Here is a 59,957-nt window from a genome sequence, read left to right on the forward strand (position 1 = left end):
CTAGAACAGGGGAAGGAATAGAGTGGGTTACAGGGGGAGAAGTCCATGAGGCCTGGGGCCATGCCCGAGTGGCGGGAGCAGAGTGGTATCCAGAGTTCACCAGCGCCCCACACACACATCTTACATGGCAAGTCCCTTGTATCAGCAGGAGTCTTAGACATGAGTGCCCACAAACTGTGCAGGCCGATGAGCAGGACAGCACTGAGGGGCTACAAAAGCAGACCTGAGGGACCTCCCTGGTGGTCCCGTGGTTAAGACTGTGCCTTCCAGCGCGAGGGGTGAGGGTTTGATCCCTAGTCAGGGAGCTAAGATCCGTATGCCTTGCAGCCAAAAAACCACACATGAAAAAGCAGACCGGACAAACGGCCCCCACCAGGGACACCCCCTCCAGCCAGGGCTTCTCCTAGAGCAACCCAAGGCCACCCTCTGCTGGTCTAACCAAGCTGCCTCTATCGGAGCCAGCCACCTTACGTGAAGGGTCACTCCCCACAGTGACATTCCCTCATAGCGCCCATCCACCCCCAGTCAAAGAAGTGGTCCTGGACATGCAGGGGGTGGGTGACCAGAGCTAGGACGGGAGAAGACACCCCACCCTCACCATCACCACCAGAAAAGGGTGGAGTCATCTCTGTGACTGCCTCCAGTGTCCTGCCCAGGACCTGGCAAACAGAAGGTGCACAATAAATATTTATGGGCCGAAATGGCACACGAGGCTGCGGAGATGGGGCCCAGGTGTCACCTGGTTGAGCTAGCCATCTCCACCCCACCTCCCCCCAACTCAGTGATGATTCAGGGGTGGTCATGTGACCCATTCTGGCCAATAGGAGGATGCAGAAGTCATGGGGTGGGGCTTCTAATAAAGCTTTGGTGACAGAATAAACTCAGCTGGCCTGGCTCTGTGCCCTTTCCCCTTTGTCCTATTGGGAGGTGTAGTCACTGCCACAGACATGAGGACAAAGGCCTCCATACAAAAGGAGGCAGAGAGAGAAGGGGACAAAAGCCAGGGTCCCTGATGGTGTGACTGAACCCCAGACCATGCTTCCTGTCTGAGACCTGTAAATCCCTCTCTGTTGAAGCCACACGTACACAGAAGTGAAAGTCGCTCAGTCGTGTCCAACTCTTTGCGACCCCATGGACTGTAATCCGCGGGATTCTCCAGGCCAGAATACTAGAGCAGGTAGCCATACCCTTCTCCAGGGGATCTTCCCAACCCAGGGATCGAACCCAGGTCTCCCGCATTGCAGGCAGATTCTTTCCCAGCTGAGCCACTCAGGGGTCTCTTATGTGCAGCAGGTTCACATGTTCTCGGTATAGCTCTAGGCCAAGATAGGTCAGGGTTGGGATCTTGGCTGATGTCAGTGAAAGTGTTAGTCACTCAGTCGTGTCCGACTATTTGTGACCCCATGGACTGTAGACCACCAGGCTCCTTTGTCCGTGGAATTCTCTAGGCAAGAATATTGAAGTGGGTTACCATTTCCTTCTCCAGGGGATCTTCCTGCCTCAGGGATTGAACCCGGGTCTTCCGCATTGAGGGCAGCCTCTTTACCAACTGAGTCCCCAGGGAAGGCTGGTGTCAGGGTGTTACCAAACCAAACTTGGGTTTGCTGGCCCACATGAAGCAAAGTCAAGGTACTGACACAGGGTTGTGGGGAAGGAAAGTATAGCATTTATTGTAGAGCCCACCAAGAATGGGCAGCTTGTGCTCAAAAGACCCAGACTCCCTGATAGCTTTCAGGGAAGGGTCCTTAAAGGCAACACTTGGGGAAAGGGCTGCAGAGTGCATGACTTTCTTCTGATTAGTTGGTGAGGTGGTGTTCCAGGAATGTCATCAAGCTCCATCCTCAACCTCCCCATTTCCAACTGACCAATCTGCAATCTACATTTTGGTCTCAGCATGGAGTCACCATCCTCCACCTGGGTGGGGGCCTTAGTTCCTGCAGAACAGCTCCCAGATACGTGTCAGATGATTACGTTTGTCCCTTAAAGAGGAACTGGGACTCTTTTATAGCTGAATTATTGTCATTATTTTCTCGCTTAACTGCTTTTCCTTTGTTTCACGTCTCCTCACTTCCCTAGTTAGTAATGCTTGTGCCTGCTCTTTGGAACTCAGGGCAGGCCTAGGAGACTAAAGCCATTTCCTATAAACAGGAACCTGGCAACACAGAGAGGCTTTTGTACTCAGGAGGGTTTCATTCCCCGCTTTTCTTTGGAACTCCTCAATCCTGAGGGGAGCGGATGTGAGACAAGAAAGAGAACAACATTTTGGATAGACGTTAATCATAAACTCAGCAGGGGAACTCTTTCAGGGGAGAAAGAAATTTTCCTCTACCCTTCTAGGTTCTCCTGGCTGACCTAAGATGTAAATTGACATGAGATTAACAAGAGAAAATCAAACAGAAGTTTAATAACATATATTGGTGGCTCCAGTGGTAAAGAATCTGCCTCCCAGTGCAGGAGAGGTGAGTTCGATTCCTGGGTGGGGAGGATCCCCTAGAGAAGGAAATGGCAACCCACTCCAGTTTTCTTGCCTGGGAAATCCCATGGACAGAGGCTGGCGGGCTACAGTCCATGGGATAGCAAAGAGTCAGACACGACTGAGCGACTAACAACAACATACATGGAAGAGACCCCGGGAAAATGGAGTAACTCAACAAAACAGCTGAAACACTCGCTTTAAATACCATCGTCAGCTAAAGATAAGGAGGATGTTAGGGTAGGGGTCTGGAATGTCAAAAAGGAAGAATGCAGGACTTTCTTGGTGGTCCAGTGATTAAGAATCTGCTTCCCAGTGCAGAGGACTCAGGTTCGATCCCTGGTTGGGAAAGGAAGATCCCCCATGCTGAGGGGCAATTAAGCCTATGAGTGACAACTGGACAGCCTGTGCACCCAACAGAAAGACCTACAAAAAGAGTGTGCTACGTAAAGATCCCAAGTGCTGCAAAGCCCCAACACAGCCAAATAAATAAACAAACAGGTTAAGAAAAAAGGAAGAAGGCCATTGATATCGACAGAAAAGTACATGTTTGGTAAACAAATGTGTGCTGGGCCAAGCAGAGATAATGGGGCAGAGAGAGGACTCTGATCTCTAGGCACTTCCTGGAATTTCCCCCCACCACACCTAGCTCACATTCTTTGCAGATATCTATGGCCATAGCGCTATCTAAATATTTTAGGCACTTAGGGGGAAGGTCAAAGTTTCTTTTTTTTTTTTTGCCACACCAAGAGGCATGTGACATCTTAGTTTCCCAACCAGAGATCAAATCTGTGTCCCTGCTGTGGAAGCATGATGTCTTAACCACTGGACCACCAGCGCAGTCCCAAAGTTTCTTTCTGAGTCTTAATAAAACCATGCACCTCAGATTGGGGTTTAAACCCACATACCAGGACTCAAACTCAGCCAGAAACCATTGTCTCTTAGTTGAGTCCACACTCCTGGTCTCAGGACCTAATAAAGTTCAGGTTCTTTATGTCTAATTGCAGAAAGATTTCAGGGAGAGACAAAGTGATAGGTAAGAAGTGAATTTATTGAGCTGACCAAAAAGTACCTTCTGTTTTTTAAATAAAAATAAATGACATTTTTTGTTTTCACCAAGAGCTTTATTGAACAATGTATTCACCATTTTGTTCCACTACCTTCTGCCATTTTTCAGGCAATTTCATCATTTCATCTTCCCAAAACTAAAAAAAAAAAACAAAACAAAAAACTGTTCCAGGTGCCTCTTACAGTCTTCCAGGGAATTGAAATTTTTTCCATTAACAGAATTTTGTAGCAAATTTGGAAAACTCAGCAGTGGCCACAGGACTGGAAAAGGTCAGTTTTTATTCCAATTCCAAAGAAAGGCAATGCCAAAGAATGCTCTAACTACCGCACAATTGCACTCATCTCACATGCTGGTAAAGTAATGCTCAAAATTCTCCAAGCCAGGCTCCAACAATACGTGAACCATGAACTCCCTGATGTTCAAGCTGGTTTTAGAAAAGGCAGAGGAACCAGAGATCAAATTGCCAACATCCGCTGGATCATGGAAAAGCAAGAGAGTTCCAGAAAAACATCTATTTCTGCTTTCTTGACTATGCCAAAGCCTTTGACTGTGTGGATCACAATAAACTGTAGAGAATTCTGAAACAGATGGGAATACCAGACCACCTGACCTGCCTCTTGAGAAATCTGTATGCAGCTCAGGAAGCAACAGTTAGAACTGGACATGGAACAACAGACTGGTTCCAAATAGGAAAAGGAGTACGTCAAGGCTGTATATTGTCACCCTGCTTATTTAACTTCTATGCAGAGTACACCATGAGAAACGCTGGACTGGAAGAAACACAAGCTGGAATCAAGATTGCCAGGAGAAATATCAATAACCTCAGATATGCAGATGACACCACCCTGATGGCAGAAAGTGAAGAGGAGCTAAAAAGCCTCTTGATGAAAGTGAAAGAGGAGAGTGAAAAAGTTGGCTTAAAGCTCAACATTCAGAAAACGAAGATCGTGGAATCTGGTCCCATCACTTCATGGGAAATAGATGGGAAACAGTGGAAACAGTGTCAGACTTTATTTTTCTGGGCTCCAAAATCACTGCAGATGGTGACTGCAGCCATGAAATTAAAAGACGCTTACTCCTTGGAAGAAAAGTTATGACCAACCTAGATGGTATATTCAAAAGCAGAGACATTACTTTGCCGACTAAGGTCCATCTAGTCAAGGCTATGGTTTTTCCTGTGGTCATGTATGGATGTTGGACCGTGAAGAAGGCTGAGCACTGAAGAATTGATGCTTTTGAACTGTGGTGTTGGAGAAGACTCTTGAGAGTCCCTTGGACTGCAAGGAGATCCAACCAGTCCATTCTGAAGGAGATCAACCCTGGGATTTCTTTGGAAGGAATGATGCTAAAGCTGAAGCTCCAGTACTTTGGCCACCTCATGTGAAGAGTTGACTCCTTGGAAAAGACTCTGATGCTGGGAGGGATTGGGGGCAGGAGGAGAAGGGGACGACTGAGGATGAGATGGCTGGATGGCATCACGGACTCGATGGACGTGAGTCTGAGTGAACTCCGGGAGATGGTGATGGCCAGGGAGGCCTGGCATGCTGCGATTCATGGGGTCGCAAAGAGTCGAACACGACTGAGCGACTGAACTGAGCTGAACTGAACTCCCTGGTGGTCCAGTGGTTAAGACTTTGCCTTCCAGTGTAGGGGCTTCAGGTTTGATCCCTGGCTGAGGGATCCTACATGTAGATCCTACATGTCTCATGATCAAAAAAAACCCAAAACAATATAAAACAGAAACAATATTGTAAAAAATTCAATAAATACTTTAAAATTTTTTTCAGATAATTTTGTAAAGACTAAAATAAATGGACATCCAAAGGTGCAACGTTTGGCAAATACAGCAGATGAATCAGAACTTACCAGCCAAAATGTAACAGTTTTTGCCTGGTCATCAAAGAAACATGTGGTCTTGCCTTATCTTAATGGGAGATTATGTGTTTTCTGTTGACTAATTCTGGATGTTTTCCACTGAGTGCTGCTTTCAATCGATCTGAGACCAGTACTTGTTGAAAGTAATCCCTTGATTTTTCCAGAAGGAGCTCCCTTCCAATCCCAACATATATACAACATCCCCTTCTTTGAATGAAGACCGGGCTTTGGTATGGTTGGTGGGGGTTCATTTCACTTGCCCCACAATCTCTTCCATCCATATTATTATACAATATCCACTTTTCATTGCCCATCATAATTTGCTTTAAAAACAGAAGGTTTTCATTACGTTTCAGTAGAGAATCACATGTGGAAATATGGTCAAGAAAGTATTTTCCAAGTAAGTTAAGTGGAACCCAAACATCAAAATGATTAACATAACCAAGCTGGTACAAATGATTTTCAAAGCTTAATTTGGATATTTTGAGTATGTTGGCTATCTCCCGCATGGTATAATGTTGATTGTTCTCGATGTCTCAGTTGGTTGCTATTAACTTAAACCAGTCTACCTGACTGTGGAGCATCATCCAGCAAAAAGGTCTCTAACATGAAACTTCACAATCACTTCTGACACGTCTGATCGGTCACATCTTTTCCATACACTGCATAAACCTTTTTTTTTTTTTTTTTTGCATTTCAATTGTGTTTTTACCTTTCTTGAAATAATAAAGCATTATATGAAGAAAATGTGACTTTTTTCTTCCATCTTCAATATTAAAATGGCTACACAACAATTCACCAATTTTGATGTTTTTTTAATGCACACTGATACAGCAGCTGTCACAGTCTAACAAAACTGTTTCGAATCACATTAAACACAATTAAGCATTATTCCGGAAAAAAAATTAACACATTTAGAGAGAAACACACTCCACAGAGTGTTGGCCATTTCAGAGGGCAAGAGGCCCTGATACATGGGGTGGTTAGTTTTTATGGGCTAGGTAACTTCATAGGCTAATGAGTGGGAAGATTATTCCAACTATTTTGGATAAGGGGAGGAGATTTCCAGGAATCAGGCCACTGTCCATTTTTGGCCTTTTATGGTCAGCCTCAGACCTGTCATCTCACTGATGGGTGTGTCATATAGTCTATGCCAGTGGCTCAGAGGTTAAAACATCTGCCTACAATGGGGGAGACCTAGGTTCGATCCCTGGCTTGGGAAGATCCCCTGGAGAAGGAAATGGCAACCCACTCCTGTATTCTTGGCTAGAGAATCCCATGGAGGGAAGAGCCTGGTAGGCTACCATCCACAGGGTCGCAAAGAGTCGGACACGACTGAGCTACTTCACACATGCATAATGAATTATACAGTTCACTGTGGGTTCATGTCTCATTTGAAGCACAGCTGGATTCATGTCCCCTGTGAGGCACGACTGGGTTTGAGGATGAGATGGTTGGATGGCATCACTGACTCAATGGACATGAGTTTGAGCAAACTCCAGGGTATGGTGAAGGACAGGAAAGCCTGATGTGCCGCAGTCCATGGGGTCACAAAGAGTCAGACACAATTGAACAACAACAGTGAATTACAATGAGCATGTAATGAGGCTCAAGGTCCGCTGGAAGTTGAATCTTCTGCCATCTTGGACCTAGTGGGTTCTAACCAGTTTGTCATGCCTTTGACAGCTATGTCATCCTTTTAAAAGTTGTGCCCTGCCCCCTTGCCCTCCTGTTTCATTCAGTTCATTCAGTCGCTCAGTCGTATCCGACTCTTTGCGACCCCATGAATGGCAGCACGCCAGGCCTCCCGGAGTTCACTCAGACTCACGTCCATCGAGTCCGTGATGCCATCCAGCCATCTCATCCTCTGTCGTCCCCTTCTCCTCCTGCCCCCAATCCCTCCCAGCATCAGAGTCTTATCCAATGAGTCAACTCTTCAGATGAGGTGGCCAAAGTACTGGAGTTTCAGCTTTAGCATCATGAAGGCAAATACCATAGGATATCATTTGTATGTGGAATCTAAAATATGACATCAATGAACTTACCTACAAAACAGAAATAGACATACAGAACCGACTTGTGGTTGCCAAAGGACAGGTTGGGATTTGCAGATGCAATCTATTATCTACAGAATGGATAAACAACAAGGTCTTACTATATAGCACAGGGAACTATATTCAATATCCTTTGGTGAACTATCATGAAAAAGAATATGAAAAAGAGCATATGTATATTGTTGTTGTTTAGTCACTAAGTCGTGTCCAACTCCTGTGACCCCCTTGGACTGTAGCTTGCCAGGCTCCTCTATCCATGGGATTTCCCAGGCAAGAATACTGGAGTGGGTTGTCATTTCTTTCATACATACATACATATACATATATATCATATATAAAATAGTGACTGTAGTAGACAAATACTAAAATCTCAGTGGCTTAACAATATGAAAGTTTATTTTTTGTTCATGTTACAATGCTATGCAGGTTGGTAGAGAGGACACTGCCCCACACAATCTAGGGCCCAGATTCCTCCATCTACAGGACCCACTCTTCTCTGGTGCTTAAAGGAGCCTGCTCCATAGCCAGAGATTGTGGGTTCATGTCCCATCTGAAGCACAACTGGGTTCGAGTCCCAGTCTGAGTTGTTTGGTTTCAGCAGCACTAGACACATTTCAAGTGCTCAACAGCCATTTGAACAGCGTGTATTATAAAACAATGCGGTCATCAGTTCTACTGGACAGCCTCGCATGGATCTTGGTGATCTAAAAATGAAGGCTGATCCTACGTCCCTCTTTGTCCCGCCGGAATTCTAAGGCTCCTACTGCCTAAAAGCTGATGTTTTGGGCATGCATAAACGACGTCAGGAGCCGGGAGGAAAGAGAAATACACCTCCACCGGGATAGCGTCTGTGAAGATTCTGGGATCTTTTCAGGCTGAAGGCGTTCCCAAGAACTTTGAACTCATTGGCTGGTGGTGGAGGGACGGGTTGCCAACGCTTTACTCTGATTGGGTATTTTCCCTTAGCGGAAAACCAATCATTGAGGGAGATGGGGGCGGGGCCAGGCTCTCAGTACAGGCCCCGCCCAGCGTTCCGGAGCCCACCCACCTCCCTGGCGGGTCGGATTGGCGGTGAGTTCTGACCACCTACGTCTTAAGGGCCCTTCTATCCTGGAATCCCTCTCACCAAGGCCGATTGGGAGACGAGGGCAGGTCCTCCCCCTGGCCCCCACCGCGGGAAACACCCCTTCCGCAGCCCTAAGCCCCCAGGTGTCCAGCCTCGCCTTCTCTGTGCTCAAGAGTTCCCTCCTGTGAAATGGGATTCCATTGTTCGCCGGGCAGAGGCTGGGTCCTGACAGCCTCCTCTGCTGCGCACGAGGGTGGGAGGGGGTTAGAGCTTGAGGTGGGCCATGTTTCCACAGCAGGATGGCGGAGGGCAGGAGCCTGCCTGAGGTGCGTGCGCTGGTTGGGGCTTCACATGGCATCACTGACCTGGCCCACAAGCTTCACTTCTATGACCAATGGGCTCCGAACTATGACCAGGTAAATCAGCCATGTCCTCACCTCTGCTCTCCTCCGCTCACCTGGCCTGTTTTCCTGTCTGTAAAGCCGGAATAGTAAGCAAGCCTAGCATCATCCCAGGGAGATGAATGTGAGAGTGAAGTAAGATTTGGGTGCAACCTCCAGTCCTGTCTGCTCTCCATCCGACTCCTCTTCAGCCCAACCACAGTGGCCCTGCCCTCTGATCCTCTTCCAGACTGGCAGCCCCTAGAGACCAGGAGCCAAGACCTCCTCACCCAGGTACAGGAGTCCAGGCAGAGGAGCTGCCTGGAAGAGGTGCCGTGAGTGATCACAATGAAGCAGACAGTGATTCCAAGGCCCACAGAAAAGGCCCGTTGGCAGAGAAAAGCACCTCACACCTGCGTCTCCCCTCACTGTAGTTCCACCAGGTCCTGGGCCCCCAGCACACACTACAGCTTGGCTTGGCTGACTCTACCCCGCAAGAAGGGCCCCTGAATGCTGGAGCATGGGGTGGTGGCTGGCTCAGCATTCTGTCCCCAGGATGTGGCTGCCCTGCAGTACCGTGCTCCCCGCCTCGCAGTTGACTGCCTCACCCAAGCCCTTCTGGGTCCACACCATGCTGCCCTGATCCTGGATGTGGCCTGTGGTACTGGCCTTGTGGCTGCAGAGGTGAGGCCACCCCAGACCCCCTTCCCTCCCGTCAGCCCCTACTTCTAAATTCCTACTAACCCAGCCCCAGATCCCCACTTGCCTGCTCAGACTCATTGTTTCTAGACACTGGGGCCACATCCACCGTGGGGCCCACTGGTGCGGGGACCCAGCTGGGAGGTGGCAAGTGTGAACTGTGAGTGGGTCCTCCACCCCAGCTGCAGGCTCAGGGCTTCCGCCAGCTGCATGGGGTGGATGGAAGCCCAGGGATGTTGGATCAGGCCCAGGCCCGTGGCCTCTACCAGTGCCTCAGCCTCTGCACCCTGGGCCAGGAGCCACTACCCAGCGCTGAAGGTACTTCCCCTCCCCCCTTGACAGCCCAAGGCCCACCCTCTGACCTAGCCCACCTGACAGCTGACAGAGTCCCTTCCTTTTGCCAAGACGCCATCCCCCTTGCCTAGCCCTCCCCAAGTCCCCTCCCACACCGAGCCCCTCAATCTCTCATTGAGGGACAATCTCTCATTGAGATGCTTCCTCTGAAACCTCCATCCCATGACCTTATCTCAGTCCAGGACTGAGCCACAGCTGCCATATGGCCCCAGGGATCATGGTCCTGCAGACCCCAGGAGCAGGCCTGGTCCCTCTGTAGTCCCCACCATGAACACCGTCCTCCAGGGTGGTCTGAGGCCACACTGAAGCCAAACCACCACACCATATCCGCACGCCTACACAGGGACCTTTGACGCGGTGCTGATGGTGGGTGCCCTCAGTGATGGCCAGGTGCCCTGCAGCGCGATACCTGAGCTCCTGCGAGTTACCAAGCCAGGTGAGAAGCAGCCCATCCAACCAGCCCACGCACACCTTCCCTTCTCCACAGGCACAGACACAAGCCTCAGAACCCCTCAGGCCAAGCGAGGTGTGGGGTGGGGTTGTGCCTGGGGTCACACAGCCTAGCATCTCAGCCACCAGCTTCCAGACCAGGCTCGGCCTCAGCGGCCACCATCAACAGACCCAGGTGGTCAGCTTGCCTCTCAGCCACTGGGAAACCGGAAACAGCTCCATTCCTTTTTGGCCTCTGTACCCTCACCAATAAGCAGAGCGCCACAGTCCCTTCCCCACAAGCGGTGCAGTGAGAATTGGGTGAAGCAGTGTCTATCAGGGCTTCCTGGTGGCTCAGACAGTAAAGAATCTGCCTGCCATGTGGGAGACCTGGGTTTGATCCCTGGGTCAGGAAGATCCCCTGGCGGAGGGAGTAACTACCTACTCCAGTATTCTTGCCTGGAGAATTCCACAGGCAGAAGAGCTGTAGTCCATGGAACTGCAACAGCTGGACACAACTGAATGACTTTCACTTGCTCACTCGGGATCTATAAGGCCTGCATTTCAATCCTGGCATGTAGTAGGGGCTCAGTTCAGTTCCCTCATCTTCCAGCTTCCCCACTAGTCTCTTTCACTTTTGAGGCCTCAGTTTTCTTATCTGTGAAATGGAGCTGATAGATATAAGCCCTTTTCTATAAACTCCACACACGGGGCTGGTGTGCGGGTGGGGATTGTGGTTACTATGTTCCTACTGTGTGCCTTACCCCATGGGAGCCTCTGGACTGGGGAGAAGGTACACACACACCGTACACTCCCTGGGAAGGGGCCAGGGGAAAAAGACCAGGCTGGAGGTGGGCCCCAGGAATGTGGGTGTTCAATCCTCTGAGAATTCAGGGAAGAGAGGCATCTCCCACTTCTGGCATGAGGGGGTAACAGGCAGGTGCACAGTCTAAGCAAAGTCCCAGGTAGAGAGTGATGAAGTATGAGGATTCTGTGGTTCAGACCTGGCTGAAGCACAGGATCTGGAAGCCCGAAGGTGCCCCATCCCAGCAAAACCTCATCTACTCCTGCCTGCTTCACTGCCCCCAGGGCCCAGCAGGGGCTGTGGTTAAATCAGGGCAGGTCCGGGCAGGCTTACCCTCAGGGAACCACAGAGGCTGACAGAGGCAAGGACATTGTGTTGGGGTCAGAGAGAGGTAGTGATCAGGCTCAGGGGGACAGGAAACTTCCATCACCTGAATCAGTAAGGAGACCAGGCCACCTCGCCCAGCCTGGGCTTGCCAGACCCCTTAGCTGGCCAATCTGCCTGCCCATGGTCACAGGCTCTCCTGTTTCAGAGCCTTTCGTCTACAAAGCTCCCTGTCCACCAGTAGCACCCTGCTTCTCCTTACCTCCTCCTTCAGGAAGCCTTCCAGACCCCTGTCTCTCCTGAGTATATCTGAGCCCGTGCTGGGCATACAGTAGGTGCCTAGAGAAGACCTGGAGGGACGAGGTCACTCATTCATTCAGCCAGTGCTTATTGAGTGTGCTGGCCTTCCTGTGAGACAGGGTAACCTTCATCGCTTTGCAAGCTGGGAAACTGAGGCGCCAAGAGGTGAAGGGACTTGCTCTAGGTCCAAAGCCTGTGAGCGTTCAGACACAACCATACTCTCCAGCAGACAGACTGGGTGAGCAGTGAGAAGGTAGCCCCCTCTGTCAAGGGGATTCAGCCAAGAATTCCCAGTGGAAAGGATGCTTGAGCCTTGAAGGGTACATAGGAGGCCATCAAGCTGGGGGAGTAGAAGGTATGCCTGGCGGAGGGGTCAGTGAGCCCCAGAGGCTTGGAGATGGGAAACAGCTGCCCTGGGTTCAAAGCTGGGAGATACTTCCACCTGTGAGGATGTGAGTGGGAAGGAAACCAACTTCCCTGTCCCTGGCTCCTGCCCTCCCCTCACTCTTCTGCTCCCCTCCCACCCCTCCCCAGGTGGGCTGGTGTGTCTGACCACCAGGACCAACCCATCCAACCTGCGATACAAAGAGGCGCTGGAGGCCACCCTGGATGGGCTGGAGCAGGCTGGGGCATGGAAACGGCTGGAGGCCCGGACTGTAGACCGGTGGGAACTGGCCACCTCCGAGCTCGAGGTGGGGCCTGGCACCTCCGACAGCGACGGCTTCATCTCCGGCATCATCTACCTGTACCAGAAGCAGGCGGCAGCCCAGGCTGAGGGAGGGAGGCCCGGCCCCCAGCCCCCAGCTGGCCTCTGACCCTCCTGTGGCCTCAGCCTCTGCTTTGCCTGTAAAATGAAGCCAGTGAGTCACCCCTGCCCCCAGGAGAGCTGTGCCTATTAAATGAGACCCAAAGTGGGCATCGCTGTGGTTTTTCTCACCCCCCGCCAGAGTGACGTCTGTCCCAGTGGGAGACAGAGAGAAGAAACAGGACAAAGAGGGCCCCCACCCCTGGCTGTCACTGGGCCTCGCCACTCCAGGGCCACAGGCGTGACTCCAGGACTCCTCCCAGCGTGGAGGGCCCCCTCCCTCTAACCCGCTCACACAGGAACCCATGCTCACACATCTGGCCAAACACTTTCACGTGTCCTGGGTTCAGTTTCCTCATCTCTAAAGGGATCGGAATGCAGAGTGGAAGATCTCAGGGCGTAGCTTGGAGGCTGCCCCAGAGCTGGGCAGGTGAAAGGGCCTGGGTGACTAGTCAGCACCAGCACTGGTGGGGATGTGCCCAGGGCCGATGATAACTCCTCCATACAGGAGTCACAGGAAGGCTTCATGGAAGAGGAGGTGCGGGGCTGGGCCTTCAGGACTAACAGGATTCAGAGGGTGGAGGAGGGAAAAAAGACATTCCAGGCTGAGGGCAGGGACAGCCTGAACACAGGCTGGGAGAAAGGATCTGGAGGGTGAGCCGACCAGCCTGGCTGCCCAGACAAACCTGGAACAAAAGTGGGAGAGGGCAGGTGGCCCAACCCCCAGAGCTGGCTGTTCTCACCTGTCCTCCCTTCTAGGGTCCCCAGCACTTGACGAGGATCCTGGGCTTTACACTGACAAACAGAGGGCTTGAGCAAGGTGGCTACAAAGGTCAGGGCCAGTTTCCATGCCTCACAATCCCCCAATATCAATTTTGTTAAGTCTTCCCACCCCAGCCACTCCATGGCGGTCCTGCCCCTTACAAACCCCCTGCCCAGGCCTCCAACCCCGCCCCTCCGCCCCATGTCCACAACTGAAATCAGATCAATACAGAGAATTCCTGTGCACAGGTCCCATTTATTGTAGAAAATAATAGCAATTACCGTGACAAATAGCTTAAATTACAAAACAGAAACCACGTAGGAGGCAGGGGAAAGCCCCAGGACTTCCTGGGATGAGGGCCAGAGAAAGAGTGTTCCCCCTGCTCTCTCCAGGCTCCAGTGACCTTGGTAGGGGCGGAGGATCCAGAGGTGGCCAGGGTCAAGGGGCCGGGGGCCACGGTCAGGGGCTGGAAGGGGTGCAGGCAGCTTGGGCCACCTCTATGGCCTCCTCCCCCACCACTACCCAAACCAGTTTGTAGTACCTCCACCCCTCCCCTCTAAACCTGTCTGTCCACTCTGTGCAACTAAGCTCCAAGGGCAGGTAGGTGAGCAAGGCGGCCGTTCTCATGGCCCCAGGTTTCCATGGGCAAGACCCGGCCTAAGCGCTCACTGGCCCAGCCAGAGAATGCTGGCAGAGGGGAGCAGGGAGGATTGAAGAAGGGGGACGGTGGTCCACGCGGGCCCCTCGGTCCACTGAGCACCCACTCAGAGGCAGAGCCCAAGCAAAGTCAAGGCTGAACTGTCCTGGCCAGCAGGAGCCAGCCCCCTGTATCCACAGCCATTCAGAGGAGGGTGGCCCAGGAGTCTCTTTCCATTCCTCCTTGCTGGTGTTGGAGGTGGCTTTGAGAAAGTGTCCGAGAGGGCCAGGAGGCTCTGGGGGCTGCTGACCCGGTCCCCTGCTGCCCATGGCCAGGCCATCGGCCTAGGGTCACAGATTTGTAGTGAGCTCAGTCCAGGGAGAAACAAAGACGAAAGGAAAAAAAATTTTTGAAGAGTCAACAGTAGTGCCTTAGACGTAGTTGCTGGCTGGGGCAGAGCGGGCGGCAGAGTACTTAGCGGAGTAGGGCTTGTTGTTGCGTGGCGGGCAGTTGAAGCAGAGCAGGGTCCCCCCAAGCATCAGCAAGCCAGCGGCGGCCCAGCCCACGTAGAGCGAGGCCCCCATCTCCCGCTTCTGGCCCGAGGCTACCAGGGGGTTGTAGAAGTCACGGATGACGTTGTTAGCCGTCCAGGACACGGGCACCATCACCAGCAGGCCATCCAGCAGGAACACCACGCCGGCCACGATCATAATCTTGGCCTTGGGGCTCTCATCATCCACGCAGTTGGTGCACTTGCCGCCCACCACCGACAACAGCACGCCAAACACGGCCAGGATGATACAGATGACGATGAGGGCGCGGGCCGCCTGCAGGTCCTGCGGCAGCGCCAGCAGCGAGTCGTACACCTTGCACTGCATCTGGCCGGTGCTCTGCACCACGCAGTTCATCCACAGGCCCTCCCAGATGGTCTGCGACGTGACGATGTTGCTGCCGATGAAGGCCGTCACCCGCCACATGGGCAGCGCGCAGCTCAGGATGGCGCCCAGCCAGCCCAGCACGGCCAGCGCGATGCCCATCACCTGCAGCCCCATGGAAGCCATGGCTCAGCGTCGGCGAGGAGGCGGGGCGCGTCTAGGACCTGAAACGGCGCTGAGGACCTGCCTCCGGAGGCTGTAGGAGTCCAAGAGCCGCGGACGGCTACTTCACAGCAAGGCCTTACACCGGAAGGGAGTCCGGGGGCAAAGCCAGGCGGAGCTGCTCAGGCGTCTCTCCCGAGAGAGTCAGAGGTACAAACCCAGCGAGTGTGACCCGACCAGTTCCCTTCCTGCCAACAGCTGCCACAAGCTCGTGCGCTCAAAACTGGAGCGGTTATATGGTGCTCCGCGGGAGGGGCGGGGGCCGAGGGAGGGGTTTCAGTCCCTGGAGCCGCCCCCTGACCAGTTCCTCTAGATTCCTGAGCCTGCCAACAAAGGGACTTTCAGGTCCCAGCCCTGGGCCCCTGAATCACGATCCAGTCTCAGAGGAAACTGCCCTTTCCCCCTGCCCCCAGGCCCCTGCTGAGGTCACCCAGGAAACAGACACTGAGTCACAGCCTCTAAGCACCTGGACATCCCTGAGGGGCCGGAGGAGGAGTCAGGCCCAGCCGGGTTTGGGGACCTGAAGAGAAGGATCCCCATGTCCCAGGGCTCCCTCATTCCAGGCTTCGATGGATGGACGGGGTGGGAGTGGAGGATTGTGTGACCACCTTCAGGGAGAGGGTCTGAGGATAGAGTCCTGGAAATGCCAAAGAGCAGCCCCACCTTGATTACTGTTGGCAGAGTCTGTATCAGCTTCATCACTGGCCTGATAATTATTAATAGCTAAGAGTCTCACCAGCCACCATCCTCACCTGAGATCTGGACATTGGCCTGGTGAGGTCCAGTTTTAAGGAGCAAGGGGCTGCGGGGGGGCCTGGACTCCTGGGTCCCTCACCTGCCCTCCTCCTCTCTCACCACCATCACCTGGCTTCCCAATCCTGCGGAGGATGGGTGTTGGAGGAGACACCTTTTTGGCCAAAGAGAGAAGGAAGCCTGCTCCACCTCACCCCTGGACCCCCAAGATCAGAAGTTTCAGCCAGTTGCTGCTGGAGCTAAGTTGGCTTGGCCAGAACTAGGTGGTGGGGGAAGTCAGCAAGAGAAAGCCATGGGTCAGACTGTGGGGACTTCAGCCCAACAAACAGGTGTTTACTTAGTGAAGATACACAGAGCGGTCCTCCGATAAAGCCAGAGTGGGAGCAAAGTCCCACGAGACTTTGAAGGGGAGGGTTAAATCAGATGGAGTTGGAGGTGGGGTTGCCAGGGAGAGGGCCTGATTGGGAGGGGGAGCTGCCTGGCTCAACTCCAGGGGGCACTGAATTCTTGGGTTGTGCAGCAGAGGCCTCTGAGGACAGAAATCTCCACGGAGGGGTCCCCCTGGAGTTGGGCAAGGCAGCCAAACTAGGGGAAGGAGAACAGAGAGAGGGGACAGCAAGGACAAAGGTGCCCGAGGTGGGGAAATGCAGCTAGTTCTGGGAACCAGAACAGATTCAGAGGAATCCAGTCTGACCGGAGACAGGGGGTGTGGGGGAGGGGCCGGAGCAAAAGAGCCAGAAATCTCTGCCTCGGGCACTGCGGAGCCCTGGGCTGTGTACAGAGGGAGGCAGTGGATGCAGGCTGAGCGGCTCTCTGGGGGACTTCTCCAGTGGTCCACTGGTTAAGACATCCCTTCCCAATGCAGGGGGTGCTGGTTCGATCCCTGGTCAGGGAGCTAAGACCCCACATGCCTCCTAACATAAAACAGAGGCAGTATTGTAATGAATTCAACAAAGAATTTTTAAATGGTCCACATTTTAAAAAATGAATAAATAAAAGAAGGGGGAGTCTCTGGAGACAGAATGAAGAGGAAAGCGGGCAGAGGACCAGGAAGGGCCTGATTCAGGGCAGAGGACTTTGGGAACCTAAAGAAGCAGCCATTATGGAGGTGAGAGAGGTGGCTGGGCTCATCCTGGCTGGATCAAGGGCACCCCACATGATCCACGTGCTGCAGAGCTCCCCACGTGCTGGGGAGCTCATCCCAGGCGCCAGGGCTCCCATTAGTCCCCGAGCCCCCAGCATCATCCAGCCCCATGCCTGACGCCCTGGGGCAGCTGGGTGTATAATCCAACCCAGACAGTGTTCCATGAGCTTCCTGAAAGAGAGCTTGCGTGATTTGGGTGGAAGCCTTCTGTGAGCTATCTGAAGCGTGCTGATGGCCCATGGAACCGCAGGGCTGGCAGGGATCATCTAGCTTGATGGAGAAGCTGAAGTCCTGTACTGTGGTTGGCTGTAAACACTTCAGTCTCCCCTACAAGGCTGGGGGCTCCACCGGCCAGCAGCACGCTTCAGATAGCTCACAGAAGGCTTCCACCCAAGTCACGCAAGCTCTCTTTCAGGAAGCTCAAACAACACTGTCTGGGTCAGATTAGACACCCAGCCTCCGCCCCAGGGCGTCAGACTTGGGGCTGGATGATTCTGGGGGCTCCTGAGGATATTCAACCTCAGAGCTCAGTGCCCGGTTTGACACGTACTGGGTGCTCAGTAAGGCAGGAGGCATTATTCTGGTTCCCCTCCCCCGCCCTCACTCCCAAGCACACACAGCAACACAAACAGGGATGGTTTCTGCCAGGACCACGCCTTGCTGGCATTTTCCTTACAAGGCTTTGAGGAACGGCACACAAACAGGCTGTGGACTGAGCAACAGAGATAACTGCCCTTTGAGATGCACGATAAGTGCTTCTCTGGGATGACCTCATCACAGCCTGCCCATCAGTGAACTGGGCAAAGACTCTTACTGCCTCTGCACAGACGGGTAAACTGAGGCCCAGAGAGGGCTGGGGAGGGGGAGAGCTTGCCCAACACGGGGCGGGTCGGTCTTCCCAGCCCTTCTGTAAGGTTTCTGCCTACAGGAGTGAATTGGCCAGATGGGCAGACCTTCATTCACCCCACGACAGCCCCCGCCAACTTCCGGCTCTTGTTCTGGGACACCGTCAGCTGGCACTTGGAGAAGCAGGAGTGGGGGTGGGGAAGCACACAGGCCCTAGCACTTTCTACGTGTGGCCCAACAGAAGTGACTAAGAAGCTGTCCTTCCCTACCCAGCTCAGCCAAGCACATCAGAGGTGGGGGAGGGGCTGAGAGCTAGAGGGGTTGACAGCTGCAGGAGAGCCCCAAGCAGAGGACGAGCCCACAGCGAAGGAGGGATGTGAGGGGGAGTTGGTAGGGGGGCTCTGCGGGGGAGCTCAGGCAGAGCTGGAGGTGCCCAGGTATGAAAGAGAATCAGGAGCCAGTCCTGGGGGAGCCATGAACCCTCTGCACATGGAGTGGAGCTGGAGAGATATTTGTTGATGCTTCATTTATGCCAGGAGACACTGGCTGGGTCCCTCCCAGGAAAAGGAAAAACACCAGCGAAGCCAGAACACTTCTGCTACACCCACTCCGGCTCCCCAAGCCTGGTCCTCCCAACAGCTTAGACAACCTTTCACTGTGACACTTTAATAATGTGTCTGCCATTCACCACTTTTGCTTTTGAGGCTGGGAGGGCAGGGTTAACACTTACTTCTTTTTCTTTCTCCCAACAGACACTAATTTTATGCCAATAGAATTGTATCTTACACTTGTTGAGTTGCCAGGTCGTGTCCAACTCTTTTGTGACCCCATGCACTGTAGCCCACCAGGCTCCTCTGTCCATGGGATTTTCCAGGCAAGAATACTGGAGTGGGTGGCCATTTATTTCTCAAGGGGATCTTCCTAACCCAGGGATCAAACTCGCATCTTCTGCCTTGGCAGGTGGGTTCTTTACCACTGAGCCACCACATGCTGTTTTTTTAAATCTATGATAACCCTCTTTCCCAACCAGATCGTCTCACCCATCCCTGCCCATAACCTCTCACCAGCCCTGTGACCTTGGGAGAAGCCAGCCCCACATCTGAGCATCACCTCTCTTTGAAAACTGAAGGCGTTAGCACCTCCCCCAGATGTGAAATAAGATGGGGATATGAAAATGCTTTGTGAGCTGAAAAGCTTGAGGAGGAAAGAGCCAAGTTCGTGTCCCAAACCAACAGCCCCTCAGCTCTGGTTCCACTAGGACTTCTGAGACCAGGGTCCCCAGGGGCTCAGCCAAGTCTTTGATCACAAACACACACAAGCGCACAGGCGCACGTGCGTGCACAGTGCTCGTGCCCAGCTCCCTGAGTGTCCCTGGGGAAGGGACAGATAAAGTGTCTCATCCAACCCTAAGGCTCTCTGCTGCCTTCTGAACCTTCTTTGCTCCTCGCTGGTCTGTGCGGGTCCGCCAGACCCCTGCCAGGCATCCAGAAGAATCTCTGAAGGTCGAGCAGACCCAGGTCTTGGCCCCTTCACTCATCTTCTGGGACCTGGAACTCCAAAGCCAGTAAGTCAGTGTCAGCTTAAAATCATTCTTCTTGGGACTTCCCTAGCGATCCAGTGGTTAAAGACTCCACGCTTCAAATGTAAGGGGTGCAGTTTCGATCCCTGGTGAGGGAACTAAGATCCCACATGCTGTGCAGCTCAGCCAAGAAAAAAAAAAAAAAGGTTTATTCTTCCCCTACCAGACATAACGTTTTGATCAGTATAAAACTAAATGGCTTTTTTGAAGGAAAAAAGAAGCAGTTTCACTCTCAGCTGAAAAATTAGTCTAGCTGAAAGTTGGTTCTAAATGACTTGTTTTTGCAGGAGTTCATTAACTTCTCTGCCCACGGACACAAGTTAAGATCCTGTTGTTTTTTAACCACAGACAATGTCATTAAGTTAAAAATTTGTTTAAGCTTCAGTAAATAATCTGCAAAGGGGCGTCCTAATTCCCTGTGAGTATAACGATTGTGTCACTGAGTCACTTGTGAACCATCTCACTGGATTGTCCCGGAAGCAGGATCTCTTAGATGCTTTCAGCAAACGGGTGTTCACGTCCACCGCTGTGCGCTGGCCACCTCTTGATGGCTCTAGCAGTGATGGAGATTTCAGCAGGGAAGGCCCAGCGCTGTCTGGGAGGGCTGGGTCCCCAGCTGGTATTTCTGGAATCGGGGAGCAGAATGTGGTGCCTTCATAGCTCTCACCTAAGACGACCTCAACCCTCCTTCAGTTGAGTCCCAGCTCTGTCACTACCAATTATGTGATACTGGACAATAGAATCAAACTCGCTCACCCAATTTTCTCATCCAGGCAAGCAGGACGACAGCATCTCCCTCTGAGACTCTGGGAGGCTCTGTGAAAACAGGGAATCAAGGCCCACTTAGTCCACTGAGATTCTTCTGGCTGCCCTGACAAGGGTCTGGAGGGCCCAGCCCAGGCCCTAGAAAGCCACAGGCTCTGGGCTCAGAAGTGGAGGCCAGGCCCTCGGTTGAGAGGGTAGTCCTTCCGCCTGCGGCCTGGCAGCCCACACCAGTGGCCATCCTCCCCAGTTGACCCAGGAGGGTGTAATGACAGGCCTGGTTGCACAAGAGGCCCAGCTGCCCAGCCTGGCCGGACTGGCTGAGCCAGTGCTGCCCCCAGGCTGGGCCCCACGTGTGTGGAGGGAGAAGGCAGGGGTGGGGTGGCATCTCCAAGGAGGAGAAGCAAGACCTTGCTGCTGGTTACAGTCCCATAGTCCAGGCAAGGCTGGCACTTCCGGGGACAGGATGCAAAGATGAGGGGTGGGGTGGGATTGGAGATGGGTTCAGAGAGAGAGAAAGAGAGAATGCATGCAAGCCAGGCGGGGCTGAGTGGGGGTTTCAAATGCTCTGAATGGGCTTGGTGAGAGAGATGGGCTCAGATTCGGGGAAGGGTTCTGTGAAGGGGAGGAGACTGAAAGACAGGGTGAAAATGAGTTTTTAATTGTTTTTCGACCCCAGGGACTGTAGCCCGCCAGGCTCCTCTGTCCATGGGATTCCCCAGGCAAGAATACTGCAATAGGTTGCCATTTCCTCCTCCAGGGGATCTTCCCCACCCGGGGATGTAACCTGCCCCTCCTGCATCTTCCTGCCCTGGCAGGTGGCTTCTTTACCACTGAGCCAGCGGTTTTTAATTACTTTCCATTAAATTAGTCCTCCTGAGTCGAGCTTCTGCCTGGCAGTTTTAAAGAGCCCGTATTTATGCAAGACTGAAGCCATCCCCACCGTCCCACCCTGATGTCTGCTCTTCACAAGCTGTCCCCTACTTCTCAGAGGGGTCCATCGCAGGGACAGGAGAACTCCTTCCCCCGCACCCCACACCATCCCTCCCTCCTGCTCCCCCTACCTCACTTCAGAGCAACCCCTGTCTCCTGGTTGTAAGATTTCTGTCTTCCAGAGGCAGATGAAGAAGAGGACCTAAAGGCCAGGGGATCCCTGAGGACCCAATAACCCTTTGGAGGGATCAGTCCTGCCCAGTCCATACCTGCCCACCCTGACCCCCCAGCCAGAGAACCCTCCTTCCAACCAGGTCTCTCTTCCCACTGGTCAGCAAGAGTTGGGCCAGGCAGTAGGCTACGTGCCTTAGTATTATGACAAGTTATCATATCTCACTACAAAACCACGTAGGGCATTTCAGAGATGAGAAAACTAAGGCTCAAAGAACTCAGGTGACATTCCAGGGCCACAGGAATATTGAGAACAGTGGGGAACTGAGCTGGTGCCTGACCCTGAGGTCAATGGATATGAATTTGAGCAAACTCCGGGAGATGGTAAAGGACAGGGAACCCTGGTGTGCTGCAGTCCAGAGTCGGACACAAATGAGCAAATGAATGACAACTGACTTTGAGACCCCCTGATCTACACAGACAATTCCCTAGCCCAGAGAAGTCACTCTGTGTGGTCTCTGGAAGAGCCACAGTCAGCAGCATCTTGAGGCCCCAGGCAGACTTCCTGGAGGAGGGAAAAGGGGAAAGAAGAGCTGTGAAAGGCAAGTAAAAACGTGGAAGTCTATGGAAAGGAGAGAGTTCTCTAAAAAGAGGATCAGGGGAGACTGGGGGGTGCCTTTTGGGGGGGTTGTGGAGTCTGGAAGGCAAGTTGGGCACATCAGGAAAAACCACTAGTACCTAGCTCAAAGCTTGGAGGCTCAGGGGAGTCATGGACAGTCAGGGGCAGGCCCAGCTAGCTGTGACTTCTTAACTGGATGGAAAGAGACATGGATGGAGCCTTAGGACATTATGGGACATCTTGACCCCACAGCAGCTCTGCTGGCCCCAGGTCAAAACAGACTGAGCTCTCCAGTGGACAGAGCCATGGGCTGGGGTCCCCTTGACTCACTTCCTCCTCATGCCTCCAGTGGAGACCTCTGGAACATGAAATGAGAACTCCATGGAGACCCCAGAGGACCCTGGAACCTAGCACGTTTTCCCTCCCAGCAGCCTGGGCAGCTTACACCTGATGACTCCACCTTACAAAAAAGCTATCTATGCTTCCATGACACACTGAGATGAAGAGAGAAACCAGTAGGCCAACCGGGGTACTCCCAGGTAGGTAGCCAGTGAGTCAGTGGTGACAAGCCAGGGACCAAACCAGAAGTCTAAGGATCACGAGTGGCGCCCCAGCCCCAGGTGACTCAGTGATCATAGTAATTGTGCTCCCTTCCTGGCGAGAAGGCCTGGGAGCCTCCAGCCTTCTGGCCCCTCCAGCCTTCCTCCTGTTCGAGCGCCTCCAGGCATGGATGGGGGAGACGCCACCCACAGGTCCTGACCCCTGGCCCACTTGGGGCCTAGTTCATCGGGCAGATCTTTGTGCTACTGCCAGGTATACCCTCTGACCCAGCCCTCATTCTCTGCTGGCTCCCAGTTCTGGATCAGTCTAGCCCTGGGGAAGGGTGCAGCCGGCCCCGACCTGCCCCATCAGCTGGGAGCAGCCACGCTTGTGGTTAGTTTGAACTTTTTTTTCTTTTCAATGTGCTTTTTATAGCAGGGCTTAACCTGCATGGTTTGAGCTTCTGTCGTGGGCCTGAGAGCTCACGCAAGGCCCTCGGTCCCACCCTCCCTTCTCTGCCCGTCCACTCCCTGCCTCCCTCCGATGATGCTGAGGGACTGCAGGTGCCCGGGGCGCTGGCCAGCTGCCACCGGCTTCGTGTCACTGCCCCTCAGCATCACCCCACAGCTGTCCACCCCCAGGGCCCACTCAGACCACACACATCGGCATGAAGCTGCCCCCCCCCAAGCGTGTGTACACCAAGTGTCCCATGTGTTTATTTTCTTTTAACCAACCTCATTCCAGCTCTTTGCCACGCTGGCTAACATTTCTTCGATGGGAAGCAAATGTTCTCAACCTCAGATCTTCCTGCAGCTCCATCTCTGATCAGGGAAACTCAAGACATCCCAGGACATCGAGAGAAATGCTTTCTTGAATCATAAGTCAAGGCCAAGCACTGGTTGCCCTGGAAACCTCCAAGCTCCAGTGTGGATGGCCCCTTCAGGGCCTGGGGCTCAGTGACCTCCCCGGCCACACCCAGGCATCAGAAATCACTGGCCAGGAACCTTACAGTCGTCAACTAAAGGTGAATCCTGTGAACAGTGCTGGATGCACAGTAGGAGCACACAGTAGGAACTTTCTATCTGACAGGGCACACTCTCAAGTCACCCACACCCCATAGTCATTGCTTCCCAATGGAGGAATCTCTCCCACATCCATTCCTCCTGTCCCCAGTCCAGAATACCAACTCCCAGCTCTTCTTGACCTTGGCCTTTCCCTCAAAGTCAAGCTCAGGAGGACCTTGACTCTTTTTCCACCCCACTCCAGTCCCAAGCCTGACCTATTGCTGCTGGGAGTGGGGAAGGGGAGAGAGCAAAGGCAAACTGACGTGGCAATAATCACTCACACACACTCACACCAGCCGTTATTTCCTCATCCTCCTCGCTGGCCTCCTACAGGCTTCACCCTGCATACCCACTTGCTCCCAACCCCAACCCACCCACAGAAGTATAACCCAGGCACCGACAATCCTTCCCCTGTACTAAAGTCTGGCCCAGCCTTCTCCACATTCATATCCTGAATCATATCTGTATACACCAGGCTTCCCTGCTGATGGGGAGGTGGACCCTCTGCCCATCCCATGTAACTCTGTGGCCCGGGACCTCCCTCTGGGATAAATCTGGCACAAAATGACACCCCCTCACCCCGGCTCTTTCCCTTCTCTGTGCTCTGGACAGTCTGGGGAGCTCAGGCCTCATTATATTATTATTAATTAACAATATATTATTAATAACACAATATATTGATAATGTATTATATACTAGTATCTATATTATTAATAATAATAGCTACCTGAATGTTCACAGCAGCACGATTCCAATAGCCAAAGGGGAAACAACCCAAGTGGCCATCAGAGGATGAACTGATCAACCAAGTGGGCAATATTCATTCACTGGAATTATTTTTCAGCCATAAAAAGGAATGAAGTGCTGATATATGCTACAACGTGAATGAACCTTGAAAACACGCTAAATGCAAGTGTCAGACAGAAAGGTCACATAGTACATGATTCTGTTTACCTGAAACATCTAGAGTAGGCAAATCTAGGGAGACAGCAAACAGATGGGTGACTTAGGGCTGGAGAGGACGTGGGGTAGGGTCATAGAGGGCACGGGTTGCTCTTCGGTATGATGAAAATGTTCTAAAACTGACTGTGGTTATGGTTGCATAACTCTGAATAGACCAACAACCACCTTATTATACACTTTAAATGACTGGATTGTATAGTATGTGAATTATTGGGTTGGCCAAAATGTTCGTTCAGTTAGTGAACTGTTGTCGCTCACTTGCTAAGTTGTGTCCCACTCTTTTCCGCTAAGTTTTCCTCTCCTTCAGTATCTGGAATTTGCTCTAACTCATGTCCATCAAGTCAGTGATGCCATCCAGCCATCTCATTCTCTGTCACCCCCTTCTCCTCTTGCCTTCAATCTTTCCCAGCATCAGGGTCTTTTCCAGTGAGTTGGCTCTTCCCATCAGGTGGCCAAAGTATTGGACCTTCAACCTCAGCATCAGTCTTTCCAATGAATATTCAAGGTAGATTTCCTTTAGGACTGACTGGTCTGATCTTGCTGTCCAAGGGACTCTCAAGAGTCTTCGCTAGCACCACAGTTTTACATTGCTTAATAAAGCTCTTGGTGAAAATGAAAATTATGTCTTTTTTTTAATATGTATTATTTATTTATTTGGCTGCACCAGGTCTCAGTTGAGGCACATGGGATATAGTTCCTCGACCAGGGACTGAATCCAGGCCCCCTGCATTGGGAGCTCAGAGTCTTAGCCACCACACCACCAGGGAAGTCCCCAAAAATATGTCTTTTATTTTTACTTAAAACCAAATTGAAATTTTTGGCCAACCCAATTTATCAGGAGAGCTGCTCCAAAAATAATAATGATCACTTGTCAAATGTCTATCAGGTGCCAGGAAGGCCCCACACAACCTCTGTTACCCTGCACAACCCTGTGATGGATAATAGGAATGGATTTCTGCCCCAACAAAGCCAAATTCATGTGAGTCTTTTTTTTAAATTCACTTAACTGGCTGTTCCAAAAAGTTTTCCTTTGTCTATTTTTAAAAAATATTTTGCTTTTATTTATTTGGTTAGTCCGTGTCTTAGTTGCGGCACGTGGGATCTTCAGTTGCAGCATGTGAACTCTTAGTTACAGCGTGTAGGATCTAGTTCCCTGATTAGATATGGAACCCAGGTCCCTCTGCATAGGGGGTGCAGAGTCTTAGTCTCTGAACCACCAGAGAAGTCCCCTCTTTTCTATTTTTGATGATTGGAGCCCTTAGCGTACAAGAGTGCATGATGGAATTGCATTTTGCATTTTTATTTTTCTTTATGTATTTGGTAAAAGTAGCAAAGCAAGTACCTGGAGATATATGCTGAAACAATCTCCTTTGAAGAATTCAACACAAGTAAAAGATAAATATTTCAAGAGGAAAGAGGAGCGTTTAGAACAGTGGATCAGTAAATCATTTCTAAATTAAACAAAACTGGAATTGAAGAATACATAGGTTTCCAATTAGCTGCTGCTGTTTTTCTTTGAAAAATAAACATTGAAAAAGGGGAGGGAGGGGGATATCGTCCCAGTCTGCTAATGTAGAAACCAAAGCTTAGAGCATTTAAAGTGACTTCCACCAGGTCACATAGCTCGTGGAGGCAGGATTTGAACCCAGAACTGTCTGAAACCACAACAGTGTGTGTAACCACTGCAACAAGCATTAAGACTACTCAAATTTGTTTGTTTTCAAGATGTGACTGAACCCGGAGCTTGCTGGAGCTGGAGAGAAACTCAGAAACCGTCAGGTCCTGTCTTCAAGGGTTGCCAGTCCTGCTCCGGACCCGCAGGAGCGGTCAGATGGTGCAGGCCTGGGGTAAAGAGTGGGGGGACCTAGCAGGATAGTGGAAATTCAGGGTGCCTGTCCTAGGCAACTTCCTCTCCCCCCACCCCCTGTCCAGAATGAGCTGGGATGCCCAGCCAGGAGACAGATGCCCTGGACGTGGTGCCACATGCCAGAAGAGGGTAGTCGGGTGGAGGGGGACACAATGGCTGTGTCCGTCTCCGCGCCTGGCCCTCTCAGGTGTCGCCCCCATGTGTTTGCTTATGGCCACTGTAGCCTCTGAGGCATACTCCCCCTGTGGATGGGAATTTCAAAAATTCCAGCTGCCAAAGGAAGCTTCCCAGGTGGCACTAGTGGTAAAGAAGCCACCTGCCAATGCAGGAGATGTGAAAGATCCGAGTTCGATCCCTAGGTCAGGAAGATCCCCTGGAGGAGGGTATGGCAACCCACTCCAGTACTCTGGCCTGGAGAATCCCATGGACAGAGGAGCCTGAGTCAGACATGCTTGAATCGACACGCACACAAAAGAAGGTGGAGGAATGAAGAGCTGTGACCATCAGAAAAGTGATGGGGCCATGCAAGGTACCCCTAAGCTGGGGTTCAGCGAAGGGAAGGGGCTCAATGGTGAACCACTAGGATTTACAGATTTTTTTCACTCTGACGATAAAAGCTGATCAGTGCTGTATGCATGGCAGAGGTTCATCTTCCCCAGGGAGGGTCCAGCTGGACAGGCCTGAGGTGGACGCCCTTGAGTGTCTGCGGAGGGCAGAGCCAGTGCGGCCGAGGCCCTGAGGCAGAGGCCGGGGAGGCGGCCATCCGGGGCAGGACTGTGAGGTCCACCGGCAGGGAGTAGCCCATACCTGATGAACGGCTGCGGCCCCAGCAGCAGAGGAGGGCCCCCCAGTGGAGCCGGGCGTTACTGCAGCCCGCCTCTAAGTCCCCGGGGAAAGCCCAGGTGCCGCGCGGGGGTCTGTCGGGTCGGATGGGGTGGGGGCGCCTAGACTAAGGACTCCGACCGACCCGAGAACCAGGGGCCCAGGAGTGAGGAGGAAGACTTCTCTCGGGCCCTCCACGGAGGAGGGTGGTGTGTGTGGGGAGGACGAGTAGGCAGGTGAGCGTGTGCCTGTGCGAGGGGAGAGAAAGGGGAGGTGAGGCAGGGGCTGTCCAGGAGCCCCCCAGGGTGATGGCAGCCACAGACCCCTGGTCTCCTCTCCTCTCCATCCAGCCCCTGGGCCTGGGAAGATGGCGGGAACACTGGCCCTCATGTTCGTGATGCGTTGGAGAGCCAGCCAGACGGAAGACAAGCTGGCACAGGCGCAACCCATCGCTGCCCTGAGCCCCGCCCGCCCCCGATTACGCCCGTGGCCCCCCAGGGAGAAAGAGCGTGATGACCAGACGAGGTGCAGAGAGTGGACTCGGAGAGGGGTCCTCGTGAGGGCAGGGGTCCTCGTGAGGGGAGGGGTCCTCGTGAGGGGAGGGGCCTCAGTGAGGAGAGGGGCCTCAGTGAGGGGAGGGGCCTCAGTGAGGGGAGGGGCCTCAGTGAGGGGAGGGGCCTCACTGAGGGGAGGGGCCTCACTGAGGGGAGGGGGCTCACTGAGGGGAGGGGGCTCACTGAGGGGAGGGGCCTCACTGAGGGGAGGGGGCTCAGTGAGGGGAGGGGCCTCACTGAGGGAGGGGCCTCACTGAGGGGAGGGGCCTCAGTGAGGGGAGGGGGCTCAGTGAGGGGAGGGGGCTCAGTGAGGGGAGGGGGCTCAGTGAGGGGAGGGGCCTCAGTGAGGGGAGGGGGCTCAGTGAGGAGAGGGGCCTCAGTGAGGGGAGGGGGCTCAGTGAGGAGAGGGGCCTCAGTGAGGGGAGGGGGCTCAGTGAGGGGAGGGGCCTCAGTGAGGAGAGGGGCCTCAGTGAGGGGAGGGGGCTCAGTGAGGGGAGGGGCCTCAGTGAGGGAGGGGGCTCAGTGAGGGGAGGGGGCTCAGTGAGGAGAGGGGGCTCAGTGAGGGGAGGGCCTCAGTGAGGAGAGGGGCCTCAGTGAGGGGAGGGGGCTCAGTGAGGGGAGGGGGCTCAGTGAGGGGAGGGGGCTCAGTGAGGAGAGGGGCCTCAGTGAGGGGAGGGGGCTCAGTGAGGGGAGGGGGCTCAGTGAGGGGAGGGGCCTCAGTGAGGAGAGGGGGCCCAGTGAGGGGAGGGGGCTCAGTGAGGGGAGGGCCTCAGTGAAGAGAGGGGGCTCAGTGAGGGGAGGGGGCTCAGTGAGGGGAGGGGGCTCCGTGAGGGAGGAGCTCAGTGAGGGGAGGGCTCAGTGAGCGGCGGGCCTACGGGAGTGGGACCGAATATTCAGGACACAGAAAAGACCCGGGAGAGCCGGAGGGGTGGGTCCAGCCCTGTGTCCTTTCTGGGCGGCGCCCTCGTTTCAGCTCCGAGGCAGCCCCCGGGCTAGGTTTCAGCCACCTACCTGAAAACGGAAGAGGCTTGCGCAGGCCTCTTTATGGCTTCTGGCGAAACCTGGCCCCGGGGACAGGGAAGAAGTTTCTCTAGGGCAGTGGGAGGGGAGGAGTGACTCATGCCTCCCTCCCAGGCTCATGACACCCCAGAGCCTGGGAATTACCCCAAAGCAGCCAACCAGGCCAGGCCTAGAGGACACGGCTCCACCCCACCCCGGCCACTCTTACCTCAGGTCTCCTGCCGTCGCCGTCACCCACAGGGAGGGACAGACCCTGCCCGGAACTGTGGGCACCCTGGGAGAGAAACACACACCCTCTCACACAAACACAAACAAACCCACACAGACACACACCCGCGGGCTAAACCCAAACCCAAACCTCCCCACCCAGAGATAAATACACCCTCCCCACCGGCGGCAACCCCCAGAGCCGCCAGGGCCCAGCCCGCCTCCACCACTCACAGCCAAACAGCCCCCAGGTGCGCCTGTAGACCAGCTCACAGACTCAGCCAGACCCGGGGGTGGGTGAGTCTGACCCGCTGGGCCTGAACCAGTTTGGTTTCTCAGTTGGCCAGTTTAAAAGGCTCATGAGGGAGGCAGAGGTGGAGGGGATGCCGAACGAGGGTGGCGGGGGGACCCCAACCTTGCTGCTGAGGAGAGAAAGGACAGATCGGGTTTTAACCGGCCCAGGGCCAAGAATCACAAGATTCTAAGATGCCACCACCCTTGTTCTCACTGCCTCCTTAGGTGCCTCCTGCACCTAATCGTTTTCCTGGCCTTAGGCTCCATCTCAGAAAACACACGAAATTGTGGTATCTCAGCACAGGTGTCCATGTAACAAGAACCAGCTGCAAAATTACCTCTCCAATCGCCCCTGGAATCCCCAGCACCTGAGTACAGGGGCCATTTTTGTTCCTTGGTGTGACATCTGCTCCCAGTATGTGTGATTATCTGCCTCAGACTGAGACATCCCAGGGCAGAGCCTGTCTCTTCTCAAAAAGGTCTCCCTGTGGATATATGGGCTTCCCTCGTGGCTCAGTGATAAAGAATCCACCTACCAATGCAGGAGATGTGGGTTCTATCCCTGGGTCAGGAAGATCCCCCAGAGAAGGAAATAGCAACCCACTCCAGTATTCTTGCCTGGAAAATCTCATGGACAGAGGAGCCTGGCAGGCTACAGTCCATGGGGTTGCAAAAGAGTCCAATGTGACTTAGGGACTCAACAATAACAACAATGTGGATATTAGAAATAAACTAAACATTACATGAGAAGAAAACTATGAAACTTTTAGATGAAAACAGGAACTATCTCTATTTCTTGGGGCTGGAAAGTGTTTCTAAACAAGATACAAAAGTATGTTAAAAAGAAAAAAATGATAAATTTGAGTACATTTTAAAAACTGGCATGATAAAAGACAATAATTTTTTTTTTTTTTTTTTACAAATAAGCTAGGCACCACTTCCCTGGTGGACCAGTGGCTAAGACTCCATACTCCCAATGCCTGGATTTGACACCTGGTCAGGAATTGGATCCCCCATGCCATAGCTCAAAAGCCCCGCATGCCACAAAAAAGACCTTGCATGCAAAAACTAATATGAAATAAATATCTACTTAAAAAAATAAGTCATATCAAATCTGTATAGCCAACAAATGGTTAGTAATCAGAATATGTAAGGAATTTCTATTAATCTATAAAGAAAAAGACAACCTATTAGATAGACCAAGGCTATGAATTGGCAATATACAGAAGAAACTGGAATGACCGATGACTACATAAAAGTGTTCAACCTCACTAACAATCAGAGAAAGGCAAATTACAATGGCAAACTACCTAGCTTATTTTTTTTTAATTTTTATTGTCTTTTATCACACCAGTTTTTAAAGTATACTTGAACTTATAAATTTTTTTATATACTTTTGTATCATATTTAGAAATGCTTTCCAGCCCCAAGAAATAGAGATAGTCTCTATATGGAGACTAAAAGTTTTACTGTTTTCTTCTCATGTAGATGTTTAGTTTATTTCTAAAGGCAAATTACAGTTATCATTTCTCATCCACAGAAGAACGAAAGTACAAAGTAACACTACCAAGTGTGGGTAGAGATGTGTACATCAGAAACTTTCCAACATGCTTAAGGAAGAGCTGGCTGGGACAATTTTAGAGAATCATTTCGCAATATCTGGTTAGCGTGGTTGATGTATACACCTTATGACCCATCATTTTTAATTCTAGAGAAACTCTCAGGTATGTGTACCTGGAGGACAAGGGTGTGTGTCACATCTTGTTTGTAACAGAAAAACAATTAGAAACCATCCAAACGCTCACAAGGATGGATAGGAACTGTGACAGAGTCACACAATGGAATGGTATACACAATGAAAAAGAATAAACTACAGACACACACAATATGCGTGGACCTCACACACATTGTAGTGAGTGAAACCAGATACAGAAGGGTACACACTGTGATTCCACTTCCACAAAGGTCAAAAAGAAGCAGAAGTAATCCATGGGGACAGGAGTTTGAAAGCGGCTACCTCTGGTCATGGGACTTCCCTGGTGGTCCAGTGGTTAAGACTCTGTTCTGCTGCAGGAGGTGCAGAGTTGATCCCTGGTTGCGGAACTAAGATCCCACATGCCACCAAAATAAATAATTTAATTTAAAAATAATAATAAATGTCTTTTTAAAAAAAAATTAAAAGGGAAAAGGAAAATGGCCACCTCTGGGGAGAAGGGGGATGGGACTTAAGGAAACCCTCTGGGGTTATAGAAATGCTCTATATCTTGATTTGGGTGGTGGGCACGTGAAATGTGCAAATGTAAAAATTTCAAGTTGTACTTTTAAGATTTGTGCATTTTAAGGACCTCTCTAAATGTATTTTATGCCTCAAAAAAAGAGAAACAATAGATAACTTAAGCATGGTAAGAGATAAGCTGTAGTCCAGGAGAAGATATTTACCACCATCTTTAGCCAACAATCAGGGCTTCCTCAGTGGCTCAGATGGTAAAGAATCTGCCTGCAATGCAGGAGACCTGGGTTCGATCCCTGCGTCGGGAGGATGCCCTGGAAGAGAAAATGGCAACCCACTCCAGTATTCTTGCCTGGAGAATCCCATAGACAGAGAAGCCTGGCAGGCTACAGTCCATGGGGTTGCAGAGTCAGACACGACTGAGTGACTAACACACACAGCCAACAATCAACTGGTACTGAGAGCATATAAAAAGATTCAACACATCAATAAGAAAAGGGGAAAACATTCCAATAGAAAACTAGGCAAATTCCATCAACGAGTAGCTCATAGACGAGAATGCTGAAATAAACAATGAACAAATGAAAGATGCTCAGTGTCACAAATAAGGAAATGCAAATTAAAACAATAAGGAGATGCCACTTGACATCCACAGAATGAGAGAAAACAAAATCTGAATGCTACCGAGTTTTAGCAGAGATGTGTAGCAATAGAAACTCTGTGCTGAAGGGAGTGTCTAAGACTAACAGGCAATATTCTCTAGAATCATTTCGCAACACCTGGTGAGGTGGAAGGTGCTTATACCCTACAATCCAGCAATTCCACTTCCAGAGAAACTCAGGCATAGGCACCTGGAGGCATTTACAAGGATGTATGTCACATGTTTGTAATGGCAAAACAGTCAGAAATAATCCAAGTGCACACCAAGAGGAGAATGAATAGAAACCGTGACATTCTCACAGCCATGAAATACCATGAAATACCACACAGCAGTGACATTGAATGAACTGGAGCTTCTTGTTTACATTTCAAAGCCATAACACCATTGAATAAAGGAAATTGCCAAATGCTGTGTACAATATAGAGCTTCCCTGATGGCTCAGATGGTAAAGAATCTGCCTGCAATGCGGGAGACCGGAAGATCCCACATGCCATGTGGTAGGGCCAAAAATAAATAAATAAGAATAAGAATGTAATGACTTGCTAAATCTGAGTGGTGGGGCCCCCTGGGTATCTCTTATGTTATTCTTTGTACTTTCCAGTGTGTTTGGTGGGGTGTCTTCTTTTTTTTTTTTTAGTTGTGCTTCGCAGCTTTTGGGATCTCAGTTCCCCAACCAGGGACTGAACCTGAGCCATGGCAGTGAAAGTACCAAATCCTCACGAGACCACCAAGGAACTCCCCTTATAATTTTAAAAAATATATTCCGGATTTAAAAAATATATTCCGAGGGAAGAGGGCCATTTTGCAGGATAACTCCAAGATGGTGGGATGCCATCTTGGTTTCTATAGCTGATCCCAGGCTGTACCTTCCCTCCTTCACTCCACGACTTTGGCAGCTCCTCAGCTGGGCCGGCGTTCTTCTCCCACAGAGATGACCTGTACTTGGTGGTCCTGCCTGAGGTGGCCGTGGTCTTCTTTGAATAACTTACCACTGGTGATGGCACCACGCAGACACCCAGGAGGGTCCCTGAGCTCTACACCATTGCCCGTGCTCCCATCTCTTAATGGCGGTTTCACTTACCCTCTGTGGTCAGAGTCGATCGTCTCAGCCATTGTAGCAATCCTCCTTTGCCTGTTCTTGTAGGGGCCCAAGGAACCCCAAATGGTCAGGAGGCCCCCTACCTTCCACTGTAGTGGGCCTGTTATCATGCAACACCCCCCAGGAGAGCATCTTCCCTTCAGCAGAGTTCAGGAAACAAAACTCTTGACAGTGGGTCATTGTTGTACCTCAGGATAATGCCTCCCCCATTTTTGCCCCTCAGTTCCAAGATCCTCAAATAGCACTGAGATCCTAGATCCTAAAGCAGCCCAGACTCAGTGTCACATTTATACAGCTTGAACTAGAAGTACATAGGAACCCCCTACTCCCTCCCCACTGGGGCTTCCCTGGTAGCTCAGACAGTAAAGAATCCTCCTGTAATGCAGAAGACCCAGGTTCTATCCCTGGGTCTGGAAGATCCTCTGGAGAAAGGAATGGCTACCCACTCCAGTATTCTTGCCAGGAGAATCCCATTGACAGAGGAGCCTGGAGTGCTACAGTCCACAGGGTCACAAACAGCTGGACACGACTGAGTGACTAACACTTTCACTCCCTATTCCCTACCACACCCTTGCCCTTTGAAAGATATAGGTATTGAAATATGTGGTCGACCACAACACAGGTGAAAAGTACCTTCCTTTCCTCTCACACCCCACACCCCTCTGTTGGTCCTCAGCAGATCTTCCGGAAGCTGCCCTCCCAAACCTTTCTTTCATTCCTAGTCTAAAAAGTTCTTTTCTTCCTCTGTCCATCTCAACCCTTTATTATATGTATCTACAATGCCTTTCTCCCAGCAAGCAACTCTTTCTCCTTATGATCAGTAAGATGGGAGGGGTGAGGGGAAACTTGGTGCGATTACTGAATCCTCTTTAGCAGACCAGGAGAGGAGAAGTCTGAATGCACATGTGTTCTGTCTACAGGAGAAACAGCACCACGTATAAGGGCATTTTCGAGATGGCAGTCCAACCTCCCACGCTGTTGTTTCCCAGGGGGACCGCAGCTGTCTTCAAAGGGCCATTTCATCCTTGCATCCCCTGCGAGGCCACATGCTTCTAGATGGTGGGGCTCATGATGAAACAGGACCCCTGGGACATCTCCCTGTACTTGTTTTGCTGTATGGCAGCTTCTAGATCAGAAGCAATATTGCAAGATTCACAAGAACAGCATATGAGGCGTGAGCAAGTTCAAGAATGGTGGTATTGGCAGAAGCATGATGCTCAAGTAAAACAAATCCAGATCCCAAGTAAGCGTCAATAAGTGTATGAACAAATGGCCAACGTCCTCACCACAAAAGGGGTCTGGAGTGACCGGGGTCACATTGGGTTGGCCGGCCCCTAAGGAAGGATGGCTCCATACTGGATTCAGGATCGGTGTTACTTTGCAGCCGATGGGCACTGGGATCAGCCTTGGTGGGAGAAAACCCTGCGTGTCCTCCTACCTCCTCCCTCTCTACCACAGTGGCTGCTGTCATTATAAGTGCCCTGAGCAGGGACTAGGCTGGCTGATAAAGAGGCTGCCTGCCACCGACAGGGCTGTTCATCAGCTGACAAAGTTATTTGAGCTCCTTCCCCAGAAAACTCCCCTTGGGGCTGGAGCTTAGCCGGAGCACAGAATGCCAGGAGACTGCCCTGGCCAGGGATCATGGCCCCTGTCAGCGATAAGAGGGGAGGCACTAAGAGTTGAATAACCTCTGATAGAGCCCTATCTTAAATCAACTACTCTTTCCTTGGGCCTCAGAAGCTGCTTTGTTTAACTTTGTGCTGTTAGGATGCAGATATGATAAGATCCCCAAGGTTTAAATAAACTTAAAAGTCAACGGAGTCCTTTACCCTCCTTCCCCGGGAAGGGAGGCTTAGTGAGGGGGAGGACGAGCACCATGCAGGGGCTGGGGGCTGGGGTCTTCCAGCCCTCTCTCCTGCAGTGCCCCCAGCCCCAGCCTATCCCAACTGAGCTTCCTTGCGATTTCTTTTTCTTTTTCTCATTCTGGTTGCCACTAGGTGACCCAAGGCCAAAACACTGAACTACAAAGGCTAACTTAGGGGTCTTAAACTCACGTGGTTACAGGAGCCAAGCAGGTAATGAATATGTGTACGGAAAACCAAGTGAAAGAAAACGGGTTGGGGCGGGGACAGGGGCGGGGATGTTCCCTGGCAGTCCAGTGATTAGGACTCTGTGCTTCCATTGCAGGGGGCATGGGTTCGATCCTTAGTCAGGCAACTAAGATCCTGTATGGTGAGGCAAAAAAAAAAAAACAAACAGCAGTTGGGGACTTTCTCTCCTTTTTAAAAACATTTATTTGTTTATTGGGCTGCATCAGGTCTTCACTGCATCATGCGGAATCTTTAGCTGTGGCGCACAGACTCTCTAGTTGTGACACGTGGGCTTAGGAGTTGCAGCATTTGGGTTTGGTTGCTCCAAGGCATGTAGCATCTTAGTCCCCTGACCAGGGGTTGAACTCCTGTCCTCTGTATTGCAAAGCAGATTCCTAACCACTGGACCGCCAGGGAAGTCCCAGGAACTTTCACTCTTGAGAAGATGAAATAGACATACGTGGCCCTATTCCTTCTTCCAAGTACAGCCCAAACCCCTGGACTTTATAGATAAAACAGGCATAAGAAGATTGAAAGGTGGAGGGAAGGTAGAGCAGCTCGGGACCTCTGGACCCAAAGACACCTGGTGCTCTCATCGTGGTCACCATCCTGCTGGCCGCCCTGAACCTCCTAGTGGTGGGTGGTGAGGGGCCCAGCTTTTTGTTTTTTTAACTTTTTTCTCCCAGTTTTATTGAGATATGGTTGATGTTGGCACTGTGTAAGTTTAAGGCGCACAGCATAATGGTCTGACTTATATGTGCATAAGTGTGCTCAGTCACACAGTCTAGTCTGACTCTGTGACCCCATGGACTGTAGTCTGCCAGGCCCCTCTGTCCAAAGAACTATTCAGACAAGCATACTGGAGTGGGTTGTTATTTTCTTCTCCAAAGGATCTTCCTTGCCCGGGGATTGAACCCTGGTCTCCCACATTGCAGGCAGATTCTTTATTTTACCATCTGAGCCACCAGGAAAACCTTGACTTACATACATCGTGAAATGATTATCACAGTAAGTTTAGTGAACGTCCAACATCTCATATAGACACATAAAGACATAGAGAATAATTTTTTTCCTTGTGTTGAGAACTCCTAGGATTTACTCTCTTAACAACTTTCATATATAACACATAGCGATATTCATTATATTGATTATGTAATTTACATCCCTAGTATTAATTTACCTTAAAACTGGAGATTTGTGCTTTTAACTGTGGTGGTCTGGTGGTTTAGTTGCTAAGTCGTGTCTGACTCTTGTGACCCCATGGACTGAAGCCTGCCAGGCCCCTCTGTCCATGGGATTCTCCAGGCAAGAATACTGGAGTAGGTTGCCCTTTCCTTCTCCAGGGAATTGAATTCCTTCCCGACACAGGAATCAAACCCATGTCTCCTGCATTGCAGCCAGATTCTTTACCAACTGAGCTACGACTGCTTTCCTTCAATTCCCCCTGCCGGCTCCTGCTCTGATAACCACAAATCTGATCTCTTTTTCTATGAGTTTGTTTTTGAAATATAATTGACCTATAATAATACTGTATTAGTTTCTGTTACACAATACCCTGATTCGATACATTGCGAAATGACTACTATAATAAGTCGTTAGGATATATCACCATATAAAGATATTACAAAGTTATTGACTTCTGTTCCTCACACTGTACATTTCACATGCATGACTCATCCCTTTTGCAACTGAAAGTTTGTACCTTATACTCTTCCTCACCTATTTCTTTCCTTCCCTCAACCTCCGCCCCTCTGCCACCACCTGTTTGTTCTCAGTATTTATAACTGTTTCTCTTCTGTTATGTGAATTCATTTGTTTAATTTTTTAGATTTCAGACAGACATGAAATCATACAGTATCTGTCTTCCTCTGACTTATTTAACTTAGCATAATACCCTCTAGATCTATCCATGTTGTCTCAAATGGCAAGATTTTGTTCTTTTTAATGGCTAACATTCCATTGTATATATACACCGTAGGTTGCTTCTGTATCTTGGCTAATGTAAATAAAGCTGCAGTGAACATATTAGACCAAGCTTTAACATGGCAATATTTACCTTAAATGTAAAGAGTCTAAATATAGGTATCCCTCAGAGAAACTGCAGTTTTGGTTCCAGACTCCCCAGTAAAGCGAATACAGCAATAAAATGAGTCACTCACATTTTTCAGTTTCCTGGTGCCTATAAAAGTTATGTTTACACTATATAGTGCTCAGATGATCAATCAGGTCTGACTCTGTCTGACCCCATGGACCTCTGTCCATGAGATTTTCCCGGCAAGAATACTGGAGTGGCACGCCATTTCCTCCTCCAGGGGATCTTCCGGACCCAGGGCTCGAACCTGAGTCTCTTACATCTCCTGCACTGGCACATGGATTCTTTACTGGCACCTCCTGGGAAGCCTCTATGCTTATACCACACTGTATTCATTAATTGTGTAATAGCATTATGTTTGAAAAAAACAATGTGCATGCTTGGTAAGTTGCTTCAGTCGTGTCCAACTCTTTGGGACTCCATGAACTGTAACCAAGCTCCTCTGTCCATGGAATTTCCAGGCAAGAATACTGGAGTGGGTTGCCATACCCTCCTCCAGGGCATCTTCCTGACCCAGGGATCAAACCCACATCTCTTATGTCTCCTGCATTGGCAGCCAAGTTCTTTACCTTTAGTGCCACCTGGGAAACCCAAGAAACAGTGTATATACCTTAATTTTAAAAATAATAAAAAATAAAAACACTTCATTGCTGGGAATTCCCTGGCAGCCCAGTGCTTAAGACTCTGCTTCAACTGCAGGGGGCATAGGTTTAATCCCTGGTTGGGGAACTAAGATCCCATATGTCTTGAGGTGCGGCAAAAAAATTTTTTTAATAAAAATACTTCATTGCTTAAAAAGGCTAACCTTCATGAGCCTCACAAGTCATAATCTTTTTGCAATAGTAACTTCAAAGATCACTGATTACAGATCATCATAACATAATAATAACGAAAAAGTTAGAAATATTTCACCAAAATATGACACAGAAACACCAAGTGAGTAAATACTGTTGAAAAAACAGCACTAATAGACTTGTTCAGTGCAGGCTGCCACAAACCTTCAACTTAAAAAAGCACACAGCAGTGTGAAGTGCAATAAAAGAAGGTGTGACTCTGTGTCAATTAAAGAATTCTACCACAATAGTGAAGTTTCACTAATAGAATACATTTGTTATTGTTGTTTAGTTGCTAAATCATGTCCAGCTCTTTTGGGACTCCATGGACTGTAGCCCACCAGTCTCCTCTGTCCATGGGATTTCCCAGGCAAGAATATTGGAGTGGGTGGCTATTTCCTTCTCCAGGGGATCTTCCCGACACAAGGATTGAACCCGTGTAACCTGCATTGCAGGCATATCCTTTACCATCTGAGCCACAATATGTAAAAGAGGATTTATTAGAGGAATTAACTCAGGCAGTTATAGGAGCCAAGAAATCCCACAGTCTGCCATCTGTAAGTTGAAGAACCAAGAAAGCCAATGGTATAATTCAGTACAGAGTGCCCACTGGGGAGAGGAGGAGGCCAGACTGAATGTGCTGGGGGGGGAGGGGGTAGGGAAAGGGGAAGATGCCACGGCCACAGTATGGGAGGGGCAAGCCCTGGGGCCCTGATGGCTACTTCTGGGGGCTGGGCACTGGCTGGGGGAACAGGTTAATTTCCTAGCTGTGGAAACTCTTCTTTCAGTTCCTCTTTTTCTAGCATTTGCTTCTTGGAGTCACACACGCGCACACACACTTCACTCCAACACACCTGGTCACCTTCACCAAGCAAAGCCTTATCCACCAACTCCCGCCCAACCTCCTCCTACAAGAAGTTCTCCTAGATCAAGACAGCCTCAGTATTCTCCTTCCAATGGTCATGGGGCACTAACTGGAGGGATTTTGGAGCATCAGTGCCATCTTGGGTCAAGGCGCTGTTTCTGGACAAGAGGCTCAGGAACAGGAGGGAGAGACAAGCATTGTGTTGGAGCCCCCAAACCTCACCCTCCTCTCAACAGCACTCCCCCACTACTCAGAGTCATAGCACTCTCCATACAAAGACAGCTTCATCCCATCCTCCTTCCCACCTTCTGGGGACACACACACCACACCAATACATATTGTGGGCCCCAAGCACCATCAGTTCAGTTCAGTACAGTTGTTCAGTTGTGTCCAACTCTTTGCAACCCCATGGACTGCAGCATGCCAGGCTTCCATGTACATCACCAACCCCCGGAGCTTGCTCAAACTCATGTCCATTGAGTTGGTGATGCCATCCAACCATCTCATCCTCTGTCATCCCCTTCTCCTGCTTTCAACATTTCCCAGCATCAGGGTCTTTTCCTATGAGTCAGTTCTTCACCAAAAGTGGACTAAGTATTGGAGTTTCAGCTTCCAATGGAGTTTCAGGACTGATTTCCTTTAGGACTGACTGGTTTGATCTCCTTGCGGTCCAAGGGACTCAAGAGTCTTCTCCAACACTGCAGTTCAAAACCATCAATTTTTCGGCACTCAGCTTTCTTTATAGTCCAACTCTCATATTCATACATGACTACTGAAAAAAACCATAGCTTTGACTAAACAGACCTTTGTTGGCAAAATAATGTCTCTGCTTTTTAATATGCTGTCTAGGTTGGTCATAGCTTTTCTTCCAAGGAGCAAGTGTCTTTTAATTTCATGGCTGCAGTCACCATCAGCAGTAATTTTGGAGCCCAAGCAGCATAGTGGTTTTTATTTTAACAGCTTTATTGAAATGATTTATAGACCATTTCCCAATTTCTCCAATGGTTTTTTAGTATCTTCCCAGAGCTATGCAACCATCAGCACAATCAATTGTAGAACATTTTCATCACCCTAAAAAGAATACTGGAGTGGATATTCTCACTGTACCCATTAGCAATCAATCTCCATTTCCCCCAGTGCCTCACCCCAGCACCATAGGATCTACTCTCTATCTCAAATAGATTTTCCTACTCTGGATCATTTTTATGAATGAAATCACATAATACACACCATTCCTTGCAACTCACTTACCATAATGTCTTGAAGGTTCATCTACATTGTACCACAGAACTTTATTCCTTTCTATGACTGAATAATATCCCATTGTATAGGTATACTCCTTTTTGTTTATTCACTCACCAACCGATATTTAGGACATTTCTACTTTGAGGCTGTTAGGAATGTTGCTCTGAACATTTGTACACAAGCCCTTTTGGTTTTGTTTTTTATAATTTATTTATTTTATTTTTGGCTATACTGGGTCTTCGTTGCTGTGTATGGGCTTTCTCTAGTTGTGGTGAGCGGTGGGAGCCTACTGTTTGTTGGGGTGCACAGGCCTCTCATTGCAGGTGCTTCTCTTGTTGCGAAGCTCTAGTCACCCAGGTTTCAGTAGTGTGGTGCAAAGGCTTAGTTGTCCTGCACCATGTGGAATCTTCCTGGACCAGGAATCGAACTCATGTCCCCTGCACTGGCAGGCAGATTCTTAACCACTGGACCACCAAGGAAATCCCGTGTGTGAATTCTTTGGTAAACAAATGTTTCCATTTCTCTTTATTTCTTCTTTATATCTTCCACTTCTCATTATTAGGGTAAATACCTAATAATGGAATTGCTGTGTCATATAGTATAACTCTGCCAGGGGGCTTCCCTGATGGCTCAGTGGTAAAGAATCTGCAGGCCGATGCAAGAGATGCAGGTTTGATCCCTGGTTGGGAAGATCCCCTGGAGAAAGAAATAGCAACCTACTCCAGTATTCTTGCCTGGGAAATCCCATGGACAGAGAAGCCTAGCAGATTACAGTCCATGGGGTCGCAAAGAAGTCAGACACGACTTAGCGACTAAACAACAAATCGTAACTGCCTTTTGAGGAATTCCCAGACTGTTTTGAAAAGCAGCTGTAGCATTGCACAATGCCATCAGCTTTGTCGGAGAATTCTAGTTTCTCTACAGTCTCTGCAATACTTGTTATCGTCTTTTTGATTCTAGCCATCCTTGTAGGTGTGAAGTGGTATCCCTTCGTAGTTTTGATTTGTGTTTCCCTGATGACTAATGATGTCGGACAACTTTTCACGTGCACCTTGGCCATTTGAATATCTTCCTTGTCTATTCTGAATGTCTATGCAGATCCTTTGACTATATATTTTTTTTAATTGGGCTATTTGTTTTTTATTACTGAGTTGTAAGGACCATGGACGATATTAAGCAAAAAGCTGATTGAAGCTATTTGTCCAGAGGCAAAGTCTTATTTGCAGAGTCCCTGAAGTTTGGCCTCTGGGCATGAAACTTTCTGTCCTGGCCTCATCTCTTCCCAGCCCAACCCAGTGGGTCCACCTCACTCAGGCTCAGGAACAAGGCACCTCTTCCTGCCTGTACCCCAAACCCAAGCAACACAGAATAAACCCCTCTTCACAGATGAAGAAACTAAGGCTCCAGGTGGGAGAGGACTTGCTCAAGGTCACAGGACTGGTGAGAGTGGAGGTGAACTCCAATTCAGATCCATCCATCTAAACCCCACACCTTCTCCGCACAGTTTCTCTGCACACTGGCTTGTCCGGCCCTGGTTGTTTTTAATTTGCAATATGCTCACGTTGCTTCTGTACTCATCACAGTGCTGTGAGGTAGATCATGAAGGCATCAGTTTCCTCATTTTGCAGAAGAAGAAACTGAGGTGAGGAGGGAGGATGTGACTTACCTTGGCCTCACAGGTAGCAAGAGATAGCGCTCACAGCACAACGAGTAGGAAGCCCACTCTCAAGACAAAAGCATCTGGTCTCAGGCCCCCATTGCCACCCCTCTGCCCCAAAGTCACCCCAATAACCAGCACTTCACTGGACTTCAAGAACTTCCTCCAGGGCAACCTCCACCCAGCACCAGCTGGGCCCTCTGGCCAGGCACTCCCAGCCCTGCCCAGCCCAGCCCCAACTGGCCCAGCCCAAGACCTTTGCACCTGCAAGAAGTAGGACCCTGGTTTCCATGGGCCTAGACCCTGTTTACCTCACCCCAGGGCTAAGACACTCACAGAGGAGGACACAGGATGCAAGCCTGTAATTTGAGAGATGTGACAAACCAGAAAACCTCCTAGGCCCTGTCCCATGAGGTCCCTCCTCTCACCTCAAAGTGCCCAAGGTTCCGACTAGATTCCAAAGGCAGGTAACAGGGTAATATCCCATCACCAGTCATTCATGCCAGGAGGAGGGGGCCCCCCGGGGCAGACAAGGTTGCAGGAAGGCAAGAAAGTGATGCTTATCCTCCATTCAAGTCACTAGATCAGGGACTTTCCTGGTGGTTCAGTGACTAAGACTCTGCACTCCCAATGCAGGGGGCCCAGGGTTCAGTCCCTGGTTGTGGAACTAGATTCCGCATGCCCCAGCTAAGAGTTCCCCTGCTGAAAAGAAGATTTTGTGCGCGCGGCCAAATAAGTAAAAAAAAATTTTTTTAAGTCACTACATCAACTTTGTCTTCAGGACCCAACATGGTTCCAGACACTGGAGACATGGCAGTGAATAAAACCAGCAGAAACCCTTGCCTTGTTGGGGGCATTCTGGATGTCCCAGTGGAGCTGACATACCAGAGCAGAAAGCAAATAACAGGCAGTGTGAAATGCTAAAAGGAATTTAAACTATAAAAACGGGGACAGGGCATTGTGGGGTGAATAGCTGCAATTTAAATTCTTTATCTATTTATTTTTTGGCCACGTGGCCCTTGGGGAATCTTGTGAGATCCTAGCTTGGGGGATCCTTACCTTGTGCTAACCAGGGATTGAACCTGGGCCATGGCAGTGAAAGCATGGAGCCCTAACCACTGGACAGCCAGGGAATTCCCAGCTGTGATTTTAAATAGTGTGGTCAGGGGAAGGCCTGGCTGGGAGCAAAAAGCTGAAAGGTAGAAAGAACGGGCCATGTGGTCTCTACATTATCCCTGTAGAGGACATGGCAAGGGTGGGGGCCCTGAGGAGAGGGGAAGTGAGGGACAGAATCTCCAAGGTCACCTCTGTAGGACAGAGAGCAAGGTGAGGGATAGCTCAGGTGTGGGAGCAAGGCCATTAGAGATAATGTCTTTGACTTCCCACCTTTGCCGGGATCAAAAGTCTCTCACCATCGTTTCAATAAGGTGGGTACTGACTCCTCCGGGTTAGGACCTGGGCTTTGTGGGAGGAGGGTGCGAGTGCGGTGTTTCTAGGAGGCGAGGCCAGCTCAGCGAAAGGGATCCAGGGACACTGTGAGGGTGAAGACATGGGAACTGCGGAGAGGCTAGAGAATCTGAGTTCAGCACTGGCTCAGGCGTGTCTTCAGGGCACCTTTGCGGGCTGTCCCCCGCTTCTGAGTCCAGACGACCAGGACTGGCAGTCCCATGGGCCTGGATCAGGCAGAGAGCGCGCGCAGGGAGGAGCGCTGCCTCAGGAGCCAGGGGGACGAGGAGCAGGTGCGCGGCTCGGAGGACAGCCGCCCACTCTCGTAAACTCTGGGCCACGCCCACAGCTGGCTGGCCACGCCCACACTGCCCGCCCCTTCCCCGTGGATCCCGGGCCACTGGCAGCACCCGCCTCCCCACGCCTCCTTGCTGCGGGTAGAGTGGTGGAGTGTCAAGCAGGTTGTGCTTTTCACCCCATTCCCCGGAGAATTCCTTTCCGAGCACTGGGGCGAGGGCGGGGTGGGCAGGAGCGAGGGGCTGGAGCGCAGGTCTCGGCCCCGCCCTCTAGGCAGCCCGCACCCTGGCGCCTTGAGCCACTCCTGGCCAAGTGCTTCCTCCCGGGGCACTTTAGTGAAGGGAGAAGAGGGGCCACGTCACTGTCCCCAGGCCTGGGAGAGCGCGGCTCCGCCCCTCCCGCCCCCGCCGGAGCGCTGGGCCGGGATCGAAGACTAACCGGCCCCTTCCTAGGGGCCAGCCCAGTCGCAGCCGCCCGCCTACAAAGCCACAGGCAGGTGCAGGCGCAGCCGCTGCGCCAACCGGCAGAGCGGAGCCGTTAGCGCGCGCCACCCTTGTGTCCGTTCGTCGGTCCGTCCGTCAAGCGGGGCGTCAGTCCGTCGGCTGCACCGCTGCTCCCGCCCAGGCCCCAGCGGCCCCGGCCCCTCGTCGTCCCGCACGTGGAGCCGCCCGGCAGAGCCGGCTTTGGCGCGGCAGCCATGTCCATGGGCCTGGAGATCGCGGGCACCTCGCTGGCCGTGCTGGGCTGGCTGTGCACCATAGTGTGCTGCGCGCTACCCATGTGGCGCGTGACGGCCTTCATCGGCAGCAGCATCATCACGGCGCAGATCACCTGGGAGGGCCTGTGGATGAACTGCGTGGTGCAGAGCACCGGCCAGATGCAGTGCAAGGTGTACGACTCGCTGCTGGCGCTGCCGCAGGACCTGCAGGCGGCCCGCGCCCTCATCGTCGTCGCCATCCTACTGGCCGTCTTCGGGCTCCTCGTGGCGCTCGTGGGCGCCCAGTGCACCAACTGCGTGCAGGACGACACGGCCAAGGCCAAGATCACCATCGTGGCGGGCGTGCTCTTCCTGCTGGCCGCCCTGCTGACACTTGTGCCGGTGTCCTGGTCGGCCAACACCATCATCCGGGACTTCTACAACCCGTTGGTGCCGGAGGCTCAGAAGCGCGAGATGGGCTCCGCCCTGTACGTGGGCTGGGCGGCGTCGGCGCTGCAGCTGCTGGGGGGCGCGCTGCTCTGTTGCTCCTGCCCGCCGCGCGACAATTACGCGCCGACCAAGATCGTCTACTCGGCGCCGCGCTCCACCGGGCCGGTCACGGGCACCGGCACGGCCTACGACCGCAAGGACTACGTCTGATGGGGTGACCGCGGGAAGTCCCGACCACTCCCACAAGCTGGCGCGCCCACCAGTCCTGCGTGCAGCCTTGCATCGGAGACCAGCCCCCGCCCCCCAGATGCCTGTCTGCTCACTCGCTGGACTGGGAGGGGCCCCCCCGGCACCCCCTTCCCCAGCTGCTAGCCCTCCCCGGGCCCGGGGAGCGGGACTGTGGAGCCCAGGGGCCTGCTGGCACGAACCTTTGAAACCTTGCCCCTCTGGTGCGCGGAACTGGGGTGACCACCGCTACTTGCCCGCCTGGTCGGACTGTGGCCACAAAGTTCTCTTTGCGCAGGGACCCGCAGCTTTGAAAAGGGGCCACGATATTTTTCAATAAAAATCTTTCGTTTTGCAGTTACTGGTGCCTCCTTGTCCTGAGCGCAGACAGGCCTCCACCTACTTGCAGAACTTCCCCTTCCCAACCACCACCACCCCCCGCCCCCCCGCCCCGCGTGCGCCCCCCAAGGACTGGCCCTGGCTGAATTCTGCGCTCCAGCTGCGGGATGAAGCTTAGAGAGTTTCAATAAGTTGTAAACTGAGCTGGGTACTCACTAGCTAGCTGGTCCTTTGGCCTATTCACTGGGGATTCAGACAAGGAAGGCCCACTCCGGAGGGGTGGGCAGGTGCACTCCTGGGCATGGAGGAGGTGGGGGGATGTCAGGGACCCCCTTCAGGTTTGCGCCTGGGACACCGGCCCTCCAAAGCGCTCCCCAATGCCTGAATCACCCTGCGGCATGTGAAAGAGCACATTCAATGCTATGATTTCATATTTGGGAAAGGAGAACAAAAAGATCTATTGTTTTGGTAAAACACACCACCAAAGGAAACTGGGTAGAATTGTGTCCCCAGGAGGACAGAAGAGAGAGGGGCCTCAGAAGGGTAGGGAGGGGGGAGGGGGTACTCAGAACTCTCTGGTGACACTCTAATGTTTAAGGTAAACAAGGCTGGAAGCACTTGTGTCTTGGAGAAGGTGTAGGAGGTTCAGGCAGTGGGAAAGGGGCCCAGTGTCCAGAGCTAGGGAAGTGGGATTTCACCTGGCTGGGTAGAGAGCAAGGTGAGGGAGGAAGTGGCGATGGGGCCCTGGTCCCTGGAGAGGCCAAGTCACAGGGAGTCTCGTGTGCAGAATTACAGACCCTGGATTGTACTGGATTGTTACCGGAATTGTGGAAGGGAGGTACCTGATCAGACTTTTGCTCTAGAATAACCTCTCCAGCCGGCCCTGCGGAACTGGGACTCAGGTGGAGGGATGAAGGCAGGAGACCGTCTTAGAGGCTGTGCAGCTGTCATCACGTGAGAGGATGCAGCCCAGAAATAAAGTAGGGATAGGGGGATGGGGGACCAGGCCTGATGGGGAGGGTGGCAGGGAGTGCTGTGAAAGAGGCAGGATGAGCCAGAGCCGGGCTGGAGAACCATTTGGGTATGTGGGGAGAGACAGCAGAAAAAGCTGGGTTCACCCAAATTTTTTACCTTAGGTCAGTGATTGAATGGTGGTACCATTTACCAAAATAGGACCAGGTTGCTGGGGGCAGTCGATGGGCTTAGCTGTGAGTGAACAGAGTTTGGCCAGCCTGTGGGACCTCCAGGCAGAGACGTCCAGGAAGAGACAGGGCATATATAGAGATCTGGAACTCAGGAGTGGTAAAACTGCTGTTGTTAGAATACATATGGCAACCGAAACCAGGGAAGTAGATGAGGTCAGTCTAGAAACCAAAGGGAAAAAAAAAAAAGAGTTTCAAGAAGGCGGGCATTGGCAATGGTGTCGGAGGCTGCGGAAGTCGTCAAGCAAGAAGCCTGAGAATTCAGAGCACCAAGCTGGTCACTGGTGGCCTTAGCAAGAGGCCTGACAGCGCACACAGTGGACAGACAAATGGGTGGGAGATGAGAAGCAGAAACAGAACATATAGGCCATGCGTCCTAGAGATTTGCAACTTGCAAAAGAGCAAGGACAGGTATTTATCCCAGGACAGTTATTTGGGATTGTGGAGGCTCGCAATTATTTGAAAGTTATTGTATCTTGAATTTCTTGACCTGCAGCAAAGCAGAAAGCAAAAGGCCCCAGGGGCAGGCAGATTTTTCAGTAGAAGGCTTTCAGTTCAGTTCAGTTCAGTCGCTCAGTCCTGTCCGACTCTTTGAGACCCCATGAATCGCAGCACTCCAGGCCTCCCTGTCCATCACCAACTCCCGGAATGCTTTATATTGGTCCAAAATATTCTCCTCTCGTTAAGCAACAACTGACAAGTCACTGTGCTTTATTATCAGAAGAAGAGGAAATAGGTTACTATAAACAGTAAGAGCACCCTGGCTTTAGAGTGTTCATTCTTAGGAGATTCCTGGAAAGGGCTTGCCGTTGGCATTACTCTCTCTCCAACCCAGGCCTCTTTGGGAACCAGTCCTCTGGCCTGGGGAAAGGAAAGAGGGAGAGGGCTGTGAATATGAAGGTGGGGAGGGGGTGATGGAGAAGGATCCCAGGAAGAGCTGGAGGAAGTGGACCTGGGCTCAGAGATGGGACAGATTTAGCAAGAGGGGAGGGGCTTCATGGGGAGGCCTCTGGGGAAGGGGGTTGAGTTGGGGGGAAGGGAGGGAAGGGATCCAGAGAAGAGGGTCATTGAAGGGGAGGGGGGCTTTGTGGGGTGAAGTTTCAGAGAGGAAGGAGGCTTAGCAGAAGAGGGGCAGGAGGAAGTGAGCAGACATGCTCTCTGGGCCTATGTGGACGGGATTTGGGGATGTAGGCAGAAGGGGCCAAGGGATTTACATCTGAACCCCACGGTCTCTGGCCAGGGGCACTGAGCCAGAGCTGAAGGGCACCAGGTGGCTCTCTGTCCCAGAGGGCCCCGCAGGCAGGAGCGAGGTTATTCATTTACCACTGGCTTCAAGAGGGAAGCCTGGACCCAAGGCCTCCCAGCTGCGCTGCAGCCTAAGGTTCAGAGCCAACCAGCCCCCCGTGGTCCGTCCTGGCACTCCCAAGCTGGGCAGAGGAGGGAGACGGACCCCATCAGATCTTCCCCTGCTGTCTCTCCCCAAGACTGGGATCCCCTGGTGGGTAGTGAGGTACCCTTCCCACCCCAACATGCACACACATCCTTGCCTGACTTCTGGATCTGTCCCAACTCAACCTCTTCTTATTCTTTCTGGAATTTCCAGTCTGAACAGAGAGGTTAGAGTGTGCAGCATACAAACCACAAGCTGGAAAGGGTCCCGTGTGAGGGGGTCCCAGGAAATCTTGAGACCACTAGAGAAGAGAAAGCCATCTGGTGTGACTGGACTGGGAGTCAGGTGGGATCCACTCCTTTTCCTGTGTGACTCTTCGCAACTCCCTTCCCTCCTGGGTCTCAGTTTTCCCGTCATTTCAACATAGGGGTTGAGGCCCGCTTCTAACTTGTCTTTTCCATCCCCGTTTTTATCCGTATCATCTCCTGAAGAAGAAAATTAGTCAAGACCTAGAGGGGTTGGATGGGAGGAGTGGGAGGGAGGCTTGAGAGGGAGGGGATATATGTATACATATAGCTGATCCACTTTATCATACAGCAGAAACTAACACTACATTATAAAGCAATTATATTCTAATAATAAAATTAAAAAAAATTTTTTTAAAGAAGAAAATAAGTCAGAATCAAACTAGCCAGATAAGTAAGGCAGTTCGCTCTCTGAGCCTCAGCTTCCTCATCTGCAAAATGGGTATGCTGTGTTGAGGATGAGCTCAGCCATCCTCTGGATTCCTAAGCAGTCTAGTTTCACCCCATCACAGCACATACTACACTATGTTGTTGTCCTGTTTCTTGTGAAATGTCCTCTACAGAAGGTCACCTCCCAGGCTCAGGGACACTGTCCCAAGTTTCCCTCTGTCTGCAGCACCCAGTGCAGTCAGCACCCACTTATGGAATGATGGCATGTCTGTGTGCTTGAAAAGCACCTGCCACAAAGCTAAGCACGCAATAAGACCTCAGTTAGTGTGAGCTGGTATCCTTACGATTTTGGTGAGGAGAAAAAAAAAGATCTTGGTGTATTCTGCCAGGCAGGAGTCTGGGAACATGAGAGAGATGGTTGGGTCATGAGAAAGTCCTTGGATTTCTTCAAAATCCACGGCCGCTGGAGCCCCCTGCCAGGCCCTGGGGCTCTGTCCCACCCCACCCTCCACCTGTGCTGCAGGCGGCCCTGGGCTCGCCACACCTGTTCTAGCTCTTCCTCCTACTGAGACCAAAAGCCAAGTGCTTTATCAAACAAACACAGCATTTATTGCGGCTCTCTCAAGGTCTGCGGCAGGCCTGGAGGAACAGACAGTACCTTCCTTCTCCCTGCCCTGCCAGGGCTTCATGAAAGGTCATCCTTGCCAAGTATGCACAGCAGAGCAGGTAGAGAGAGTGAGGGCGTTGGCCCTGGTGACCGCTGAGGGACCTTGGGTGAGTCACTGGCCAGCTCTCGCCCTCCTCTGTAAAAGAGGGGGATGTCGTCCCTCCTCTGTTTGATCCCCTTAAGAACTCTGCAAGGCAGGCCTTACACAAGGAGACCCCCAAGGCTCGGCTGCAGGCCCTGCCGCCTCCTGCCCACTACCAGTCTGTCATTACATCTTGTCTTCCCTGCTTGTACTGCCGGGACTCCAACCAGGCTCTCACCATCTTCTGTAACAGCCTCAAGACGATCTCCCATCTCTAGACTCCCTCTTGATACTCTCATTCCTCCCCTGTTCTTTTTTTTTTTTTTTAACATTAATTGAGTTTTGTTAGATCTAGACAATGTTCTGATCAAAACTACTTACCTGCATTGATGGAGGAGACTTCCCTGTAGCTCGAACGGTAAAGAATCTGCCTGAGAGGCAGGAGACCAGGGTTCCATCCCTGGGTTGGGAAGTTCCTCTGGAGAAGGAAATGGCAATCCACTCCAGTATTCTTGCCTGGAGAACTCCATGGACAGAGGATCCTGGCTGGCTACAGCTCATGGGGTTGCAAAGAGTTGGACATGACTGAGTGACTAACACAGTCCAGTAATTTTATTAATTCTTATCAATTTTTATTACTTCATATTAATTTTTATTAATCCATATTGGAGCGTATTTATTAACATCTTACTGGATGCTATGCTGGTTTCTGCTGTACAGCAAAGTGAACAGCTCTATGTTTATATATATCCCATCTTTTTCAAATTTTTATTTATTCATTTTTGGCTGCACTGGGTCACAGTTGCTGAGCACAGGCTTTCTCTAGTTGCAGCGAGCAGGGGCTTCTCTCTAGTTGCGTTATGCGGGCTTCTCACTGCGGTAGCTTCTCTTGTTTCAGAGCCCAGGCTCCAGGGCACACAGGCCCCATAGTTGTGGCGCATGAGCTTAGTTGCCTGGCAGCATGTAGGATCTTCCCATACCAGGGATCGAACCCATGTCCCCTGCATTGAAGGCGGATTCTTAACCACTGGACCACCAGGAAAGTCCCTTTATTAATTCTTCTAACTGAACTCTGCACAATCTCTCTCTTCTTGGACTCCTTTTTCAAGACTTCTTTTGTTTCTTGTCTGTTACGGTCAATCTGTGTACTGTCCTATCTCTTCTCTAGATTGTAAAATTTATTGATCATGGAAATAGACTTGCTTATCCTTGCATTCTTCGTAAAGTATAAAGGAGAGTTCCTTTATGAAGCAGGAACTTGACAAATACAAATTGGGTTACAAAGCAGACCTAAATTGACTGCCTGATACACAGACTATTTCTTTTTATGACTTGCCTTGATATAGCCTTTGCCTGCTTTTCATTTGATGTATTTATTATATTTATATGGAACTGCGAAACTTTCACTTTTACATGTTAAAGATACTAACTCTTATGACTTTAATTGAACATATCTGCCTTAGATGGGCAGAGCTAAGAGGAAACGGTTTTCCAGGCAGGAATCACAGACTGGACAAAGGCATGGAGTCAGGCCAGAAGTCAGGAGTCCAACCTGGCTGAAGTAGAAAATTTGTATACAGGTCAGAAAGAGAAAAGATTGAAAAGATTGAATAGGGACATGGAATTACAATTCAAGCCAAATTTCTCTGGCTGGTATTGTATACCAGGCCCTTCACTGCCTCCTTCCCAGACCCAACAATGGAGCCCCTGGAGTTGTTCCAGCCCTCACATTTTTTCTTCTATTGAAGTACAGCTGATGCACAGTAACGTGACATAAGTTACAGGTGTACAATATAGTGATTCACAGTTTTTAAAGGTTATACTCCGTTTGTAATTACTATAAAATATTGACTATATTCCCCATGGTGTACAGCATAGCCTTGGAGCTTATTTCACACTTAGTAGTTGGTACCTTTGACTCCTTTGCCCCTATACTGCTCCTCCTCCCTTCCCTCTCCCCACCCAGTCTCTAGGGTAACTCTCTGGTGTGCGGCTGCAGGGCTGGAACACAGTGCAGCAGGGTGCAGGGTCTCAGTGCGCACGGTGCAGGAATCGAGCCCATGCCGCTTGCAACGAAAGTGCGAAGTCTTAACCACTGGACCTCCAGGGAAGTACCAACATGTTTTGCAGTCCCTATCCTTCCACTCTGCCTTCTGTCCACATTCTAATCATCACCAGGGAGTTGGCAATTCACTGAAAATCTGGATGGATTAAGGGTTTAACACAAGAAGACAAACTATGAATGAAAATGAACTAGAAGACAATGCAGTGTTTTTATATCACACTGAGGAAAGCCTCCCTAAGCAAGACACAAACCCCATAAGTGAAAGAAAAGATGATCAGATCAGAGTGCATAAAAAATATAAAATAAATAATCCGAAAAGGAAATGAAGAAAACAATGCCACTTACAATAGCATCAAAATGAATAAAAGTCTTAGAAATAAAGCCTAAACCAGGAGGTGAAAGACTTGTACACTGAAAATTACAAAATACTACTGAAAGAAATTAAGCACAAATAGGTGGAAAGACATCCCATGTTTATGAACTGAAAGACTTATAATTGCTCAGAAATCCGTGTCACCCAGTGATCTACAGTTTCAATACAATGAAAAATCCCATTTTTTTTTTTTTTACAGAAATAGAAAAGTTCATCCTGAAATTCATACGGAATCTCAAGGGAACTGAATAGCCAAAAAGAAGAACAAAGTTGAAGGATCTGTACTTCTGGATTTCAAAATATTACAAAATTAGAGTAATCAGATCAGTGTGGTACCAGCATTAAGACAGACATAGAGACAAATGAAATAGACGAGAGAACTCAGAAATAAACTCGCTCATATACACACAAAAATCTCAAATAAGTTTCAATAAGGATGCCAAGAACACTCAACAAGGAAAGAACAATTTTTTCACCTGGATTGCCGCAAGCGAAAGAATGAATTTGGACCTTTGCCTAACACCATATGCAAAAGCTAACTCACGCTAGATCAAAGACATAAACATAAAAGGTAAAACAATAAAACTTTTTGAGGAATGTGGGGCAAAACTTTGCATCATTGGATTTGGTGACAGTTTCTTGAATGTGACATCAAAGGCACAGGCAGCAAAAGAAAAGAACAGACAAATTTGACTTGATGAAAGTGTATATTTCATGCATCAAAAGGCACTATGGACAGAATGAAAAGGCAATCCACAGGATGGATTTGGAATATATTTGCAAATCATATATCTGATATATGATTAATATCCAGAGTATATAGAGAATTCCTAAAACTCAAAAAAAAAAAAACAAAAACCCAACAACCCACAAAATAACAACTGTTGGCAAGCATATGGAGAAATTGGAACTTCTATGAACTGTTGGTGGGAATGTAAAATGGTACAGCTACTGGGGAAAACAGTGTGGGAGGAAGAAACTTTAAATGGAGCTACCATCAGTCAGTCAGTCCAGTCGCTCAGTCGTGTCAGACTCTGCAACCCCATGAATCGCAGCATGCCAGGCCTCCCTGTCCATCACCAACTCCCGGAGTTCACTCAGACTCACGTCCATTGAGGCAGTGATGCCATTCAGCCATCTCATCCTCGGTCGTCCCCTTCTCCTCCTGCCCTCAATTCCTCCCAGCGTCAGAGTCTTTTCCAATGAGTCAGCTCTTAGCATGAGGTGGCCGAAGTACTGGAGTTTCAGCTTTAGCATCATTCCTTCCAAAGAAATCCCAGGGTTGATCTCCTTCAGAATGGACTGGTTGGATCTCCTTGCAGTCAAGAGTCTTCTCCAACACCACAGTTCAAAAGCATCAATTCTTTGGTGCTCAGCTTTCTTCACAGTCCAACTCTCACATCCATACATGACCACTGGAAAAACCATAGCCTTGACTAGATGGACCTTTGTTGGCAAAGTAACGTCTCTGCTTTTCAGAGATGAAAATTTAAATTTTCATGCTATCTAGGTTGGTTCATAACTTTTTCTTCCAAGCGTCTTTTAATTTCATGGCTGCAGTCACCATCTGCAGTGATTTTGGAGCCCCCAAAAATAAAGTCTGACACTGTTTCCACTGTTTCCCCATCTATTTCCCATGAAGTGATGGGACCAGATTCCATGATCTTCATTTTCTGAATGTTGACCTTTAAGCCAACTTTTTCACTCTCCACTTTCACTTTCATCAAGAGGCTTTTAGCTCCTCTTCACTTTCTGCCATAAGGGTGGTGTCATCTGCATATCTGAGGTTATTGATATTTCTCCCGGCAATCTTGATTCCAGCTTGTGTTTCTTCCAGTCCAGCGTTTCTCATGATGTACTCTGCATAGAAGTTAAATAAGCAGGGTGACAATATACAGCCTTGATGTACTCCTTTTCCTATTTGGAACCAGTCTGTTGTTCCACGTCCAGTTCTAACTGTTGCTTCCTGACCTGCATACAGATTTCTCAAGAGGCAGGTCAGGTGGTCTGGTGTTCCCATCTCTTTCAGAATTTTCCACAGTTTATTGTGAGCAGCCGAGAGGAGCTACCCAACGCCCGAGGCCAGGGGAGGCACAAGCTACCATAAGATCTAATATTGCCACTTCGGGGTATATACCCCAAAAAGTTGAAAGCAGGGTTTTGAAGATATATTTGCACACTTATGTTCAACAGTCAAGAGATGGAATGCAATTGTCCACCTATGAAAGAATGGATAAGCAAAATGTGGTATAAACATAAAATGAAATATTATTCAGCCTTAACAAAGAAAATTCTGACATATGCTATAATATGGATGAGCCTCGAGGGCATATGCTACATTGAAATAATCCAGCTATGAAAAGACAAATACTGTATGATTCCACTTATATGAAATACATGGAATAGTCAAATTCAATGATAAATCTGAAAGTAGAATGAGAGCACCCAAAGGCAGGAAGAGAAGGAAAAGGGGTGTTGTCCTTTAATGATTATAGTTTCAGATTTTCAGGTGAAAAGGTTCTGAATATATGTTTCACACCAATATAAATTTATTTAAAATGACTGAACTATACCCCATGATTAAGGTGGTATATTGATGCTTTTGAACTGTGGTGTTGGAGAAGACCCCTGAGAGTCCCTTGGACTGCAAGGAGATCAAACCAGTCAACCCTAAAGGAAGTCAGTCCTGAATGTTTATTGGAAGGACTGATGCTGAAGCTGAAACTCCAATACTTTGGTCACCTGATGCGAAGAACTGACTCATTGAAAAAGACCCTGATGCTGGGAAAGATTGAGGGCAGAAGGAGAAGGGGAAACAGTGGATGAAATAGTTGGATGGCATCACAGACTCAATGGACATGAGTTTGAGCAAGATCCAGGAGTTGACGATGGACAGGGAAGCCTGACATGCTGCAGTCCACGTGGTCGCAAAGAGTCAGATTCGACTGAGCAACTGAACTGAACTGAAGGTGGTATATTTCACATTGTGTGGTATTTTTCCCACAATAAAAAAATTATGTAGCAGAGAAAAATAAAACAAATGTCAAAGATAAGCAAGAAACAGGGAGAAAATGTTTACATCATATGTAACAGAAAAAAAAATGTTTAAAATATCTAATATGAAGAGTTCCTCCCAAAGTAAGTGCTCTGTGACAGCCTAGAGGGTGGGATGGGGAGGGAGTTGGGGGGCGGGGTTCAAGAGCAAGGGGACAGATGTTTACCTAATGTCGATTCATGTTGATACACAGCAAAAACCATCACGATATTGTAAAGAAATTATCCTCTAATTTAAAAAAACTTTTCATTAGAGAAAAAATGCGTTCCTGCAAAACAATAAGAGAAAGTATAGCAATCCAAAAGAATAATCTGCAAAGGAGAAGCAGCAACTATAAAAATAACTATTTATCCTAATAAATGTATGAAAGGACGCAGAGCTTCCCTATTTAGTGGTATTTCTCTAAATTCTGTAAGTGAAATCAATTTTTCCCTGTTATTTTTTTATTTTTAATTTTTATTTATTTTGTATTTATTTTTGGCTGCACTGGGCTTCCTTGCTGTGCTCAGGCTTTCTCTAGTTGCAGCAAGGGAGGGCTGCTCTCTAGTTGCAGTGCATGGGCTTCTTATCGCAGTGGCTTCTCGTTGCAGAGCAAGGTCTCTAGGCCTGTGGGCTTCAGTAGTTGCAGCACAAAGGCTCAGTAGCTGCCGTGCGCCAGCTGAATTGCTCTGTGGCACGTGAAATCTTAGTTCCTTGACCAGGGATCGGAGTCGAGTCCTCTGCATTGCAAGGTGGATTCTTAATCACTGGACCACCAGGAAAGTCTCACATGCTGTGTTTTAAAGAGACTTTACTGAGGGGCTATGTATAGAGAGGCACGGGTAGAGCTAGGGAATTTAGTAAAGAATATTGAGGTATCAAGAAACTAACAAAATAAAAGAAAGAAACTAACAATAGCGGGGACCCTTTATCACCCCTAAGCCTAAAGAAGCAATGGGAGGAAGCCGGATTACAGGAGCCAGGTTGGAACACGGAGCTGTGGGTTACCGGACAGTAGCCACAGCTGTAGGAGGTCACTGCCTCTGCTGGAACCACAGCAAACCAGGGAGCAGCAGGGGAAACAAACAGGCCAGCATCTCCCTCTTTCCTCACCTTCAGAAGCCAGAAGGCAAGGCTAATACATCCTGCAAAGGTGACCCTCCCCGAAACACAGACAAGGGTAGAAAATGGATTGGGGGACAGTAACCTGCACTTTGATGATACCCCACATGATAGAATAATAACTAACAATTTCTAAGTGCAAGTGTTGACTTGCAAGTGGCATTATTATCATCATCCCCATTTTACAGATAGGAAAACTGAGGCACAGAGAAGTTATACTAGTTGTCCAGATTTCACACAGATATCCCACAGAGGTGCTGGGCTTTGAACCCAAGTATCTGATTTGCTAGAACTCAAGTTGTTAACCACTACACTCCTCTGACTCTTGTTTTCCTTTTCCCTGGTTGGTGCAGTATATATATTGATACAATAACTGATTTTTTGGAGGGCAATTTGACCACTTCTATAAAAAATAAAGACCTTATAAAAAGTCTGAGATCTAGCAATTCCACTTCTAAGTAATGTTGTTCAGAAACACTCAGTGTCCAAGGATATAGGATATTCATCTTATACATTTTTAGACAACCGGAACAGACCCCCACCTCCAGCTTCAATGATAACTCCTGATTAGCCTAAACTGGTGGCGGTTGGTCTCTTCCTTCCATGGTTATTGGCTCAGAGTGGGCATGTGACAGTTGCAGCCAGTGAGACAGAAGGGAAGGTCTGTTGCCAGGCAGCAGGCAGCCCCCACTTGCCTAAGAAAGACATCACTCCCCTCTTTCCCCAGACGTTCTTCAGGCAGGTGGTGACATTGAATTCTATCACCAACTTGAACCCCAAAGAGAACGAGTCTGAGAATTGAGCCCAGTGAGGAGGACCTCTATCTAGAGAGGAGGAACCTGGAGCCCTGGAAACATTTTCTACCCAGTAACTGCCTCCTCTCTGGGGCTCTCAAGTTCCTCTAGATCTCTAGTTGTGGGAGATGTGGGTTTTCTTATTGGTTAAGCTAGTTTGACCTGGGGTTTCCAGCCAAAGGTGTCCTAACCAGTATGACTTGGCTGCCATAAAAGAAGAATCAAGTTCAACATCTCTTGTTACATAGTCTAGCAGAAAAACAAAACTAAAAATAATAAATCAATGAACTCTGCTTTTGCTGGTAAGTTGCTTCAGTCGTGTCCAACTCTGTGCGACCTCATGGACGGCAGCCCACCAGGCTCCCTCATCCCTGGGATTCTCCAGGCAAGAACACTGGAGTGGGTTGCCCATTTCCTTCTCCAATGCATGAAAGTGAAAAGTAAAAGCGAAGTTGCTCAGTCAAGTCTGACTCTTAGCGACCCCATGGCCTACAGCCTACCAAGCTCCTCCGTCCGCTGGATTTTCCAGGCAAGAGTACTGGAGTGGGGTGCCATTGCTTTCTCCGAAATGAACTCTAAATCTTGTCAATTTCTTGATCAGAAGATAAATTTACAGCACATGCAAAAGAGAGAGGAACACAGACACAGAATACAGTCAGCAAAATCCAGATGCGGAGAACTCTACCAGACAAATGGATTCTTCAACAATAATAAACAAAAAAAAGAAAATGAGGTGTAGGGACCAATAGATCAAAAAAGAACAAAAGACTTATCAACCAACCACAGATGTGGGTCTCAACTGATTCCAGATTCAACCTGTTAAAATAAAGTATGGCATTTGTGAGACAATTAGAAAAGTGAACATTGAGGGGATAATTGATAACATTAAGGAATTATTACTCTTTAAAGTGTATAAGTTACTGTTCCTGATGGCTCAGACAGTAAAGAATCTACCTCCAATGCAGGAAACCTGAGTTTGATCCCTGGAAGATTTCCTGGAGAGGGAATGGCAACCCACTCCAGTATTTTTGCCTGGAGAATTCCACAGACAGGGCAGCCTGGCAGGGCTATATAGTCCTATAGTCCATGGGGTCACAAAGAGCTGGACATGACTGAAGGACTAACACAAATCAGTCATCCCCAACCTTTTGGGCACCAGGGACCAGTTTCGTGGAAGACAATTTTTTCATGGACAGGTGAGGGGTTGGTTTCAGAATGATTCAAGCGCATTAAGGAAGGAGAGCTAAGCTGTAAATATAGATAAAACTTCACTTTCTGGCCAGCCGTTTACCTCCTGCTGTATGGCCAGGTGGCTAACAGGCTGCAGGCTGATACTGGTCCATGGTCTAGCAGTTGGGGATCCCTGATGTAATTGACACAGTGATTTATGTTTTAAAAACAGATAAGTCCTTAGCTTTTAGAGAAACATTAGAACTATTTACAGATGAAATAGTATAATGTGTGATATTTACTTCAAAATAATGCAGACATGGGACAGGAGATACATGGGGACAAATGAAACAAGATTGTCCTTGAGTTGTTGAATTGTTGAATTCATCACAATTGTTGAAACTGGGTGATGGGTGATGATGATCTTATCTCCCTTAAGGTATGCTTTAAAATTTTCCATTATAAAAAGGTGTTGTTTTTTCAAAAAGGTAGAGCCAGGGAATTCCCTGGTGGTCCAGTGGTTCTCACTGCCATGGGCCCGGGTTCGATCCCTGGTCAGGGAACTAAGATCTCGAAAGCTATGCAGCACAGCCAAAATAAAATTTAGAAGAATTTTAAAAGGTAGATCCAACAAAGTAAATTAAATAAATAAATAATGAAAATAAATTTTTTAAATTAAAAAATGTAGACAGAAAAAAAAAATCTCCCTCTGAAATACCTTCTTTCTCTTGCATTGTCAAACTCCACCCACTCTCTGCTATATCCTTCACATCAACATATAAACATATTTGAATATCTCCCATCTTAAAAAATATGTTTCCTTGCCTTCACGTCTCCAAAGAGCTGCCGCCCATTTCTCTGTTCATGTCAAGAGGTATCTCACCCCTGCTTTTGCTTTCTCCCCACTTGCCAATCGGCCACTCCTGTCTGCTCCTGCCCCCACCCTTCCTTTCTCCACTCCAAGCTGCTCCTGGCAAGGTCCCAGAGGGCTCCAGTTTGCCATGGACAACGGTCACTTAACTTTTCTATCCAGAGTGTACTCTAAATGCTCTCAGAAACTTTTGACACAGCTGATTGCTCTCTCTTCTCCTCTGAATTCCCCCTTGTCTTGGCCTTTGTGACTCCAGCCTCACCTGGCCTTCCTCCTCCCCCTATACATCTCCTCCTTATCCCTTCCTGTCGCCTTCCCAAGATCCTCTGTCTTCGGTCCTCTTCTCTTCCTCCAGTGCACCATCATCCCTTCTGAGTGTCTCTCCCACGCCCGCACCTTTAACATCCTCCAGCCCCTACACCTCTCCTCCAAGCCCCCCACTACCTGCATCACCTGTGTCCCAAGATGCCGCAACGACAGTGGAGGGCAGTGGTTAACAGTGTGGCCCTTGGGGCCCAACTATTTGGGTTTGGATCCTGGCCCTGCAGTTTCCAAGCTGTGTGACCATGGGCGATTAATTAACCCTTCTTCGGCTCCATTCTTTCAGCTCTTAAAGGAGGGGCTGAATAATACACGTACCCTCCCACTGTCATTATGAGGGGTAAATCAGTCAGTGAATATGTAGCGCTGGGAACTGCTTGGCATGTTAAACTCAGTACATATTAACTATCATGGTATCTCCCGGGCTTCGCAAACTTAACATACCTCAAGTGGAACTCTGATTCTCCCTTACTATTGGTATGCTTTAGAGGGGAAAAAAGAAAAAATTCCTCTCCAGCCTTCCTCATCTCTACGAACGACACAACTACCCTCAGAAACGGGGTTGTCCTTGATCTCTTCCTTTTCCTTCGTACCATCTCCCTCTCTACCCATCTAATTCATTTTTTCCCCCCATCTAATTCTTCATCCAAGGGAGTCTCTGGCAGCAGAATAGTTAA

The 59,957-nt window shown here is 49.9% G+C and overlaps 3 protein-coding genes and 1 long non-coding RNA gene across 4 annotated transcripts; 3 read left to right on the top strand and 1 right to left on the bottom strand.

The window, feature by feature from the left end:
* The first annotated feature begins 8,501 nt into the window (after nucleotides 1-8,501).
* Nucleotides 8,502-12,744, top strand: METTL27 (methyltransferase like 27). Its single transcript, XM_060405911.1, is given in 7 exon segments — nucleotides 8,502-8,542; nucleotides 8,836-8,953; nucleotides 9,473-9,601; nucleotides 9,799-9,934; nucleotides 10,314-10,406; nucleotides 12,363-12,492; nucleotides 12,494-12,744. Coding segments are annotated over 6 exon segments (795 nt in total). The 5' UTR covers nucleotides 8,502-8,542; nucleotide 8,836; the 3' UTR covers nucleotides 12,684-12,744.
* An 889-nt stretch (nucleotides 12,745-13,633) lies between these two features.
* Nucleotides 13,634-15,094, bottom strand: CLDN4 (claudin 4). The gene is given in 1 exon segment (NM_001185017.2): nucleotides 13,634-15,094. A coding segment is annotated over 1 exon segment (630 nt). The 3' UTR covers nucleotides 13,634-14,464.
* A 1,465-nt stretch (nucleotides 15,095-16,559) lies between these two features.
* Nucleotides 16,560-27,790, top strand: LOC114110587 (uncharacterized). Its single transcript, XR_003586850.3, has 4 exons — nucleotides 16,560-19,437; nucleotides 25,391-25,483; nucleotides 26,230-26,900; nucleotides 27,544-27,790. It is a non-coding gene; the product is annotated as an uncharacterized LOC114110587 (long non-coding RNA).
* Nucleotides 27,791-44,245: 16,455 nt separating this feature from the next.
* Nucleotides 44,246-45,516, top strand: CLDN3 (claudin 3). Its single transcript, XM_004020967.5, has one exon. It carries the CDS (start codon nucleotides 44,481-44,483, stop codon nucleotides 45,138-45,140), a length of 660 nt encoding a protein of 219 aa, XP_004021016.1. The 5' UTR covers nucleotides 44,246-44,480; the 3' UTR covers nucleotides 45,141-45,516.
* The last annotated feature ends 14,441 nt before the right edge of the window (nucleotides 45,517-59,957 follow it).

The sequence above is a fragment of the Ovis aries genome, chromosome 24 (assembly GCF_016772045.2).
Source record: "Ovis aries strain OAR_USU_Benz2616 breed Rambouillet chromosome 24, ARS-UI_Ramb_v3.0, whole genome shotgun sequence".
NCBI lineage: Eukaryota > Metazoa > Chordata > Mammalia > Artiodactyla > Bovidae > Ovis > Ovis aries.

Excerpts from the sequence above, each read along its gene's own strand:
- CLDN3 (XM_004020967.5), top strand. The coding sequence starts at position 44,481 with ATGTCCATGGGCCTGGAGATCGCGGGCACCTCGCTGGCCGTGCTGGGC.